This window comes from Bos indicus, chromosome X, assembly GCF_029378745.1.
Source record: "Bos indicus isolate NIAB-ARS_2022 breed Sahiwal x Tharparkar chromosome X, NIAB-ARS_B.indTharparkar_mat_pri_1.0, whole genome shotgun sequence".
NCBI classification, from domain to species: Eukaryota; Metazoa; Chordata; class Mammalia; order Artiodactyla; family Bovidae; genus Bos; species Bos indicus.
In genome coordinates this window covers 99,768,850-99,828,580 of record NC_091789.1, presented here as the reverse complement: position 1 = coordinate 99,828,580, position 59,731 = coordinate 99,768,850, and the positions used below count along the sequence as shown (strand labels likewise).

Below are 59,731 nucleotides of genomic sequence, written 5' to 3'. Positions count from 1 at the left end.
GGTAGCAAAAAGTCCAGAACTTCCTTTTTTGGTGACTTCTGTTTACTTTATGAAGTAGGAGGTGGGGTCATCTGCTGAGGGTCAAGGATTAGATGAAGAAGGGGGATTGAGGAGAAGGGACGTTAGAAATGGCTGTTGTGGAGCATGGGAGAGGGGGCTGTCGGGAAGGCACAGAAGGGTTGTGGATCAGAACGGAAGACCTGGTAGAAGCTGGGAACCATGAGTTTATAGTGGCACAAATCTGTGAGGTTGAACAGTTTTCTCCCGCAGTGTTTAGTTGCCTGGGCACAGGCATAGAAAAGATGGACAGTTGGGCTGATTCGAGGTTGGGACGTTGCCAGGCAGATGCGACAATCCTGGGAATTGAGGCTATTGGTCAAAGGTGGCAAAATGACCACGAGGTCTGATCTGAGCTGAGTGAAGAGTATGAAAGGCAAGTCCCCTATGAGCCAAGCTCTAGAGAAACTGGAACATTTGGAAAGGTTGATAGAAAAGAGACTGAGGATGAGCAGAGAGAGACAGACCCAAGATGGGACAGAAAGGCAGATTTGGGACGGTTGAGCCCATTGAATTGCCTATGCTGTACCAGGGGGTGATGCGAACGGCAGGCTGAGCCGGAATTTTTAAGGAGGAGGGCCTAGAGGGCGGTCGTAGCGAGAATAGAGGCCGGCCCTAGTTAGGGGGCGTGGCCAGGCTCAAATCATGAGCAAGGGGGCGGGACCGAGGCAACTGGGTCCCAGCGCCGCTGTGGCTGTGGCTGCTTCAGCGACGACTCCCGCCTCTCCACCCCCCTTCTCCAGGCTCCTTCCCGCCCGCCACCGCAGAGACCCAGGCCGAGGCTGGGGAGGACGGTGGAGCCGGGCCTAGACTGTTTCCTGCCCCCGCTGCTGGAGCATCGTCTGGAGACATTGGCTGAGGGAGAGCCCCGCAGCCCGAGCGCGCGGCACACAGGCGCGCCCCCCCGCCACCGCCATCCTCTCCTCCCTCCCTCCCCTTCCCTCTCCTTTCCTCCCCTCCGCCCCCTAGCCTCCGCTGCGGCGGGAGGAAGAACCCTTTCCGACCAGCCAAGAGAGCCTAGATCGATTCCCATTTGGGGAGAGAGAAGAGACCCTGAACTCGGAACAGACCGGCCACTCGCCCCTGGGCCACGGAAGTGGCTCACTGCTCGCGAGAGAGCCCACGCCGAGCGCTACCCCCCGACCCTCACTCAGCCGCTGCCGCATAGACAGCGCTCCCCAGAGGGCCCCCGGCCCCGCCGAACCCACTCCCTGCGCGGGGCCGGGGCCGGCGATGCCTGGCACCGCCGCGGCGGTGGCCGCGGCTACTGCTGGTACTGCCACCGCTGCCACGGCTGCTGGCCCGGGCCCGGGCTGGGGGCTAGAGTCTCCGCAGTGGGGCTGAGCCCGCAGCCCCGCCCCCCGAGCCTGAGGCCGCTGCTCCGCCGGGCGCCGGGCCTCCTCCGCCCGTGCCTCCGCCCCAGGAGCTGGAGCCAAGCGGGGAGCCCGGGCCCCGCGCCCAGGCCCGGACCATGCACGGCCACCGAGCCCCGGGGGGCGCCGGGCCTTCAGAGCCCGAACACCCAACCGCGAACTCCCCCGGCGCCGCGTCACCGGCCTATGCTGACTCGGACCCTGGAGCCTCGGAACCCGGACTGCCGGTGCCCAGGGGCTCAGGCTCGGCTCTCGGCAGCCTCTTGGATCCCCAGTTTGCCGGACCCTCGGACACCAGCCTGGGCGTCGCTCCAGGCCCCCGGGTCTTGCCCTGCGGCCCCAGTCCACAGCACCACCGGGCCCTACGCTTCTCCTACCACCTGGAGGGCTCGCAGCCCCGGCCTGGTGAGTGATTGAGAGAGAATGGGAGCCCCAGCCGTGGGCCTGGGAGCGGGTTCTTGTTCTCAGGGCCGGCTCGCTCACCACAGCCCTTCGACTCTTCTCAACCTCCAACCCCTTCCCTCGCTCCTCGGCCTTCTAATTCTTTCAACCCCAGTCCCACCCCCACCCTCAACTCCCGCCTCCTCTCTGTCCGCTGTGCCCTTTCAACCATTGCGACCCCCTTCTCTTCTATCTGCTGAGGCTAATGGGAGAGGGAGCACTCTAAGAAAAAAGGGTAGGATTGAAAGGCAGGAAGGGGGATTTGGTTGGAGGAACCGGGGCTTGTTTGGGGGAATGGGAGAAAAGGAGTCTCCCATTTGCCAAGCACCTACGTTGTGCCAGGCACCGGGCTGGATGCTTTACATGGGTTTTTATTTCATCTTCAGGAGCCTCCTGTGAAGTGGATATCATTAGCCCCATTTTGTAGGTGAGGAAACTGAGGCTCAGAGAAGTTTAGTAACCTGTCCAAGGTCACACAGCTAGTATGGAGACAGGATTCCAAAACAGATCTGTTTGAGTCCAAAGTCTATGGTCTTTCTGCTTCCCCAAACTGAGCTTGGAGACCATGAAAGTAATGCCAAGCCTTCTGCTTATGTGATTTTCTCCTGTACTATTCAGCAGCTCTGGAGTATGAGTGGAAAAAAAAAAGAGGGATGGTGGATTGATCCAAGGTTGGGGTTTTGCCAGTGTGTATGGCAGGAGGACAAGGGAAGGAGGGAGTGAAAGGTGCTGATGAGAGAGAAAGGTGGTCTTAAGAGGTGGACCTTGGAGATCAAGTTGGAGGGAAGGGCTGGAGGTGGTGATAGGTAGGGAGATAGCAGAAAGGTGGTGATGGTTGGAGGGGGCGGTGCAAAAGCCAGTTGTAGCAGAGCTGGAGAGGTGCAGGACTACAAGATTGGTTGTGAGAAGTCAGGATGCTTGAACTTGGATTTGCAGATTGGAGTGGCTCTAGGTCAAGCTGGGACCACTGACCACTGCCTGGAGAGGCCTTCATGCTGCAAAGACCTGAGTGTCTGAGGAGTCCAGCGGGGCCTCCTCTATCTGGGAACATACCATGTGGACCTGAGCCCAGGAGCCATGGAGGAAGAACAGTGCCTTCCACTAGGCAACAATGAAGGAGCTGTTGAGCCTCTGGGACCTCCCAGGGCCCACATCCCAGGCTCCTCAGATTTAGGGGACTGTGGACCAGCACCAAGTAGCATTAGCAAAGCATATAAGTATGAGCAACTTGTGTCCCTTGCTGCTCTTGTGACCTTGAGCTAGTCGTGGAACCTCAGGGGCTCCCTCCAAATGGGCTGGAGATAAATCAGCTAACAATAGGCCTTTAACACCCTGCCTGCATGTTGCTCCTGCTGACTTTCCAAACTCCCCTTGACAGACACTGTGTGGAGCAGGTTACTCACCCACTTTATTGCAGCACCTTCTTTCAGATTCCAAAACATGCCACAAGCACTCCCACCTCAGGGCTTTTGCATCTGCTTTTCCCTCTGCCTGGCAGCTCTTCCCCCAGCTCTCCACCTGGCTTGTTTCTTACCCTTCAGGTCTCAGCTCAAATGTCAACTCCTCTGAGAGACCTTCCCTGATCACTTTAGGTAGGGGCCCTTGTGGGTGTCCATCGAAGTTGCCAGTGCACTTCCATCCTTGCACTTGGTACATATGCAGTTATCTTATTCTATGTGTCTATTTATTTATTGCCTGTCTTCCTCAACTAGAATGTGAGCTCCATGAGGGCAAGGGGATTGTATCTGTTCTGTTCATCATTGGATCCCCAGCAACTGGCATAGTGGCTAGCATACAATAGATGCTTAATAAATCCTTGTTGAACAAATGCCTAAACAGATACAAAGGGGCCACATAGTAGGAGCTCAGTAACTATTTGTCTAAGAGAAGGACAACTGAACTCTTGCCCTCCAGATACTCTTGGTATGGGAGTCAGTAGCTGGGCAGCATCTGGGCCCCTGGTCTCTGGCCTCTGATCAATACGCAGCAGTGATTCTTCCCACTCCACCAGTCCTTCCAAATTACAATCACAATACCCATCATGAATCACTCCCCTCCTCCCCACAAAAAGCAGCACAAATTTCCTACACTCTTTTTTCCCAATGAAGTCCCTGCCTTAGTAGTTTAGTTCAGTTGCTCAGTCGTGTCCAACTCTTTGCAACCCCATGGACTGCAGCATGTCAGGCTTCCCTGTTCATCACCAACTCCTGGAGCTTGTGCAAACTCCTGTCCATCGAGTCTGTGATGCCATCCAACCATCTCATCCTCTCATCCCCTTCTCCTCCTGCCTTCAATCTTTCCCAGCATCAGGGTCTTTTCTAATGAGTCAGTTGTTTGCATTAGGTGGCCAAAGTATTGGAGCTTCAGCATCAGTCCTTCCAATGAATATTCAGGGCTGATTTCTTTTAGGACTGACAAACAGTATTAAAAGGCCTTAGTCATTGGTGGGTGTCTTTTTCTATTTTTTCACTTCAAGATGAGAAGTGGGAATAAGAAAGGTGTCAGGGAAGGACCTGACCTCTCATTCAACCATTCCTCACTAACTCACTGTAGGACCCTGGGTGAGTGACTTTCCTTCTTTGAGCCTCAAATTTCCTCATTTATAGAATGCCATGAGGAGTCTATGAGATAGTGGTTGCAAAGCCTGCAGAATGAAATAAAATTTAAAAAAAGAAAAACCTTCTGAAGTGGAGGCGGAGGAATTACTCAGGCCCTGGCAAGACAAGCACTGAGCCATGTGATTCACAGCAGCATGGGGCGTGAGAGCCCTCCTCCCCCACTGCCTGGCCAACCCAGGAGTAGGCACAAGTGACTTGCTTCTTTCTCTACAGGACTCGCCTATAATTGGCCCAAAGAGGGCAGGGTTGGTGATTGTAGGGTGTGTGTGTGTGTGTGTGTGTGTGTGTGTGAGAGAGAGAGAGAGAGAGTCTTAAGTTTCAATTAAAGGGTTGAAACATTTTTAGTCCATATGTTAACATTTCTGTGTGCCTCCTGGCTTCCTCCCTCAGACTGCTGAAGCCTTTATAGAATCACCATCCTTAGGAGCCAGCGGTCCATCCTGGTGGTATATGTGTGCGGGGGGGTGCTTTTTAAAATAATATATTAATATCTTATCCATGGGAAAGCTTTGAATTGCTTCAAAGTGCTTTGTCTTTTAGTTACCCTGATTCCTATCCAGGGGTTGGATGATTGTTTTTATGCCCATTTCCCAGGTTAATAAAATGTGAGGCCTTATTGGGTTACTGAGATAACCTCTCTGAGATACAAGAGAGTGCTTTGAGAGAGTCAGAAAGGAGTTCCCAGGTATAGGTTTGTTCATAGAGATTTGGGAAGAACCCTACCCTCTTCCTCAGCTTTGGGAATATCTTTCTAGATGCTGGTTGGGAGATAGCTTGGGACTTGACCTTAGCTCAGTTGAAAGGGTTGCAAAGCATTAAAGCCTGGTGTTAAACTGGGTAGTGGAAGGACTGAGTTGAGGGAGGCAGCAAGAGGGGCTGGCTTCTCCTGATTTGGAGCCTAGGGCATCATCTGACACACTAAGAGTTAGAATTGGAGCTGGAAAGGTCCCTTGTCACAATCTGGTCCTGGATTTCCTAAACTAGATGAAAATCAGAATCCCTTGTTGACTTTGAAAAAGTAAATGTGATTTCCAGACTCTACCTCAGAGCTCCAGAATCTTGGGGTTGCAACCCAGGAATCAATTATGAAAACTCCCCAGGTGATTCTGATATATAGCCTAGAATGGGCACCATTCTTGAGCTGGGACCATGGAGACTCTGAGAAGCAGTTTAGCTGTGATCCTACAGTGAGTCAGTATCATTAGGATACCACATCAGCCTCTACTCTGACGTTGTTTTCCCAGGGCCCTTTTTTGGCCACCTCACCATAACTTCCAACCCTGAAGGGAGGCATGGGATCTAAGCTAAAGGGAGTGAGTCAACCTCTCACCCATATAAGCACAGACACTGGGAGCCTCAGTTTACCCTTTATGCCCAGCTCTTGTGAATGGCTGCCATTTGGCCATTCAAGTTGGAAGGCAGTTACAGTTCTGGGACTCTGGGACAGAGGAAACCTTGGTATCAGCAGCATCCAGCACAAGGCCTGGCCCAAAGGAAGGGCTCTAGAAGGGTGTCAGCAAGGTTTTCAGAGCTGGGAGGAACATGGAGGCAGTTCAGGTAGGAAGTTCAGTATGAGCAAAGGCACTGAGACATGAGGCATCCTGGCACAGGGGCTGACATTGGGAGAAGCAGAAAGATAAGGCTGGTGAAGGAACTTTATCCTGATGGCAAAGGGGAATTTTGATGTGCTCAGATATGGGTGTTTAAGAATTCTCCATGGCTGTATGTGGAAGAGTGGATGGTAGGACCCCACAAGAGTGGGGTCGGAGACAGGCAGGTAGAGATTGCAGTCATCCAAGCAAGAGGTGATGATAGTTTGGATTAGAGAAATGGCAGGTGCAGAAGGTAAGATCTGAGAGGTATTTTGGTGCTAACATGGACAGATCTTGGATGTAGAGGCTGAGGAAGAGAGAAAAGTCCAGGATGTTTCTGAGTTGTTTTCTGAAATCAACTACAGTGACCTGGTAGATAGTGGTGGGGCCACCTACTTGCAAGAGAAGGGGCAGGTTTGAGGGAAGATACTGAGGTACATTTGAAACCTGTTGCATTTGAGAGTCCTGGAGGGACACCTGGGTGGATGTGGCCAACAGGCATTTGGATGTAGGGTTGGAAAGCTCTGAAGAGAGTTCTAGGCCAGAGATGTTTGGGCATTTTTCCACCACCAATGAGTACCACCAGCCACACAGCAGCTCATGGGGAGAGTGTACATGGTTCTGGGGGCCAGTCCCATCCTTGAAGACATAGATAGTGAGGTCAGCAGAGTCACCTTCTGGTGAATCATTCATTACTTGCCCAAAATTTGCCTTAGAAATGCCATTTGGGATAGGGGGAGGAGCAGTTTTTAAAGTATATTTGCATAAAGCTGAGATCCATTTCACATATACCCAGGGTATTGGCTGTTGCACAGAATGAAGGGAGTATTCCTGAAAAGCAAACCAAACATTAGTAAATTCCTGTGACTCCCTCCATGTTTTCCCTGCTGAGGGCATCCTGAGAGGCCTTAGAGGAAGGTTGCTCATGGAAAGAAGAGAGGACTCCTGAAAGGAGGGGGCAGTGGGCTCTGCTGGTGGTTTTTGGAGATCAGCAGTTTGAGATTCCAGAGGAGTGTCTGAGAAAGGACCCAGATTTAGTTCCTAGTCACCTGGGACCTCCCAAACAAATACAACAAAGGTAGCTACAAAAAGGACTAAAAGAATTGAAGTCTCCAATTGCAGATGGTTGGCGCCCCCATTCCTCCACCCTTTCAGGTTCCTCTGCCTCTAGGGGACGGCCTGGCTGGGGCTACTTGGTCCTTCAAGGGTGAGTGGTAGCTAACAGTGCCCCAGACAGATGCCAGCCATGGCTTTCTGGAGGCCAGTTAGCTAAATGCCTTAGGCAGATGTGGAGCTGGCCAGACACTGTCTGGGTGTGGCTAGGACCTGTCTGGAAAGAGGACAGGAAGTGTAGTCTCCTGATGCCCAGCCTGGAAGAGTTAACTGCCCTCAACTGTAGAGAGCAGTCTTCCCTGGAATAGTGAGTCCAGCCTCTCCAGGGTCCAATACCCAGTTCCTTGGACCTGGAAGGCATGACGTCTCCAAAAGATACCACAACACAGAGGACTGGAGACAGGGATGAGGCTAGCAGCAGAAGGAACTCAGCACTCCTAATTCACTGTGCCCTCAGGCTTCCCTTCCCACCACAACGCCTTCATTTCCCCATATGTAACAAGGAGGACCTGTTCATCACATTTGTCTGGTATATAATAGGGCATCAATAAGTTCTTGGTAAGCAGATAAAGCAGAGTGAAAGAGAGGAGGGAGGAGGACATTTCTTTATTTAACAAATGTTTATTGAGTACCTACTTTTTGCTTGGCCCTCTGAGTTGCTGGCTGGACAACAAGGCAGGCTCAGTCCCTGTCCTCGTGGAGCTCCTTTCTAGCAGGGAAGACATGACAGGTAATTCCAAGCACAGATGCTGCAGTAACAGATGAGGAGGGGGCAGGCAGGTAAAAGAGAGGACACTTGAGCTGAGATCTGAAGGATAAATAGGAGTCCAGAGGTAAGGAGAAGCAGAAAAGCTGTTCAGGCCCACGAGAATGACATGTGCCAAAGCCCCAGGCAGAGGAGAGCACTTTCGAGGAACAGACAAGAGGCCTTTGTGCCTGGAGGGTGGGGGTGGGGAAGTATTCTCTAGCTGGGCCTTACTTGTCCCTGCACTCAGTTTTGGAGTTCACTCCAGAGGCAATGGGAGCCCACCACCAGGCTGCAAAAATTGAAGGGGATTGTGTTTTCATAAGCTGGTTGTGGTGTGGAGAATACCTCAGGAGGACCCTGAGGATGGGAGGGAAACCGATTAGGAGGCTGGACTGGGAAAAATAGCCTATGGATTCCTGCCCTCCAAAGAAGTTGAGTCTACAGGACTTGGGGTCTGGCTGGACTCAAGTGAGTTGAAGGAGCAGGAGGAGTCTCAAAGAAAGCCAAATCTCTGGCTTTGGGAACTGGGTGGCTGGAGGTGCAGTTCCTGGGGTGGGGAAGCAGGAGGAGGAGCCACTAGGAGCTGGGGTAGAGCTGGGGTTTAGAATGCACTGAGTGTGAGGAGCCTGGAAAAGGGGCATCTGTGTGGCAGTGCCCAGTCAGTGTCAACTGTGTCCATCTGGGCCCCAGACTAAGGACGGGAGGGTGAGGGGCACAGGTGTGTGGCTGAGGCCCAAAGAGGGAACTGAAGGCTTTTCCCATTGCTGTTGCTGGCAGCTTTCAGCCCTCAGAGGCACTTCCACTGAGAAGGGGTTAAGTCAGGGAGGGAGGGCTCCTGAAGAAAGCGGGAAGGGCGGGACTGGCAGCACAGCCCCAAGAAGCTCAAGCTGGCACAGAAGCTCTTCTGCCTGGGCCTTCTAGGCCCTTGCCACCTCCCACGCTGCTGCCTTCAACTTCACCTTCACCTTCCCTGCTCCCCCTTCTGCAGTTTCCCTGCTCGCCTAGACTGGGCCTCCCTGCCTAATGCGTTCCAGGTGTAGCCACGGCCCCCTCCCCCACCGGGGACACAGGGGAGGGGGGCAGGGAAGGTGCTGGGCTCTTTCACACTGCATCTCTTTGGGAGTTCAGGACTTTGAGTCTCCAGACAGCTTCTGTCTCCGGAGAACCCCTTTCTCCCATGTCCCTGGCAGGGGCAGGCAGTGGTGAGAGCCCCCTCCCCAGCTCTGCCACTTTCTACTTTCATGTGATCCTGAGCAAATCACCTCACCCCTCTGAACGTCAGTTTTCTCATATACAAAATGGAGTTAGCATCCTCACCTCCTAGGGTGGTTAGGATTAAATGCCACAAGTAGAGCACATTGTAGCCATGTTCAACAAGTGGCCCTGGTCTGCCCTTTTTGTCCCCTTTGCCTCTCTGGGCCTGCATCTCTCAGTGTCACTGTCTCTCTTCTGACTCGCCCCACCCCTTTTTTCCTGACTCCCTCTCTAGCTGTCCGAATTTCTGGGTCTCTGTAGTTTTCCTGTCTTTGTCCCGGTCTCTCTCTGTCTTTTTCCCCTCATGATTTCTCTGTGTCACGAAATCTCAATTTTGACTGGGTCTCGGGGAAGTGGGGAGGAGGGATGGGTAAGTGTTGGGGGCTCTGGGGTCACACACAGCAGGGGTCAGAGGGGCCATTCCCCAGTGGCTTTGTCCTCAAGGGGAGGGAAATCCCAGCCAGCGTGGCAGCCCCAGCACCGGGTAATTACTGCCCCCAGTGCTCCCAGCTGCAGCTCCACTCCCTTCCCTTCCTGTCCTCTTAAGTCCCCAGCCCCTCCCTGGGGGTGGAGCTACCACTCCCAGCCTTCTCTGGCCTCAGGTCCAGAGACGCTGGGAGGAGTTGGTTAGGCCCTCACAGTAATCAAGAAACTAGAAGAGAGATAGGCTGTCTGTGCTCCCTTATGGCTGTTGTGTGTGTGTGTGTGTATGTATGCACATGAGGGCACATGTGCCTGGCTGCCTAACTGTTTTTGTCTCCATGGGTCTGTTTTGTGTATATCTTAATATTCTTGTTATTATGTATTTCCATGTGTATATTATATACCCATGTGTGTCTGTGTGTGTCTCTAGGTCTGTATATGTTAAGTGTTCCTTTATTCTTGTTTTGTGTCACCTTGGCTCTGTCTGAACCCTTGAGCCTTTTCCAGTTGTTTCTGTATGTGGGTCTCTCTGTATGTAGACTGTGTGTATGTGTTTCTGTACTAGTGCCTATCTCTGCGTGGCCCCTATGGGTCTGGATCTTGGTAGCAGTGGTTGGTAGAGGAGGAGAGCGCCTGCCTGTCTTGTGGCCTTTTCGGCCCCTTCCTTCTATTTCCTATTCTTACAAACCCAGGATTCTATTCACTGTGCCCTTCAAACACATGCTTTACCGCCCCACCCCTAGTATCCAAACTTTTGCTCAGTTTTCTTCCCTTGCCTGCAGGACTGTGCCCAGTCCATCTATACATGAAAAAACACTTCCTGGACGACTGAACTCAAAACCCGTTTCCTTTAGAAAGTTCTCTTCCCTCCCCCTCTCCTCAATGTGATTTCTTCCCCAATTCAGCAGACATTGAGTGAGGATGTGCTCTGTGACTCTGGACACAAACACACTTGGGATCCAATCTCAGTTCAACCACTTCCTCAAGCAAGTTATTTTGTTTCTCTGTGCCTCAGTTTCCTCATCTGTAAAATGGAGCTAAAAGCATACAGAGAATACAGAACTAAAAAGCATCTTGATGAAAGTGAAAGAGGAGAGTGAAAAAGTTGGCTTAAAGCTCAACATTCAGAAAACGAAGATCATGGCATCTGGTCCCATCACTTCATGGGAAATAGATGGGGAAACAGTGGAAACAGTGTCAGACTTTATTTTGGGCTCCAAAATCACTGCAGATGATGACTGCAGCCATGAAATTAAAAGACGCTTACTCCTTGGAAGGAAAGTTATGACCAACCTAGGTAGCATATTCAAAAGCAGAGACATTAATTTGCCAACAAAGGTCCGTCTAGTCAAGGCTATGGTTTTTCCTGTGGTCATGTATGGATGTGAGAGTTGGACTGTGAAGAAGGCTGAGCACCAAAGAATTGATGCTTTTGAACTGTGGAGTTGGAGAAGACTCTTGAGAGTCCCTTGGACTGCAAGGAGATCCAACCAGTCCATTCTGAAGGAGATCAGCCCTGGGATTTCTTTGGAAGGAATGATGCTAAAGCTGAAACTCCAATACTTTGGTCACCTCATGTGAAGAGTTGACTCATTGGAAAAGACTCTGATGCTGGGAGGGATTGGGGGCAGGAAGAGAAGGGGACAACAGAGGATGATATGGCTGGATGGCATCACTGACTCGATGGACGTGAGTCTGAGTGAACTCCAGGAGTTGGTGATGGACAGGGAGGCTTGGTGTGCTGCGATTCATGGGGTCACAAAGAGTCAGACATGACTGAGCGACTGAACTGAACTGAGCATACAGAGTTGTTAGGACAGTGCCATATAGGAAACAATGCCTGGAGCAGAGTAGGAGCTCAACAAACAGTTGAATCCTCATACCTTATATCCTCCATAAAAAAGTAAGCACCTTGAGTTCCAGAGAGTTCTAAAAGTTCTTGCAATCTCCTGCTTTTTTCACCAGGCATCCTAAACAGGGCAGAAGACAAGACAGAACAAAAGGCAGATTCCAGTTCAGGGAACTGCTGACAAGTATTGCATGAGCCAGCTCTCTGAAACTCCTCAGGTCCCTAGGAGACTGGGCCCTTCCAGAGGGTGGAGGAGAGACTCCAAAGCTGCTGCCCCAGGGCCATAGCATGTCAGATAGGGCAGGAAGTAAACAGCAGATGTGGAAGGGGCCTTAAGGACCATCCAACTCAGATATTGCAAAGTGGTGGCCCACAAGTTGAATCTAACTCACAAATTTCATTTGACCTACTCAGTGTTTTTAAAATTAGAAAATTTCACACAAAATCTGGATTTCTGATTTTCTTGAAATATTGGAAGACCTGAAAATGTAAGGGCCCTGTTACTGCAAGGTGACAATTAGATAAAGGGGAGAAGCTGCTGTCCCTGCTTTAAGTGAGGCATATGCTCTCTAGTTTACCACCACCCTCACCATCCTTATTGTTGTCCCATTTTACAGAAAGGTTCTCACTTTACACAAGGATCCTCACTTTACACAAGAATCCACACTTTACAAAAGGAATCTCATTTTACAAAAGAGTTCCTCCATTTTACAGAACAGTCTTGTATTTCGTCAGATTCCATTTACAGATGTCATGCATTTCACAAAAGGGTCTTTATAGAACGCTCCTCACTTTATAGAATGTCACTCCACTTTGAGGAAACCTTCTCCACATTGCAGAAATGGAATATTGCAAAGAAATTGAAGAAATTTTTTTCCTTTTTTATCAAAGAGACCTCCATTTTACAGAATGTTTCTCCAGTTTTCAAAAGGGAACACTCTAGGAAGCTCCTTACTTGCCAGAATGGCTCCTACTTTCCTAAAATGCCTTCACTCTGCAGAAGATGCCTCCATTTTTCTGCAGAGTCCTTATGTTCACAAGACCAGTCTACTTCAAGGAAGGACTCTGAGCTAGCCACAGGGTTCCTATAGACAGCTCCCCCTGCACTTCTCATACTTGACAGAACTTTGTGTTGAAACTTTCAGAGAGAACATCTGCCAGGCCAAACAAGTTTGGCTGCAAAAGCAGAGCAGTGCAGCTGGGCTGGACCTCACATTCAAGGGGCTGGTGGAAAGAGGTGGGGCAGCTACCCCACCTTTATCCTCTGCTTTTTTCTCAAGCTGAGGGGCTCCCCTTCCCCACCCCCAACAGAGCTGGCTTCCCAAAGGACACTTTCTTATTTGCTGTTCTTTTCCACTCCCTCTTCTTTCCCCACCCCACCCCACCCCCAGGAATTCAGCTGTCTCAGGGGCCTATCTCACACCCTAGAGAGGCAGGGATCTGGAGGTTGCTGAGAGAAACATGCACTGGGGGTCAGGAGGCCTGAGTGCCAGGGCTGGCTTCTGCCCACAGTAGCATCTCACCAGTTCCTACAATGAGAAGCACACACATACTCTCCCCATTTTGCAGATGGGGAAATTGGGGTCCAGAGTTGTGAAGCAATCCCCCAGGTCACCAGGGAGTTAATGGCTGAGTTCCAGTCTGCAGCCCTATTAGCTGTCTTGAGATTAAGCCAAGGCTACATCTGGGAGAAGGGAGAGGGGGTGCTGCTGGCCAGGGAAGGGGAGAACTGGGAGCTGAAATTCCCAGAAAGAGGTGAGGGTCCAGTTCCAGTGGAAAAGTCCTTGTCCTCAAACTCAGCTATGGGGTAGACCTGCTCTGCCAGTAAGCCCAGAAGCACATGCTCAGGGCACCTGCCAATCAGTGCCGTGAAGCTACCAGAAACAATTTCTGGAGTGATTTTGCTATTTCAGTACCAATAAGTTGTCATGAGAAAATTCCAAACTCTGTTATACTTCTTGAAACTTACGATTGCATTTGGTTTCTATATTTTAATTGAATTTGAATGGAGGATGGGGTACCATTGTCTTTTCTCTGCCACTCTGTCTCTAGTAGAAATCCTGCCCTGATCTGAGGAACTGTCAGAGAGTGGGGCTGGATTCTGTGTTCATCTGTGACTGGGTTTGCACATGTTTCTCAGTATGTTGATAGCTTTGTGTTGGGTTGCAGCCTGTGGCCCCTGGGTTTATATATCTGTGTGCATAGTTTTGTTTCTTTGTGGATGTGCAGTTCTATTGGCTTTCAAGTTCAAGCCACATTGCTGGGGGGCTGGGGGCACTATGTGCTTTCCCTTCTTTGTCTCATGGACTCTTCAAAACCAGGGGGCTGTGATTGTTATCCTATTTTCCACACAAGGAAACTGAGGCTCAGATAGATGGAGAGGCTTGCCCAGGGTCACACAGTTAGTAAGTGAGGGTGTTAGGATTTAACTGAGGTCTGTGTTACTCTTGAGCCAGATATTCCTAGTGAAGGCTTCACAACATCTTAATCCATGCAGGTTGGTCAGCAAGTGTGATCAAGCCACCCTTCTTTGGAATAGTCAAGTACCACAGGTTTTTAAATTGTTGACTTTTTTTTTTTTTTTTTTTTTTAGTAAATAAGACCAGATTCAAGGTTATACCTGAAATAATGTCACTGTCATGAGCATTCAGGCACCCACTGAAGGGAAATTGGGTAGAACCCACAGCTTGCCTCATGCCACCTCAGAGGCCTGGCTTCTCCTCATTTATTAGAATCCCTTCTTGACTAGAGCTTTTGGAACTCACCCCAAAAAAGTAGATTTGAATTTCAAATGTACAACAAAAATTTTTTAGTATAGCATAATACACTTTGGGGCTTCCCTGGTGGCTCAGTGGTAAAGAACCCACCTGCCAATGCAGGAGACGCAAGTTCTATCCCTGGGTTGGGAAGATCCCCTGGAGAAGGAAATGAGAACCCACTCCAGTATTCTTGCCTGGAAAATCCCATGGACAGAGGACCCTGGTGGACTACAGTCCATGGTGGTCGCTAAAAAGTCAGAAACGACTTAGCGACTAAAACAATAAACAACAGCAACAAATACATTTTTAAGTATGCATGACATATGCTTATACTAAGAAATTATTCATTGCTTATCTGAAAGTCAGACGTAACCAAGCATCCTGTATTTTATCTGGCCATCCTGTCCCTGGCCTCTCCCTCCCTTGAGCTTCCCCAGTCCCGACAGGCTGACCCCCTTGCACTTCCTGAGCCGAACTTAGCTTTTCCTGAATGAGAGTCTCTTGTCTTTGAGATTGGGAGCTCCCTGAGGGTCAGGATCAAGATTGCCCTTCGGCCTGCTGAGGGCCTGTTGGAGGGTTTGCCCCACCCCACAGCAGAGCAGGGGCTGCACCTAGGCATCCTAGGGTGCCCAGGGCATGTTTCCCATTAGCAACCAGAGATGTCTGAGCATAAGTATGTGTGCACACCCTGTGCTGCACACGTTGCATGTGGACCTGTGAGCAGCTCTGTGGTTCTCAATGGGTCTTTGCAATTTTCCTCACTGTCCCCCCACTCAGACCAGGGACCAAACCTGTGACCCCTGCAGTGAAAGCCTTTGGTCAAGTGACTTTCTATGGGGGCGTGCCCTTTGTGGCCTCTGTTCTAATGGGTACTGGGGGCTCTGGTAAACCCAGTGGTCAAGGGACAGTGCTGGTAGAAGACCTTGTCAGGTGTGTGGGTGTGGGTGCAAGTGTGAGAGAGAATATTATGGATTATCAACCATAAAAAATGGACTGGAAGATTCCCCTGGCAGTCCAGTGGTTAAAACTCCACTTCCACTGCAAGGTGCACAGGTGGGTTTTTTTTTTATTATTAATTTTAATTGGAGGATAATTGCTTTACAATATTGTGTTGGTTTCTGCCACACATCAACATGAATCAGCCACAGGTATATATAATGTCCCTTTCCTCTTAAACCTCCCTCCCACCTCCCACCCTTGGTTGTCACAGAGCACCGGGTTGAATTTGCTGCATCATACAGCAAATTCCCACTGGTTATCTATTTTACATATGGTAATGCTTTCAATATGTTTCAATGCTACTCTCTCAATAAAGGGGTGCAGGTCTCAACCCTGGTCAGGGAACTAAGATCCCATATGTCAAGCAGCTTGGCCCAAAAAAATTAATTTAATTTAAAAAATGGACTGGAGAAAATCAATGCAGGACTTAAGGGGGTGGGGATGGGATGGGGCAGTGGGAAGAGCTCTGGTATCTAGGGCAGGGGAAGACCTCCCCTGGGAGCTCCCTGAAGGCAGAGATAGAATTTTCACCTTCTCCAGCACCTAGTCTACTAGGATCAGAGCAGGGCTCAGAAGTATTCGGGAGACTAAACTAAGCCAAGGGAAGCCAGAGAGTTCAGCATGGTCGTGAGGGGCCATAGAGAACTAGCTGGGAAGCTTCTATTTTCCCCATGGGCAATGGGGAGTTCATGGCAGGTTCTTATGCAGATAAGTGGTATGACTTGAGCTGGAGGTCCGTTAGCCACTTACAGGGAGCAACACGTGGAGCCATGGGGGACACTAAGGGGAAACATAGGAGGAGACAGGAAAATGTAGGCAGAGGAACATGGAGGGAACACTGCAATAGGAAAGAGAGGGATCTTCTATCTTCTTCCCTCAGTGGAGCCCTGCCTGGTTCTTGGCCAGGCTCAGGCTCCTGAATTGAAACCCTGTTGTCATAATCTGTGGGCAGGCTTGGGGGTGTTGTTCTCACCAGCTGCACTGGCTCCTGACTTTCTGAAGCACTGGGGCACACCTCTGCCCCTGTAGGTTCCCCTCTTTCCCAGCTACCTCTTGGAAAGCAGAGTTAAGAAGTCTGGTCTCAGATCAGTCTGCTGCAAGTCTGTCACTGACTTGCTTTGTGACCTTGGGCAAGTCACTGCTCCTCTCACTGCCTTCGTCTCTTTGCTAGAATCTGCCCCTCTCACCTAGGAATCCAGGGTGTCCCTGAATATATCAGTCCCATTCTGCAGGGCTGCCTGCAAGGAGACAGAGAGAAAGGAGAGGCAAGCTCACCTGTGAGCTCCCAGGTGAAGTGGGTGGGAAGGGAGCAGAGAGTGAGCCAGAGCAGGGCCACAGAGGGTGGCATGGTTACCCTATCCCCAGGACAAACAGTGGAGAGAGAGAGAGGGGTCCTAACTAGAGAGGGGCTTGACCACCCTGGATGGACTGGGTAGGGAGGGCTTACCCAGGGAGGCCTGCCTTCTTTGAGGTATGGAGACAAGGCCAGGTGAGTGCCTCCAGGCCCAAGGAGGCAGACAAAAGGTACCTGCTGGGACCCTGGCACCCGTGTGTGTTACCCTGAGAGGGGTCTGCATGGTGGGGTGTCTGGCTTTGCTCTGTGGATCTCTGGACCTCTCAGCTGTTCTCTCTCTGTCTTTCACTTTCTCTGGCCATGTGGTCTCTCAAAGTATGTCTCTGTATGTGCCGCCCTCAAGGTGATTCATCCTCATCAACCCCATGCCCAGGGGGAGGGCAGGGCAGGACCAGGCCAGGATATGCTGAGCAGAGCAGGGTAAGCAGCCCAGCTGAGCTGAGAGGAGCACCTCCTCCCTCCCAGCCAGGGCCCTGCCTGCTATGGGAAAGGAAGTGAGGAAACTGCACCCAAAGCCAGGTACTGAGTGGGGGAGGGGGGCTCAGCCCAGGGCCTAGGGCACCTTGTTCCTTCAGGGCTGGGAGGGGACCATGGCCTGAGACCCCCGGGTCTTTGTGACTGGATTGTGGCCTGATGGAGTCAGAGACCCTGGGAACCTGTTGGAACCCTGTAGGTTGGGCTACTCCCTCCCTCCAGGACTAGGAGACCTGAAATTTCCTGCTCCTCTTTTTGCCTGTGACCCAGTAGAGTATTTCTGTGTTGTAGCTGTATGTTTTTGCAACAGAGGCTGCATGTGACACCATGACTATATAGACCAGGAGGCAAATGTCGTGTGTATACCTCAGCCCCTAAGACCCAGGGGCTCCACGGACATGTTTGTTTCATGAGTATGACATAGTAAGTTACGCCATGTGTGATTGTGTGTCTGTGATTTTGGGTACATGGTGGCAGGTGACTTTGTATTGTTTAGTCATTGTGCAAGGTTGTGTATGACATGGTATAATAACCCCCGATGGCTATAGTCTTGTGACTGTGTGAACCATTTGCAGGTGTAAACCTGTAACACCATATCCTGGTGTGTATGACACTGTGGCCCTGAGATTGTGAGATACGGTGTAAATGGCACTGTATATCTTTGTGACTCAGTGGAACCATATTTGAGGAGTATATAAGTGGGTATACGATGGTAAGTGGTTAGGTGATTGTTATATGAGCCTATGTGTGAAATTGTAGATTTGCCACTGTGTGACTTATGTCTTTGTGACTGTGCATGGCCATGTTTGACAGTGCATGTAATACTGTGAGGGTGTATGATAATATGTGAAGCTGTGACTGTGGATCTTTGTGACTATGTGTGACCAGGCTTTCAGAAGCGTTTTGGCACGATTGGATGTTTGAATTTTGTGTCCCCAAAGTTCAGTGAAACAGTGTGAATAACACCTGTGTCTCTGTGACTGAGTGAACCCATTTGTGACTGGTCACGTATGAAACTGTGACACAGGGTAACAGACTCTCGGTGGCTATGAGAGGTCATGTGACTGTGGCATGGCAAAATTGGCACCATGTGTGGGTGTGAGTTCTGGGGGCTCTTGGCTGCCACTCCCTCTCTTGTCCTGACACCTATTTGCTGCATCCTTCCCTACACGATGGTCTTTCATAGCTCTCTTCTGCCCACAGGCTGGTCACCCAGCTCATCAAACTGCCATCCGGGGCTTGCCCTCTCTACTCTGCTTCCTCCCTGACTTCTCTATCATCTGAGACCTGCCACACACAGATCCCTGCCACACTCTTTGCCTTATAATGTGTCATCTCTGGGTGCAGAGGTCCCCTCACACCTCCCAGACTGAATCTTCTCACCTCAGGGTGACCATCATCTCCCCCAGGACCAAAGACAGAGGTGGGTTTAGGGACCCCACAGTGAAGGAAGAGGGACAATGCAGAAAGGCCTCACTTTACTGAATTTTTTTGCCTGGTGTCCTAAAGATGTTCCTGTAACCTGAACTCTGTGTGCTGGCTGTGTGTGGGTGTGTGTAGGTGTGGAAATAGAGGAGGATAGTACAGATTAGTGAGAAGCTTGGATTTTAAGAAGCAAAACTTTTATTCATGAAATATAATTTCATTATTTTCAGCTATATAAAATTGTAGAAAAGGGAGTCCAGATATCCTCAGGAACTGAAGAGAAAATGTGAAGAACGGTTTAGGCTCAGCATCTCACTATGACTATATAAAAAACGGTGCAAGCATGTACACAAACCGTAGGCTTCTCGTGCCTGCCCCCAGCCTGGTTAAACTCCCTAGTAATGATGCCTGCTGACATACAAGAAATCAATGTACTAACCACAAAGAACTCTTGTCTATTAATGAAAACAGCTAGCCACAACCCTGGGCCTGGCTCCCCATCTGACTGCTGGAGTAAAGGTTTCCCAGAAAGACAATGTAGCCAGGAGAGGGGTTCAGAGGAACTCGATACCACAGGTACCTGCTAAGACATACAACTTTCCAGTCTCCTTTGGGATAATCAGTTGCTTAACACACAGTTTCTCCCTTTCTGCAGGGATGCACCAGGGAAACCGGATCTTGGTTAAAAGTTTGTCCCTTGACCCTGGCCAGGGCCTTGAGCCTCATCCAGAAGGTCCCCAGCGACTTCGCTCAGACCCAGGCCCCCCCACTGAAACCCCCAGCCAGCGTCCTTCGCCACTGAAGCGGGCACCGGGCCCAAAGCCACAGGGTAAGTGGTTCCAGAGAGGGGATAAAGAAATGTCCCAGGAGAGGGGACAGAGGAAGGGAAAGGTTTGCCAGTGGCCAAGGAGAAGGCTTGTTAGAAGGACAGGAAGCACCACAGTCTAGGAGCAGAGGGCTATGACCTAAAGCTAATGAGCACATACTGGCATCTCACCTCAGGCCAGTTCTGTGCCTGTCTCAGGCAAAGGTGCAGACCGGGGGTTTGTGGAGGGGCTTGTGGCCTGGCTGCAACAGCCAACTTCAAACTCAGCCTATTGGGATCTCCCCTCTTTATCCCATCCATCTCTCTAGTCCCCCCGAAGCCCAGCTACCTGCAGATGCCCCGGATGCCCCCACCACCTGAGCCCATCCCACCCCCACCATCACGCCCACTGCCTGCAGACCCCCGAGTAGCCAAGGGCCTGGCCTCCAGGACAGAGGCCAGCCCCAGTTCTGCAGCAGTATCCTCACTGATTGAGAAATTTGAAAGGTGAGTCCAGCTCCCAGGGGACCCTGTGGGGGGAGGGTGGGCCTGGAATAGAAAGGACAGTTGTAAGACAGGCCTCTCAGTCAAGCTCATGCCCTGCCTCCATGTGTGTCTACCACCCACCTCAGAGAGCCTGTGATTGTTGCCTCGGATAGGCCAGCCCCTGGCCCCAGCCCAAGTCCCACAGAGCCAGCCATGTTGCCACAGCCACCCCCACAGCCACCAGTGCCCCAGCTCCCCGAGGGCGAGGCATCCCGCTGCCTGTTCCTGCTGGCTCCTGGGCCCCGGGATGGCGAGAAGGTACCCAATCGGGACAGCGGCATTGACAGCATCAGCTCACCATCCAACAGCGAGGAGACCTGCTTCATCAGTGATGACGGGCCCCCTAGCCACGGCCTCTGCCCTGGGCCCCCTGCCCTGGCCAGTGTCCCTGTTGCCTTGGCCGACCCCCACCGGCCCAGCTCCCAGGAGGTTGATAGTGACCTGGAGGAGGAGGACGACGAGGAGGAGGATGAGAAGGACAGAGAAGTCCCAGCACCCCTGGTGGAGAGACAGGAGTCCGTGGAGGTATTGACCCACGTTCACTGAGAGGCAGGACTGTGTGGAGAAACCAGAAGCCTGGGTTTTACACTTGATTCTTTCCCCAGCTCAGTATTTCTCAAAATAGGGCATTGTTTCCACTTGGAATGTTTGGCTTCCCTGGTTCCCTGGTACTAAATATCAGTAGCAGACCTGTACCGTGTCCCTGCATCACTGTAACTACAAAAATGACCATTCACAGTTCCAAGTGCCCATGAGGAAAATTGTACCCTCATCTGAGAACCACCAGCTGGGCCTCAGTTTTTCCATCTTAAAGATGGGCATTCTGGTTGGGGATCTTTAGAGTCCTGCTCCAGCTGGACAATCCCCAGATTCAGTAGCTATGTGAGGTTGGGCAAGTCTCTGCTGCCCCACCATAATGTTAGTTTCCTTATTTGTAAAATGGGAAGTCACATCCAGAGAGACTTCCAGACAGCTGGCCTCTGGAAGGGCACAAGAACTTAGAGCCCCCTAGGAGCCTGAGGCTGTGGGACAAAAGCTCTTGGCAGCAGGAATCCCTTTCTGTGCCCCAGCAGCCTAACACTGCTTCTGAGGTATCCTTGCACTTAATTAGGTCGTAGCCAGAATACCTGTGTCACCAGAACCCAGCTCAGATGTGGGAGCCAAGGTCTGGGACTCAGCAAATGTGTGTCCAGTAAACAGGCAAGAAGGCCAACAGGCAATGAGTTTTATACACTTTTATTCTTTTGGGTTTTCCTCGCACCCCAGGTACTCAGCAAGCCTTTACTGACAATGAACTGAGTGGGTGAATAACTAACATTTATAGTCTACTTAATCCATAGCGTGCTATGTTTCACTTACATTAAATCATTTAGTTGACTAAATTAAAAATGGACTTAGGTCCTATTATTATCTGTATATGTAGATGAAGAAACTTAAATACAGAACATTTATACAACTTATTCAAGCTAGTAAATGGCAGAGCTACAATTTGAACCTAGCTAGGAAGTCTGACTTTCTAGCCCACACCTTACCCACTACACTATGCAGAGTGAATAGAGGGAGCAGGTGGCCTGGTGAATGAGTGGCTGAATGAGAAGTACACAGTATCAGAATTGAGGGGTGGCCTTTATGACACACAGGGGAGTTGGAGTGAAGCTGTGGGGCTTATGGCTTCAGGGATGGGAGGTACAGTTATCTTTAAGTGGCATTAGGTATAGAGCAGCATTTATGGTATTCTGAGAATTCTAGGGGTTTGGGTGAAGGTTAGGGTACAGGATGATAGACCAGCAGTTGCCTCTTCTCTCTTCAGTTGACTGTGCAGCAGAAGGTGTTCCACATTGCCAATGAACTCCTGCAAACTGAGAAGGCTTATGTTTCCAGGCTCCATCTCCTGGATCAGGTGAATGGTCCTGCAAGGGCACCAGGGCACCAGGATCTGGTAGGTGGGTGCCAAAGAGGAAGTGAGAGGGCCTGAGCCTAACCCTATCAGTGGGGCCAGAATCTAGAGGTGGTAAGGCTCCTCTCTGACCTTGACCCCCATCCTGTCCCCCTAAAGCCAACTCTGATTCATCACCCTAAGCTTGATCTTTGTATCAACCCTCATTCCTAAGCCCTAACTACAACTCTAATCCAGATCCTGAATTAACCTGGCTGTGAACCAGACTCTGACCCTCATTCTAAACCTGGCCCTATTCCTGACCCCCAAATCCACTAGAATCCCTAGGGGTAGGAATTTTTGTCTGTTCACTGCCTGGCACACAGTAGACACTCAAAAATATTTGTTAAATGAATGGATCTAATTCCAACCTTCTCTCTGACCCTGAGTCAAATTCTTACCTTGACCTTGATCCTGACTTAATTGTTCCAATGTCTACCTCTAGATCCTAACCTTGACAACCTGAAATCAACCCCACACACAAGCCTCACTCCATTCCCTCACTCCTCAGTATCAAGATCAGTGCTGATCCCAAAGCTCCATAGAGCTGCCCACAAACACTGCCCTCACCTGCAAGCTGCTCCTTTCCCAGCCAAGCCCCAGGCCCCACTGGGCTGAGCACACATGCCCTGCCCCACAGGTGTTCTGCGCTCGGCTGCTAGAAGAAGCTCGGAACCGCAGTTCCTTCCCAGCTGACGTCGTCCACGGCATCTTCTCTAACATCTGCTCCATCTATTGCTTCCACCAGCAGTTCCTGCTGCCTGAGCTAGAGAAGCGCATGGAGGAATGGTGAGGGGCCCCAGATCTAGGCTGCCCATCTTCCTGTCCACTTGCCTGCTGAGCCCAGGCCCAATGTGTGCACTAGAGTTTGTTCCTACCTGCCCTCTCCCCTCATCGCCTTTCACAAAAAGAATCAGGCCTGAACTCTGCTTTCCAGGCCCTCTCAATCTAGAATGAAACAAGATCAGGACTCAGAAAATTACAACAGAATAGCAAAGCCCTAAAAAGTATAAGGTTAGGAGCCAAATTGGTTGGGGTCAAATTCCAATTCTGCCACTTGCTAAATTTGTAATGTTAAGCAAGTTTCTTAAGTTACTGCGCTTTAGTTTCCTCAGCTGTGAAATGAGGGTAATAATAATGGCCTACCTTGTAGGGTTATTTTAAGGACTGAATGAGTTGATACATGTAGAGAGCTTAAAATAGTACCCAGTATATAGTTAAGTGCTAAGTTTTGAACTGTGGTGTTGGAGAAGACTCTTGAGAGTCCCTTGGACTGCAAGGAGATCCAACCAGTCCATTCTGAAGGAGATCAGTCCTGAGTGTTCATTGGAAGGACTGATGTTGAAGCTGAAACTCCAATACTTTGGCCACCTGATGCGAAGAGCTGACTCATTTGAAAAGACCCTGATGCTGGGAAAGATTGAAGGCAGAAGGAGAAGGGGACGACAAAGGATGACATGGTTGGATGGCATCACCAACTCAATGGACATGAGTTTGGGTAGACTCCGGGAGTTGGTGATGGACAGGGAGGCCTGGCGTGCTGCGGTCTGTGGGGTCGCAAAGAGTCGGACACGACTGAGTGACTGAATTGAACTGAAGTGAATGTGAGCCATTTTTTAATCAGTGCTATGATTGTTGTTGTTGTTATTCCCTGGTGGCTTAGATGGTAAAGAATCTGCCTGCAATTCAGGATACCTGGGTTCAATCCCTGTGTCAGGAAGATCCCCTGGAGAAGGGAATGGCTACCCATTCCAGTATTCTTGCCTGAACAATTCCATGGACAGAGGACTGGTGGGCTATAGTTCATGGGGTCACAAACACGACTGAGCAGCCGTGTTTCACTTTCACATCAGTACTATGATAGAGCTGAGAATGGGAGGCTGTGGGAATCAAAGGGACCAAAACTAGCTTAGGGGTTAACAAAGGATTCAGTGAAGAGGTGAGATCTGAGCTGAGTCCTGGGGTAGAAAGGCAAGGTTCATAGGCAGTCTCCTGGCTTCCAGGCTCACCTCTTCCAATTCATCCTTTAGTGTCTATACCACCTTCCATAATGGTCTTTCTGAACAACAATCAGACCAGACCATTTTACTTCCTGATTAAATCATCTCCATGCTCCCCACACCCACAGGATAAAGTGCATCTTCATGCTACATGAAGTCACTTCCTACATCTCCCCAACTACTATGACCACTGAGGGCTGAACCAAGGCCACTTCTTGTTGTCTCCCCCAGCAGACTGTGACCAATGAAGGTCTGGTTCTGTGTGTCCTCCAATAGACTGTGACTCTTGAGGAGTGCAACCAGGTCTGGTTACTTTGACTCCCCTACCAGACCATGACCTTCTCAGGGATCAGCTAAGTGTGGCTTATTTGTGTCACCAGAATAACCCAGTACAAGGCTGGGCACAGAATCAATAGGCAGTGTATGAAGTGGCCCTTTCAGGTATCCCAGGACGAGTCTTCCCTTGTGCTCAGGGCAGGGCAGAGTTGGGGTGGGTGGGCCCAGGCTGTGGTCTTAGGTCATGCTGAGCCTTTCAGCCTACTTATTCTATAATATAAGCAGCATTTCCAAAGGAACAGACTGGCTGAGAAGTAGATTTCCAGGACTGGGATAAGAATAGCCTGTAGAGTGGGGGCACTGTGTGGGACAAGGATCAGCAGGACCAGGTCAGCCCCTGTTTCCACCCCAGGGACCGCTACCCACGCATTGGAGACATCCTGCAGAAGCTGGCACCCTTCCTCAAAATGTATGGCGAGTATGTGAAGAACTTTGACCGAGCTGTGGAGCTGGTCAACACCTGGACAGAGCGCTCCACCCAGTTTAAAGTGATCATCCATGAGGTGCAGGTAAGCAGTGAAGCTGGATGGGACCAGCTGAGATGGACAAGTCTGTGGGGACCTGGTCAGGGGTTTTTGGCCAGACCTGAACCCTCCTGCTTCTGCCTGTCACAGAAGGAGGAAGCCTGTGGCAACCTGACATTGCAGCACCACATGCTGGAGCCCGTGCAGCGCATCCCCCGTTATGAGCTGCTTCTCAAGGACTATCTGTTAAAGCTGCCCCATGGCTCCCCGGACAGCAAGGACGCCCAAAGTGAGTACATACAACTGGGCCCTCCTCCCCACCCTACCCCCGCCAAAGACAACTAACAGGGTCAGCCTTCCATTGCCATGTAATTGAGATCTCAGAGTAGGACCTCCAAACTGAAAAGCCCACCTTGAGTGTCTGGAATGAGACCCCAAGATGAACCTCCAGGTTGAGGTCTCTGCCTGAGCACCTAGACAGGACATTCATGAGTCCCCCAGCCTGAAGTTTCCAACTGGAACTCCAGAGTTTGATGGGTGTACTCAGAAAGATCCCCTAAAGGGATCTCTTCCCTAGGTTAAGACCCCAAGGCTGACCCCTTGACTGGTTCTCAAATGAAGTTGTCCCCAATCCAAAATGAAGCTGAGCTTAAACCCTCAGGGACTGAGCCAACAGGCTAAGAGCCCAGACTGACCCTCTCACGCCAAGTTTTCTTTACTGAATCTCCACTGCTGAGCTCCCCAGAAAGAGACGTGTCTCATCAAGCCCCTGACTTTCCATTCTCCACATTTAGAGCTTCATTCCATACCCACCAGTCACTACCCAGAATAACCCTCCCAAAAGAACCTCCAAGTCTTTCATCAGAACCCCATAAAATCACCTCCCTAGTACTGAGTACCCCAGACTGGACTCCGTATTTTCTGCCTCCCAGATTTGGATCTCTAGGCTAAAATACCACCTCCCTAGACAAGTACTCACACATTGAACCACTAGCAAGGATTTCATTCTGATTCTTTCAATATGAGACCCACTCCTCAGGGTTATACCCCAAGAGTGCTCCCCAGAGTCTTCCCAGCTTTCTCTCCCCAGACTGTTATTTCCATTTATTCCTTCATTAACATAATAGATCATTCCTTCATCTATTTACTGAGTACCTTGGTGCTCTGTGCATTGTCCTAGGCACAGGGGATATGGAAGGTGAACAAGACAGACAAGGTCCTTGATCTCACTCAGGGAATGTGTATTCTAGTCGGGGAGATAGACAGTAGACAAAAGTCATAAATACACAGGAGAACATTAGATAGGTGCTATGTGTGATTCAGAGAATGAGAGGGTGATGTGAAAATGACTGGGGGGGCCAACCTTAGACTGGGTGACCTCTTAGAAGAGAGGATATTTGAATCAAATCTGAATAATAAGAAGAGGAGAGCCATGTGCTGAGTAGGGAGGAGCATGTCCCAGGCAGAAGCAATAGCAGGTACAGAGTTCCTAAAATCAGCCCTCAGATTGAGTTCACCTAACTTAGTTTCCTGTTTTATACCAATCTCAGCCCTATATGAGTTCCTAGAATAAACTTCAGAGCTTGAGTTTGGCCAGCTGAACTCCCCACACTGAGCCCAAAGATGAGCCTCTCAGAAAACTTCCCAGTCCAGTTTTCTGAGGTGCTCAGAATGAGAATTTCTGAAGGACAGCCAGCCTGAGATGTGCTCACTAGGCTCCCCAGTCCAAGATCTTAAGTTGACCTCCCTATTTTTTTTTTACCCCTCAAACTAAAATCCCCAGGTAGAGCCCCAGAAAGTGCCTCCAGATCTGAGCCCCACTGAATTGTATCTCTGATTTCACAGTGACTTTCCTACTTTATATTTCCCAGACTGAACTCTGGAGCCTGGACCCTAGACTGAGTTCCCCAAACCAGGCCAGCTGGAACTCCTGGCCTGAGCAGCAACCCCCGAGCCCAAGACTGAACTCTAACCAAGATCCTAGACTGCCCAGCCCAGACCAGGCCCCATCAGAGCTTCCAGATCAAACTACCAAGCTCCTAGACAAAGCTCCCCAAACCACACTCCCTAGCCTGAACCCCCAAAAGAAATCCTGGACTGAAATCCCCACACTGAATCACCAGACAGAGCCTGTACCCACTGGACCCCTGGAAAAGCCCATCTATACCCTCACACAGGATACCTCCAGACAGAGTTCCTGATAGCAAATTAGTCTGAGCCCAGTGGCCTCTACAGGCCTGAGCTTATATGACCACAGCTTGCCAGAGTCTTCTTCCTGCCCCCTTTCCTGGGCACTGCCCACCTCCACGACCCAGCATACTCCATGCAGAATGTGTGGAAGAAAGGGCAGCACTAATGTCAGCTCTGCTGCCTCCTGGGGCACACAGCCTAGGGTTGCACCTCTTCTCTCTGATTCTCAGTTTCCTCATTGGACAAACAAGGCACATAAGGTTGTTATGAGGGTTGAAGAATGCTAGGCAAAGCATCTATTCAGGAGCCCAGGAAAAGGTGGTAGAACCTTTTCCCCATCCTAGGGAGCTCCTCGTCTGCTGAGGGATACAGATAGGTAAATACATGGTGAATACATAGTGTGACTGGCAGGACAGAAGGGAGCAAAGGGGAAGGTGGGAACCCAGACAGTGTCCTAACCCAGCCTGGGTACTGAGGGAAGGCTTTTTGGAGGAGGTGAGCTGAATCCAGAAGACTGAGTTGGCCAGATGAAGCAAGACAGGACATGTTTAGGGAGGTGCAAGTGGAGAAGGCTGGAGAGGTCAACAGACGCCTCTGTTGACCAAGGGCTTAGAATGCCAGGCTAAAGGACTGGGTCTTTACCCTGCAGGCATAGGAGAACCACTGACAGATTTGAACAGAGGAGTGACAGCAAGCTGTGTGTAAAAACGCGCCCTCTGACAGCTAGGGTGGAAAAGGGCTGGGAACTTGGAGACTGGCACCTGAAAGGCCTGAACTGGGTTAGGGATCACAGATCTTGAGCACCAAGACTTGGTCATTGAGAGACAGCCTCCTGGGAAAATAACACTTGCTTGGTCAACCATGTGGACTCTCTTCAGAAGCACCTGTGCATATTTTCTGAATGGGAAAATCCAGCACCATGCAAACAAGAGTGGGGTACAGTGCAGCTGGGCCTCAAGCATGGACAAGATTCATTAGTGTGTGGAGATGCATAGGGATTTATTTCGTATTTTTTTCTGATACCTAGTCACAATAGGAAGTATGGAAATACAGGAAAGCTGAAAGAGGCAAGGAAGAAAATCATCTATGATACAAATAAGAGAATAAGAGTGAGGAACATTTTGACATAATTCCTTACTGGTATTTTTTATACATATATTTGTGGCATTGAAATCATGTGGTATACACAAGTTTGTATCCTTTCCTTTTCCTAAAATACCCTGAGCATTTCACAGATCACGAAAAATCCTACAAAAGCATCATTTGCAAAGGTTGTTTAGTATTGTGTTATATGAATGCACATTACTCTGTTTAACTGAACCCCTACAGTTGCATTATTTCTGGTTTGACATTACTGTAAACACCACTGCAACAAAGTGTATTTGTACACAGAACACGTATTTTCTTAGTATAGATTCCTATCATCAGAATTATTGAGACAAAGAATAGAACTGTCTCTGTTTCTTTATATGACTTGTTTTCTGATTATAAAAGTTAATACGTATTCTTTGTCAAAAATTTGGAAAAAGAAGACAGTGAAATCACCCATAGTCCCATCATCCAGAGACAACTTTTTTTTTAATTTATTTAATTGGAGGCTAGTTACTTTACAATATTGTAGTGGTTTGTGCCATACATTGACATGAATCAGCCATGGGTGTACATGTGTTCCCTATCCTGAACCCCTCTCCCACCTCCCTCCCCATCCCATCCCTCTGGGTCATCCCAGTGCACCAGCCCTGAGCATCCTGTCTCATGCATCGAACCTGGACTGGCGATCTGTTTCACATATGATAATATACATATTTCAATGTTATTCTCTCAAATCATCCCACCCTCGCCTTATCCCACAGAGTCCAAAAGACTGTTCTATATATCTGTGTCTCTTTTGCTGCAGAGACAACTTTTTTTTTTAATTATTTATTTATTTTTTGCTGCACTGGGTCTTCCTTGCTGCAGGTGGGCTTTCTCTAGTGGTGAACAGGAGCTACTCTCTAGCTGCAGTGCTCAGGCTTCTAGTTACAGTGGTTTTTCTTGTTGCAAAGCATGGGCTCTAGGTGCGTGGGCTTTAGTAGTTGCAGCTAACCGCTCTAGAGCACAAGTCAATAGCTATGGCACATGGGCCTAGTTGTCCTCTGACATGGGATCTTCTCGGAACAGGGATCAAACCCATAAAACCCTGCATTGGCAGGCAGATTCTTTACCACTGAGCCACCAGGGAAGCTCCTGAGATAATTTGTTAAACATGGGTATATGTCCTTCCAGTTACAGATGTAACTATTACAGTTATTTTGTTAGTGGTAATAATAATCTTAAGCTTGCATTTTATTGGCTGCCAGCTATTTCATGTCCTGTGGTTCTGCTACTACTGTGGCATTAATCGAGTCGTTTTCTGATTTTAAGTGATGTTGCTATGGACATCTTTGAGGCTGGCACTTTCTGGAATGGGGAGGGTGTGGTCAGGCCAGGAGGAGGTATTCAGGGAGCAGAAAAGCTCCCAAAGCCTTTTTTCTGCTAGCCCCTATCTGACCTCCCACTCTGTCTGCAGAGTCTCTGGAGCTGATAGCCACAGCAGCAGAGCACTCTAATGCTGCCATCCGCAAAATGGTGAGTGGCCCTTCTAGCCCCTGCCTTTCCTTGGCCAGCCACCTATCTCCATCCTGGGGAGTGGGAGGCTTGCAACTTGTGGACATCTGAGGGGAGGCCGGAACCTCAAACCTTGCCCTTTACTCACTACCAGGAGCGAATGCACAAGCTGCTGAAGGTATACGAGTTGCTAGGAGGTGAGGAAGACATTGTCAGCCCCACCAAAGAGCTCATAAAAGAAGGCCACATCCTTAAGCTGTCAGCAAAGAATGGGACCACTCAAGACCGATACCTCATACTAGTAAGTGCCAGGGGTAGGGGTGCAAGTGGGCTACACCACCCCTACCCTGCCATGCCACATTGACCCGGTACTCACTCAAGGCTGTACTTCCTGCTCTCCATTCCTTCCTCTACTAATGCACTGTATTTTTACCACCTATACTGGGCATTTTTTTTCTCAACTTTACAGATTATGTAACTAAGACTTAGAGAGAACTGACTTGCCCAAGGCCAACCAACTAGGAAGTGACTCCCATGCCTAGGCTCTTTCCTTGCAACCTTTGTGCCCAATCTGGTCTGTTTTCCCCATCTATTGCTTTGAGTCCCCAGCAGTAAAGCTTCAGGAGTCCTATAAGGGAAAGGAGCTGAGCCATAGGCCTTGTGGGGCCTCCACACATACATCCAAAACCTTTTCCTTCCTAGTTCAACGACCGCCTCCTTTACTGTGTGCCCAGGCTGCGGCTCCTTGGCCAGAAGTTTAGCGTGCGGGCACGCATTGATGTAGATGGCATGGAGGTGAGCACCGGGAGGTGGGAAGGGGAACCTGGCGTGGGACCTTGGTGCTGGGAGAAACAAAGATGTTCTGACTCTGACCCCAAGTGTGTGCATGTGTGCAGAGGGCAAGGGCCCTGTGGAGCTCAGTAGGTGAGCTCAGTAGTTCACCAAGCCCTTTTCTCTCTCCATCCAGCTGAAGGAAAGTTCCAACCTCAATCTGCCTCGGACCTTCCTGGTGTCAGGAAAGCAGCGCTCCCTGGAGCTCCAGGCCAGGTACTTGCCCTTGCCTATATCTTCTCTCCAGCCTCCTGTTGCCTTCAGATATGCTGAGGCATTCTAGACCTAGTGCCAGGGCACTGGCTACCTCCCTAGAGAAGAGAGTATTCCAGAGAAAGGATGGGTCCCTTTCCCCAAAGATGCTTGCTCTTCTGATGGGTTTTGTTAGAGGAGAGGGAAGAATGAGATAGTAATCCAAACATGAGTAACAGGAGCACAAATAGTTTATTGTGGATTGAGAGATTTAAGAGAAATAACAACCAAATGCAATGCCTGGTCCATGATAGGAGTCTTGTTTGAGAAAAACAGCCCTAAGAGACATTTTCAAGACAGTAGGGAAAATCCTAAACATGAACTGGGCATTAGCTACCAGGGCATTATTGCTAACTTTCTCAGGTGTGATAATGGTATACGAGGATATAGGGGAATGGCCTTTTTTTTTTTTTGGTGATGTATGATGATTTAGTATGATGATATCTGTAACTTATTTTTAAATGATTTATATCAGCCTATATATATATATATACACACACACACACACACACACACACACACACACACATATGTATAAGATATAGCAAAATATTTTTTAAATTTGCATCTATTTAGTGAATATATATTTAATGTATTTGTGTTATCCTATCTACTTTTCTGTATGCTTGAAATCTTGCATAATAAAAAATCTTTAAAGAACAAATTTTAGAATAATTTCCAGCCATTTAACAAAGGGGCCTTCATATCCATTCTCTACTTGAATGATTATAATAATAGTTCACATTTAATGAAGACTTGCTCTTGTGCCAGAGGCACAGTTTTAAGTTAACTTTAACTTAAGTTTAAATTTAATAGTTGAACTCTCAAAACCCTTGAAGTAGCCTCTGTTACTATCAACCCCATTTTACAGATGAGGAAACTGAGGCACAGAAGAGTTATACACCTTTCCCAAGATCCCACAGCTAGAAAGAAGCAGAGCTGGAATTGGTGATAGGGTATCGAGGCCATGGTCAGGGCTGGAGAGTGAATGCACGTGGGTAGATGATCTACTTCTGAGAGGCAGCAAAGAATTAAGAAATCAGAGTCAGAACTCTCATTGCTGGGACTGCATGGAGGCAGGAGAAAGAGATGAATGTGGGCTAGAGGGTGTCCTGGAAGATGAGAGAAGGGAGTTGGGTTTGATGCTCTGAAAGACTAAGCATCTCAGAGGCCTGAAGCCAGAAAAGTGAGAACAAACGTGACAACAGGCACAGCCAGGGGAGGGCAGATGTGGGGCCCAGTCAGGGCTCAACAGAGCCTAAGTGACTGGGACAGGTCATCAGCTAGGATGGGAAGGAGAGGGCTAAAGAGGGATACTGGGCCCAGAAGGGTGCACCGAGCAGTGTAGGGTTTTCTCCTAGTAGCAGAGGGAAGGCATGGAGAGTTTGCTTTGCAGTTGCTTTTTTGCCCTTTAAAAAGTTGTTTTTAATGAAAATTTTCAAATAACCACAAAAGTAGAAATACAAACACTCATATGCCCACCACTTAACTGATTCTCAACTTTGGTGACATAGGAATCAACTGAGGAGCTTTAAAAAATACTGATGTCTGGGACCCACCCCTGGAGACTTTGGTTTAATTTGTCTGGGGTATAGCCTGAAGATGGGGAGTTTCAAAAGCTCCCCAAATGATTTTAATATTATGTGCACCAGGGCCTGGAGAATTCATGGACTACAGTCCATGGGGTTGCAAAGAGTTAGATACCACTGAGTGACTTTTACTTTCACTTTGCTCTGCCAGCAGGAACAAAGAAGGTGATGTTGCTCGTATGATTCAACTTGGCACCAGGGTTTAGAACCACTGACTTAGGAATCAGTATATATTTTTGCCATATAAATATTTTGCTGAACCATTTTAAAGTAAATTACAGACATGACTCTTCACCCCTATATACTTAAGTATGAACTGCCAAAAACACTATTGTGGCTCTTAAACATCAAATGCAATATTGTTTAGTGCAAAGAAGTTAGAAAATATAGATAAATAAAAAAGAATTTGTAAAAAAGAGTACAATCAGAATAAAGTAAAATCCCCTAGAACCATACCACCCAGAGACAGTCAGTGCTGATGTGTTGGCAGAAAGTCTTTCTGACTTCTCCTCTATTTGCATATGTATACACACACAGAAACACACAATGTTTCCTTTCCATATTTTATTATGAGTATTTTCCAAAATAAAGGAAAGTTTAAATACAGTGAACACCCAAGCTCACCATGTAGATTCAAGTGTTAATATTGTGGTATATTTACTTGATCATAAATCTATCATTTCATCCACCTACCAATCCAATTTTTTTAATGCATTTCACCAAGTAAATTGCAGATATCATACACCTCACCCCTAAAGACTTTGGCATGCATATCGTTAACTAGCATTCAATATTTGTTTAAGGTCTCCTCCTTTTTCTTGAGGCAAATTTTCAGAGTGAAATGCACAGGTCTTAAGTGTACCACCGATGAGTTCTGACAAATGTAAACACTCATGGCACATGTGTTTTTAAACAAAAAGGGAATGCTATGTTTATTTTATATATGTTGCTTTGAGTTAACATATTATAAACAGCTTTTTCACTTATGTTGTGTGGAAGTAGTGATATATACTATCATTTCTTTTTTTAAAACCTGAGCCCCTGTTGTTGGACACATAGACTGCTTCTAATTTTTCATGACAATAAAACAGCATTGCAGTGGATATTCTTGTAGCTAAATATTGACTCACATCCTTGATTTTTCATGAAATGATCCTAAGGATACAGTCATATTTTCATATTAGAAAAATACTTTTGATGTCTAGAGTCTATCAACAAAGGCTTCCTTTGTGGCTCAGCAGGTAAAGAATCCACCTGCAATGCGGGAGACCTGGGTTCGATCCTTGGGTTGGGAAGATCCACTGGAGAAGGAAAAGGCTACCCATTCTAGTATTCTGGCCTGGAGAACTCCATGGACTGTATAGTCCATGGGGTCACAAAGAGTCGGACATGATTGAGTGGCTTTCACTGGAGTGTAACTGTGGAAGGAGATTAGAGGAGGCCAGGTGGGAGTCAGCCAAGAGGCTGGCTCCTACTCCTAGTGAGCTGTTAATGGGCCTGCACCAGGGCAGACAGGAGAGTTGAGGAAGGAAGGCAAAGGGAAGGAGCAACACACTGACTGAGCACCTAGTGTATCAAGGATTGTGCTGGGCACTTTACACATCACCTCAGTTACTGCTTTAATAGCTCAGTTGGTAAAGAATCTGCCTGCAATGCAGGAGACCCCAGTTCGATTCCTGGATCAGGAAGATCCCCTGGAGAAGGGAAATTCTCCAGTATTCTGCCCTGGAGAATTCCATGGACTGTATAGTCCATGGGGTCACAAAGAGTCAGACATGACTGAACAACTTTCACTTTCCAGTTACTGCTCAGAACCCAGGCCGATAATTATCATCCATTCTTACAAGTGAAGAAAAATAAACTGCCCTCCTTTCTCAAACTTGACATTCTAGCACAAACAGGGAACTGTTCATGGTTTCCTGTACATTCTATATGCTAATTCACACACTTCAACCTAACCCCTCTACTTGAGGGCTAGCACCTCCTTGAGGAAAACATCTTTAGTAGCCCCCACCCAAACTCCAGGATGGGACAGGTTTCCTGGGCTCCTCAGCCCCATTTTCCCTTTGTCACAGCACTGATTCCCCTGTATTGTCCATGTCTGCCCCCGTGAGCTCCTTCCTTGATGTAGGGTCTGCTCTGAGGCCCAGGCTCCTAACACAGGGTCTGGAAAGTATTAATAACTGTTCAATAAGTAAACTCAGGTTATATGACTTGCCTAAAGGTCACATAAGTGGTAAGTGAAGGAGCAAGAAGGTCAAACTCAGATCTTTCCAACTCCAAAACATCTGCTCTTTACCACTCCAATTGCTTTTGGTTGGCCTGCCTAACCCAACATCTTTCTTTCCCCCTGCCCCCACCACCTTCCCTACCCAAGGACTGAGGAAGAGAAGAAAGACTGGGTCCAGGTAACATCTAAGAAGGCTTTGTGGTAGGGGGCTGGAAGAGTATTAACAGGTCTTCTGGGGGTGGGGGGCTCAACCCTAATATTCACATCTGACCATAATGGGCCTGGACATCTGCCTTCCAATAAATTTTACCATCCCCATTTTACAGATAAGCAAACTGAGGTCCAGAGGTTAAGGAGAAACTACCCAGTTCTTTAGAAAGCTGGCTCCTCTGAAGGTGTAACCTCAGTGAGTTAAGCCCTGTAAAACATTTAACCCCAGACATTTGTCAGGAAGGCCTTCTGTGGCTTTTCAGCCACTGATCAATCCCCTTCCCCCATTTCACAAATATAAGAACTGAGACCTGGATTTTGGGAAGGGACTTACCCAAGGTCATACATCTAGCAAGGTATAGAGCTGGGTCTAGAATCCAACTTTTCTGACTCCAAGCTAGTTTATAGGACAGTGAGGTAAGGGTGGAAATAGATAGTTGGGTTTTGACCTCTTATTTCTTATACCTCTCCCAGGCCATCAACTCTACCCTCCTGAAGCACGAACAGACGCTGGAGACCTTCAAGCTGTTAAACTCCACAAACAGGGAAGATGAAGACACACCCCCCAACTCTCCGGTAAGAGTCCACATCCCCTCCTTCTGCACCAGGATCCCCTCCAGACCTCCAGGTGCCCACCTTACCTTGAGATACTCCTCTCCTCTTCCCAGAGAGGCAGTAGATGACTGCAGAAGCACAGGCTTCTGTTGGTAGGGTCATAGAGAAATTATTGGGGAAACTAATGCCCGAAAAGTATTGGTACAAGTGACAGGTTTTCAATAGCACAGTGAAGTAGAGCAGAGCCAGGACTCAAAGGCAGGTCTTCGGAATCTGTCGGTTGCCTACCAATGATGATCCAAGCCTGGGCGAGGGCTGGATGGACTGGGCTGGGGAGTCTGAGTTTGACTCTCTGACTGGAGACCTGGCCCTCTCTCCAGAATGTGGATCTTGGAAAGCGGGCACCTACGCCCATCCGAGAAAAGGAAGTCACCATGTGCATGCGCTGCCAGGAGCCCTTCAATTCCATCACAAAACGCAGGCACCACTGCAAGGCCTGTGGACATGTAAGTGTTGAGAGGCAGGGGCAGAGCTATGGAACAGACAGGCTGGCAACCCAAAGGCCAACTTCTAAGAGGGCACCCTCTAAGTGGGGGGAGGTTGTGAAGTTCACTGTGGGAGTTGGTACACTGAAGGGGAAGACCCACTGGAATCAGGCTGTTCTTACCCACTTGCCACCCCAGGTGGTTTGTGGGAAGTGCTCCGAGTTTCGGGCTCGCCTTGTCTATGACAACAACCGTTCCAACCGTGTGTGCACTGACTGCTACGTGGCCTTGCATGGGGTACCCGGGAGCAGCCCAGCCTGCAGCCAGCATACACCCCAGCGCCGGAGGTCCATCCTGGAGGTAAGACCCAGGCCCCTCAACTGACCACAGGGGCACCAGCCACTCACGCAGTGGTGACTAAGGCCTGGGCATCTCTGAAATTGTAATACCATGTGCATGCGCTGAACAAGTGACCCCAGGCTTCGAGTGAATAAAATGAGTACAAAAGTGAATCAAAGAGTAATTTTTATTTAAGTGCTTTAGATGTTTAATCTTCACAGTAACTTATCTATCAATGCTTTTCCTATTCTTGTTTTACAAAGGAGGAAACTGAGGCCCAGGGAGGTATATTTGCCCAAGTTACACAGTGAGTGGCAGAGCTGGGATTTTCTTTTGACTAACAAAATACCTTTTCTTATTACAATGGATATGTGCATTGAAGAAAGTTAGACATCATAACCAAAAATAATAAAAATACCATATTCCTTTAACCCAGGGCTTCCCTGGTAACTCAGTGGTAAAGAATCTACCTGCCAATGCAGGAGACACAGGTTCAATCCCTGAGTTGGAAAGATCCCCTGGAGAAGGAAACGGCAAACCACTCCAGTATTTTCACCTGGGAAATCCCACGGACAGAGGAGCATGGTGGGCTACAGTCCATGGGGTCGCAAAAGAGTTGGACATCACTTAGTGACTAAACTACTACTACAAATTCCTTCGACCCAGAGATTACCACCATTAATGCTTATGCTTCCTATCTTTCTAGATACATGCACATACATAAACTTATGCTTTGTAACTAAATTGAGGTATTTATTTAACACTTAAAGAAAGCTAACTCCATGCCAGGCACTCTTCTAAGCACTTTACATATAGTAACTAATTTAATCCTCAGAACAGCCCTATATGCTCTCCTTCCAAGTCAACATTTCCATCTAGGGCTGGGATTCTGAGCCTGACTACCTTACCCACCCACCCACCCAACCCCTTAACCACGGTGCTAAGTTGCTTCTCACTGAGTATAGGGAATGCATGTGATGGAAGACTGAAAAAAAGATGAAGTGTAAATGCATAAATGACTTGAGGAATAAATGGACTGATGGAAGAATGCCTGACTGACATTTAGGGGCTTCCACTGAGAGTTACACACCCCTCCCACCAAGCCTTAGAGGCAGTAGCCATGGCCCGAATCCAGCAGATAAGCCTGGCTTTGAATTTCAACTCTCACTGGGTTGCTGCTGCTGCTGCTAAGTCGCTTCAGTCCTGTCTGACTCTGTGCGACCCCATAGACAGCAGCCCACCAGGCTCCCCCGTCCTAGGGATTCTCCAGGCAAGAACACTAGAGTGGGTTGCCATTTCCTTCTCCATGAAAGGAAAAGTGAAAGTGAAGTCGTTCAGTCATGTCCGACTCTTAGCAACCCCATGGACTGCAGCCTACCAGGCTCCTCCGTCCATGGGATTTTCCAGGCAAGAGTACTGGAGTGGGGTGCCATTGCCTTCTCCCTCACTGGGTTGACAGTGGGCAAATCACTCCTGCCACCTGAGCTTCAATATTCTCCTGAGACATGTGAATAGCAATCCCTATGCTGAGGGGGTGCTGGAGCCAAGGTAGGCCTCCTATCAATATTGATGCCCCTCATGTCTCTGGTCACAGAAACAGGCCTCAGTGGCTGCGGAGAACAGTGTCATCTGCAGCTTCCTACACTACATGGAGAAGGGTGGAAAAGGCTGGCACAAGGCATGGTTTGTGGTCCCTGAGAACGAACCCTTGGTGCTGTACATCTACGGAGCCCCTCAGGTATGTATCCTACTCCTGGTCCTTTCAGCCACCTGGCAAAGCCAGGCTACTCTCCTTTCCTCTCAGTCCTTCACCTCTCCTTGGCCTTGGAGGATAGTGTGAACCTAAGGGGAAATCAGAAGCCCCCACCCTTATGAGACAAAGACAGGCTCGAGACAAGGAGTGATTATGGATCAACGTATGTAAGGATAAGTCGGGTGAGTTATGGGGGAAGGAAGCTGAAGTGGAGACGAGATACTGCTTAATCCAATTTGGAGTGAGCAAGATGGAGAAGAGGGCAAAGGCCTGAAAACATTATAGGCTCTAAACTAGCCTAGCTGGCTTGGGGTGTGGAAGGAAAGAGGTATTTGAATCAGCCTGCAGTTCTAGCCCCAGTTCATTTTCCTATTGCTCAGTTAAACCATTTAAGGTTCTTGAGCAGGGAAAGAAAAAGAGGGGTTTAGAAGATGTAAAACCAGTGAGAAGCCCAACCCCAAGGTGACCCTAGCTCTGTCCCTGTCCCCCAGGATGTGAAAGCGCAGCGCAGCCTGCCCCTCATTGGCTTTGAGGTGGGGCCTCCTGAGGCTGGGGAGCGGCCTGACAGACGGCATGTCTTCAAGATCACCCAGAGCCACCTGAGCTGGTACTTCAGTCCTGAGACAGAGGAGCTACAGCGGCGCTGGATGGCTGTGCTTGGCCGGGCAGGCCGTGGGGACACGTTCTGCCCAGGGCCCACACTGTCTGAGGACAGGGAGATGGAAGAGGTGCCAGTGGCAGCTTCAGGAGCCACTGCTGAACCCTCCGAAGCCCCCCAGACCCGAGATAAGACCTAGGGGGTTTGTGGGTAACTGGGACCCCCTGCCCTACACTCTAGCTGCCCATGTCCAATTAAGGGCCCCAGCCCCCACCCTCCCAGCTCAGTCAATACTTGAACTCCCATCATGGGCACTTTCAATCCTGAATGCTGGGTCTCGGGTTTTTTTAATTCATCTTTTCACAAAACCTGGGCTTTTAAAAAAAAATATTCGTACAGTGTGGTTAATTTTTTTTAAACCCTGTCCCCCCAGGGAGGGTGGGGGCTGTTGCTAGACCTTCCTGAATTAGGCCATTTTCCCCCAACCCCTCAATACCCTACAGATCCTGCCTCCACCCAATTCCCTCCAAAGCACCAGAGGCAGGAGATCTGGATTCAAGTGCCAGCTCTGCCACAGACCCCATGGCCCTGGCCCACCCCTGCCCCTTCAACTAGTGTCTTCATATGTATGATGCTATGTGGGGTGGTGACCAGACCCCTCCTGCCTCTCCCATGGCTTACAGCTTCTACCTGGCCCCCAGGGCTACCCAGTATTTTATCGTCTAGACCCATGGCAGGGCCACTGGGCAGGACAGGGGAATACGGGGGAGGACAAAGAATACTCTGTTTTGTTTTTTAAAGAAAAATACAGTTTATTTCAAGCTTACAGAAACTTTCAGAGCACAGCTGTGCTCCATTTGTCCATCTGTTTGTTTGTCCAAAGTAACAGGTTGTTGGGGTAGGCCCAGAAACTGCTCCCTTGTTGAGCTCCGAAGCTCAGCTCCCAGAACGATGCTTCCAAAACTACTCACAGGTCAAGCCACAAATTAAACAATAAGGTATTATTTATTGAGGTGACTTCAATGGGATGAGGTGTTTGGAAAGAGGTTGGAGGAGACAGAAAACAAAGCCCAGGTCCCCTGAACTCACTGCCTAGACAAGGTCTTAGACATCCTGAAGGAACCTAGGGCCAGACCCTGGGCTGCAGGAAGGAAATATCCCTGGGAGGTTCAGGAGCACAGAGCTGTTCTGTGTGGGGGTTGGGGGAGAGCAGGTACCACAGCTACTTTCATATCTTCAACTGATCTCTCTTCTATTTGCAAGCTCATCTCACCACTCCTTACCCAGCAGGAATATTGGTTCTCCTGCTGGCTCTCCCCCTTCACACATTCACCTGCCTACTATCAACCAGCATTTAGCTTCTCCTCCAGTCATTCCCACACCCACTCATCCCTCCCTCTTCACACTGGTTGCACCCAAGAGGCACTTTGCTAGGAAATCAGGCCTCATCACTCAGACCACCCCAAGTCCAAGGACCCTTGGGCTCTTCTTCCCCTGGAAGGAGCTGGACAAGGGAATGGGGAGAGGGTGGATATGGGATAACCAGTCCACAGGTCTGCAACCCTCCAACAAAAACCCTACAAACAAATCCCAAACAACTAACATACAAGGACCCAGACCATTTCCAGCCCCATTCACTTCTTTCTCCGGACAATGGTCCAGCCATCCTCCACTATATCCTCTTCCTTAATAGTCTGGGAGTCTGGACCAGAGGGTTCAGGCTGGGGGCAGACCCCATCTGTAGCTGCCCCATCATTCGTAGCTGCAACCTAGGGGAGAAATACAAGAGAGAGCTAAATAAACCCCCAGCTATGGCCAATGGAGACCCAGGCTCTCCTAGCTTTGCCAGGACTGGCCATGAGACCTTGGGAAAATTTCCTGCCCTTTATGGATAATACAACCACCACCCCCCATCACTTCCCTGCGAAATTAGCTAATCTCCCATAAGACTGAAAATATCTACATCTCCACACCCAAGAGTTGCACCCCTTTCACCTCCATCTCCTCCACGCTGTTTGCATCATCATCCTCATCGGTCTCTCCAGCTGTCGGCAGTGCAGTGGCTCTGACCTTGCACTTTCTTTGGGTGATGAGAGAGGCCATCTCCTTCAGAGCAGCCCTATCACCCTTCTGGAAGTGGTGGAACATGGTCTGCAGCTGCTGGCTCACCTACCAAGAAAACATTCAACCAACTTCGATTTTCTAGAGAACCTACAATACAACCAGCTCGTGTTTGCAACAAGAGTGGGGAGGGGTCTGGAATTTTCCAGAAGAGAATGGGGATCTTTCCTCCCCAAGGAGTTCACTACTGAAGCAACCACATATGAAGGGCTCATTAAGGGCCTGAAGTGTTGAAGGAGGCCCTCCTACCACAGAAGGCACTAGAACTGGGTTTGAAAGACAGAAGACGTAAAAAGGGAAAGCAATCCTAGCAGGAGTAGTGATTTAACCAGAACATTTGGAAATGTACCTGCATGGTGTGCCCCTGAGATGGAGGTGACAAACAGACCTGACTGAGAATGATACATGGAGAGAAATAACACAAGCAGGATTTGAAAGGCCTGGGAAGACTAAATTTTCCTTTAGGCAACGGGGGTCATAGCAAGTTCTTGCACAGGACTCAAGAAAAGAATGGTTACAGCCAAAAGTGTTCATCTAAAACAGACAGCTAGGGAGAAGAAAGGCTGCAGGCAGGAAGATGGTAGTTGTATCCATGACATGCTCACCTGGGGCAGACTCCCATCCTCCACAACTGTATCAAACTCGTTCATCATTAGCTCCCCGAGGAAGTCCTCCACCTCATCTAGCTCCAAGTCAGCTGAGTATGAAAGGATAAAGTCCTCTGGTCAAAGACCAGCCAACTTCATCACCCTTGCCCACTACTCTTAAGTACCTACTTGGTGGATCCACATTTGATTGGTGGATTAAGATTGAATGAGCTTTTTATTTGCTAAAGTGTTCTACATTCCAGGTTTTAACATGATTTTTAAAAAGAAAAAAAAACAAACATTAAATACCTAATTTCCAACCTGCACTCTACCAAGTCCTCTATTCCTGGAGCATTCCATCCACACTCACCCTCTTTTCAGCTGGCCTATTTTAACCAGCCTCCTCCCCACATGACCTTGAGCATGTGAGTTACTCATCTCCAAGACTGTTTTCTCTTCTGCAAAGTGAGGTTAATGGTAACCTCCTTGAAGGTCTGTTATGAGAAGTCACCCAAACAATGCCTAGCACAGGCATTGTTTGTTTGGAACAATGGAAATCCATGTTCATTTCCATTACTCAAGGGCTGAAGTTTTTGAAATGTAAAGACTTCACAACTGTGGTTCCACTGACACAGGAGGCCACACACCAATGGGATAGGTAAGAAGAAACAGATGTTCAGTACTTGCCATGATGAAATCATCACAGCCTTGACCTCAATGTCCTATTGTATGACTTTAGCTGAGACTTCCTCTCTCAGCTTCAGTTACCTTAGGGGCCCATGCTCTGCTTTTTCTGAATTAGAAAATAAGAAAGTCTTCCACAAAGCTCCTTGCTCTCTCTTCCCTCTGGGAGAGCTCATTCACCCTCTTCGCTTTCCCTACCATTCAAATACCCCCCAAATCAGTCTCCAACCCAGGCTACACTCCACCTGTTCCACAGGTGCTTCAGACCCTCCATATCCAAAGCCAGATTCATCATCTTACCCTCCAAACCTAATTTTCATTCTCCAGTGTTCTTCTAGTCCATGAAAGGCACCTAAGCCACCCAGTGACTAGAAACTAGAAACCTGCCCCATTTTCCCTCCCCCTCTACAGTCAAACAATTTCCTTAGAGCCATCCCTTCTTTCCCATAACTAATGCCCTAATTCAGGCCTCATCGTTCTCTAGACAAACACAGCCCTCTCCTTAGTCTTTCCCTCTAAAGTCCATGCTCCATACTGACTACTTTCTGAACTTTCTAGCCAGAAAACCCCATCCTATTAGATCCTGCTCATGAATTTTTAATCACCTAACTGCAGTGTTTCATATTCTGCTTTTGAAAAATAACTGGCCTCCTGGATTTTAAGGGAAGTTATTCAAAAAAAAAAACTAAAGGGAAACAAAGGTAAACAGGTTTCTTTTCGGTGGTTCTTGTCCTTATCCAAGCCTTTAATATGTTAATGATTACTGTGACTCTTAAGTAAGAGCTGAAGAAAAGAGCTTTCCTTATATAATTTGACTGGAGAAGCTTTTTCTTCACAGAACATCTAATAGAACTAGTCTTCCAAACCATGCATTCTGGCAAACGCTGGCCTAAAGGACAAAAATCAAAGGCACATAAGTCCTTCCATGTCTCACTCTTTTTCCAGGGGCTTCCCCATCTCCCATCTTCATTTTCCACCATTCCTCCCTTCCACATACCCACAAGCACACACACACATCCCTATTCTAACACTGAGCTCCCTGCCACTATCCAAATATAACACATAATCTCCTCATACCACAGGACTTATTTCTGAGTGTTGCTCTCTCTGCTTCCCCTCCTTGTTAACTCCTTCTCATCCCTTAAGATTCAGCCCAATCCCCACCACTCCCTAAAGATCTCCGAAAGACGGCTTCTCCCCCAGCTCACATTACCCAAGCATCCTGAGCTCCTCATTATTAGAACACCTATCACCCTGTCTGCAAATGCCTATTTACTTATCTGGATCTCTCACTAGATGGTAAATTTCCTTGAGAGAAAGGACTCTGCCTAATGTCACCTCCAAGACTAAAAAACTAAATGAAGAATACTGTAAAAAACCTTATTTCGTAAAAGACTCCCTGTAGGACCCTTTGTTCTTATACGACCCTCAAGACGCATCAAAGATGTAGATCTCTGCTGTCCAAATAGTCAAATGTGGTTACTGAGCACTTAAAATGTGGCTAGGCAAAAAAACAATGAGACGTGCTAAAACTGCAAAATACCCACCAGATTTTGAAAATTTAATACTAAAAAAGGATGTAAAACATCTCATTAACAGCGTTTTATACTGACTACATGTTGAAATATTTTGGATCTATTGAGGTGAGCAGTTCATTTCATCTGCTTCTTTTTACTTTATTAATGTGGCGGCTGAAAAATTTTAAATTACATGATGCGACTAATATATAGGATCACGCTGGTGGATACTTTTACATCCATTTTACAAATTAGGAAACTGAGTATCGAGGCAGGGCGATAATAGTTGTCCAGCATGATACCCTGAGTCAATGGCACGGCCAACGAGGCATTCGAACTCAGGATTCTGACTTCAAAGCCTGCGTTCATTCCACCTCGCCCTCAGGTACCAACCGACAATTGCTCAAGAAGTGTGGATTCACTAGAATCGGCAGCCGTCTCCTCCTCACGCCCCCACAGAAACAAGTCCCAGAGCCTTACATTCACTCACCATTGCGGAAGAAATACTCCTCCACTGCACCCCCGAGCCACTCAGCCTTCTCTTGGCTATACACACCTCCGAAGCCGTTCTCCACAGCGATCTGCGAATACAGACCCAAGCCCATCAACGTCAGTCTGGGAGCCCGCCTGCAGTGGCGCAGAATTCCGCTGTTTATGCCGCCCAACCAAGCCCCAGGCGGCTCGCTAAACCAACTCCTGTTCTCTCCCGGTCGCTAACCTTTATCCCAGCCGCGACTCCGCTCACCTGCAAGGCGGGCCAGGCCTCCAGCGCCGCACGGACTGCCGCCCCGAAGAGCGCTCGCGAATCTTCAGCAGCGTCCGCCATCATCCGGCCGCGGACCACGTGACGCCCAGGCGGGCCAATACCTGCGCAGTACCGCCCAGACAGAAGGAGTCGAAAGCCGAGCCTGAGAATGCAGATTCGCCTTTCCGCTGACCTGGTAGCAAGACAAGAGCAATAGAAAAGTCTGTCGAGGAATCGATGACACCAACACTGTTGCTCACCTATAATTAAATCTAAGGAAACCAGGAGTGGAGGACCCCTAGGTCCATGAATTCGGGACACAGGGTACTGCGTAGAGAAGATGTGGGGAACTTACTAAGGATGCAGATTTCAGGCCCTTGGACAGCAACCTCAGATAGCAATGCCTACAAATCTGCATTTAATAATGTATCCAGAACACTCCACCCAACGGCAGCAGAATACACATTTTTCTGAAGTGCAAGTGGAACGTGTTCCAGGACAGACCATATGTTATGTCCTAAAGCAGCCCTCAATAAGTTTAAAAGGATTAAAACCATATAAAGATGGTTTTTCAACCACAGTGGGGTGAAATTAGAATTCAATAACAGAAAGGCGTTTGTGGAATTCACAAATATGTGTATTTTAACACACTTCTAAATAACAAATGAGTAAAAGAAAAAAAAATCACAACGGAAAACGAGACATCTTGAAATAACTTGAAACTAAGGCACAGCACACCAAAATTCATGAGGTGCAGCTAAAGCAATGCTTAAATGGAATCTTATAGATATAAACATCCCTATTAAAAAAGAAAAATCTTAAATGAATAACCTGATACGCCACCTTCAGAAACTAGAAAAAGAATAGAGTAATCCCAAAGCAAGCAGAAGGAAGGAAGAAAATAAAATTGGAGAGGAAATAAATGTAACAGAAAGTAGAAAAACAATAGAGAAAATCAATAAAACCAAAAGTAGTGTTTTTAAGAAAGATCAACAAAATTGACAAAATTTTAGCTAGATAGACTAAGTGAAAAAAGAGAAGATTCAAATTACTGAAATCAGGAATGAAAAGTGACATCACTCCCAACTAGTCAAAAAAAGCCCATATATTATATGGTATCATTTATCTGAAATGTACAGAATAAGCCAATCTATAGAGACAGAAAATAGATTAATTGTTGCCTAGGAATAGGGCACAGAGAAGGCAATGGCACCCTACTCCAGTACTCTAGCCTGGAAAATCCCATGGATGGAGGAGCCTGGTGGGCTGCAGTCCACGGGGTCGCTAGGAGTCGGACACGACTGAGTGACTAGGCAGCAGCAGCAGCAGGAATAGGGGAAGGGAGGAAATGGGGCCTGATTGCTAAGGAGTATAGGGTTTCTTTTAGTGAAAATGAAAATGTTTTGAAATTAGGTGTGGTGACACCTGCTGTTAGGGCCTGAGTTTTGTCCTCCCTGCACCCCTCTCCCATTCATATATTCAAGCCCTACCCCCAAGAATGTGACTGTATCTGGAGGCAGAGTCTTTAAAGAGATGATTAAGGTAAAATGAGGCCATACAGTGAACCCTAGTCCAACATGATTGGTGACCTTAGAAGAAGAGAAGATTATGGCCCAGCAGTTAGGATTCCAAGCTTCCACTGTAGGGGACACAGGGGGTTTTGATCCGTGGTCGGGGAACTAAGACCCCACAAGAAGTGTCAGTTCAGTTCAGCTCAGTTCAGTCGCTCAGTCGTGTCCGACTCTTTGTGACCCCATGAATTGCAGCACGCCAGGCCTTCCTGTCCATCACCAACTCCCGGAGTCCACTCAAACTCACGTCTATCAAGTCAGTGATGCCATCCAACCATCTCATCCTCTGTCATCCCCTTTTCCTCTGGCCCCCAATCCCTCCCAGCATCAGTCTTTTCCAATGAGTCAACTCGTCACATGAGATGGCCAAAATACTGGAGTTTCAGCTTTAGCATCAGTCCTTCCAAAGAAATCCCAGGGCTGATCTCCTTTAGAATGGACTGGTTGGATCTCCTTGCAGTCCAAGGGACTCTCAAGAGTCTTCTCCAACACCACAGTTCAAAAGCATCAATTCTTCGGCGCTCAGCTTTCTTCACAGTCCAACTCTCACATCCATACACGACCACAGGAAAAACCATAGCCTTGACTAGACGGACCTTTGTTGGCAAAGTAATGGCTCTGCTTTTGAATATGCTACCTAGGTTGGTCATAACTTTTCTTCCAAGGAGTAAGCGTCTTTTAATTTCATGGCTGCAGTCACCATTGGCAGTGATTTTGGAGCCCCCCAAAATAAAGTCTGACACTGTTTCCACTGTTTCCCCATCTATTTCCCATGAAATGATGGGACCAGATGCCATGATCTTCGTTTTCTGAATGTTGAGCTTTAAGCCAACCTTTTCACTCTCCTCTTTCACTTTCATCAAGAGGCTTTTTAGTTCCTCTTCACTTTCTGCCATACGGGTGGTGTCATCTGCATATCTGAGGTTATTGATATTTCTCCTGGCAATCTTGATTCCAGCTTGTGCTTCTTCCAACCCAGCATTTCTTTCATGTACTCTGCAAGAAGTGTGGTGAGGCCAAAAAAAAGAAAAGAGGCGATTCAGAGACAGACACCAGATGCATGCACAGAGAGATGACCATGTGAACACACATCTGCAAGCCAAGGAAAATGGCCCCATAAGAAACCAAACCTAGCAACACCTTGATCTTGAACCTCTAGCTTCTAGAACTTTGAGAAAATAAAGTTTTGTTGTTAAAACCACCAGTCTGGAGTATTTTCTTATGGCAGCCCTAGCAAACAAATATAGTTGCACAACTCTGAAAATATACTAAAAACCATTTAATTGTACTTTTTAAATGGATGAAGTTTATAGTATATAATATTTCAATAAAATTGTTTTTATAAAAGAGTTATAGGTGATCCCCTCTCACAGCAAAGGATGCAAACTCTGGGCTAGACTAGGTTAACAAACAGTACTGATGCTTCTGTGTCTGGTCCTATGCTGAGTGCTGCTGGGTCACAGGGTTTGGTCAGATTCTCAAGGAGCTTACAGCCTGGCATGCAAGATTGTCAGGACCATAGACTATGATCAGTGCTCATGGTGAATGCAGATTTTGAAAGGCCTGAGGTTGACAGAATTTTGAAAGCTGTCTTTAAGAAAAATAGTACAAATTTAGAGTGAAAGTGATTTAGATTTATCAAACAAATTTTAAAATTTACAAATTCCAATTTAAAAAATGGAGAAGTGCCACAAAACATCCTCAAAACTAGAAAAATAAAATATTTTTATTAATTTCCTAACTCATCTCTCTACTAATGTTTCCTTTTTTCTTTTTGGGTGCACTTTGATATCCTTCTGTAAGCAAAGAACAATTATTTTATAACATTTTCAAGAGAGAATAAAAAGAATTCAATTGAATTAAATTCCATTCAACTGATCAAAATATTTTGTTATTGGTAGTTTAGGAAAATTTCTACTTCACAGCTCATTATTAGTAATACAAAATTTGAGACTGTTGTTAAATTTGGGAAAACTTCTATATAGTTTTTTTTTACATGTGAGGTGTAAAATTCCATGATATTTTGATTGTTGTTGTACAGTGACAAGTCTTAAGTACTTCTCAAATTTACAATGCTCAACCACCAAAGACTTGAATGTGGTCTTTGCAAGTGTGAGGAGATGAGGCTTAAATTTTACTGAAAGTCTGAAAGTGAAGTCGCTCAGTAGTGTCCGACTCTTTGCAACCCCATGGACGGTAGCCTACCAGGCTCTGCAATCCATGGGATTTTCCAGGCAAGAATACTGGAGTGAGCTGCCATTTCCTTCTCCAGGGGATCTTCCCAACCCAGGGATCGAACCCAGGTCTCCTGCGTTGCAGACAGACGCTTTACCATCTAAGCCACTAGGGAAGCTAAATTTTACTAGTTCTATGATAAGTCCATCTCTGTGCAGTGCTAGAGGAGAAAGGAGCACGGGGGCCTATGTGAGTCCAGCAGAGGGGGTTCCTGATCCAGCTTTGGGGATTATGGTAAGCCTATGAGAGATAATACCTCAAAGTTTGAGTGGAATTTTGCCAGGTGATAAAGTTTGTATAGATGAGGATAGGAGTGTGTTTCTAAAAGAAACAGCCTTTAATGCTGAGAAAACTATACCAAAAAACAGAAGCAGAAAATAATGTGGTGTATGATGATAATCATGAGCACTCCCAGACTGATCATCTCAGGAGGCGTCAACTCCTACGGGGCTCTAGAGACTCATTCCTGCAGACTCACCAACTTAAATTGAGTTCAAAGAGGCCCAAACAGAAAAACTGAGATTAAGCACTTCCCAGTGACTTCCCACTTTCGAGTGACTTCCCAAAGCCTCAAACGTACATAGAGAGAGTAGGTAAAATTCTAGTCACCAGTTGCAGTGTATGTGTCTTGGGTTTTCCCACATCACCAAGCAATTCTTCAACATCAGCTGGGTGTCCTACAATTCAACTCAATTCTGATACTGAAGAGGAAAAGTTAAAATTTTACATAACCTTCTGCTCATTCTGCCTCTGTAACTCAGCTTGCTCCTTGCAAAGTCTGGATCACTTAAGTCACAAAGTCTCAGAAAGTGGGGACTTACAGTACTAGGAACTGGAGCTTATCTCACTCACCCTGGTCCTGCTCTTTGCAATTGCCCAGCCCCTGCCAACCTGCTTAATCATGCCTGTCCGTGTAAAGGTCAGGCATCCCCCTCCCCATCTTGACTGCTGTTCCTATTTGTGTGAAACTCCTTAGTTTAAACCAGCCTATTACCAGCTAGTGTTGCCCACTATAGTAGGTCTATAAAAACTCTGTAACCCCTTTGTTTGGGGCTCAGAGCTTAGAGTGTTAACTCCTCTGGGCCCATTGGCATAACAAACCTGAGTTCTCCAACTCTCCAAATGTGGTGCTTGGTTTCTTGATTACTGGTTTCTGCAACAATACTATCTACCTGGAAAGAAAGAAAGTGAAAATACCTCAGTTGTGTCCGATTCTTTGTGATCCCATGGACTTTAGCTAGCCAGGCTCCTCTGTGCATGGGATTTCCCAGGCAAAAATACTAGAGTGGGTAGCCATTCCCTTCTCCCGGGTATCTTCCTGACTCAGGGGTCAAACCCAGCAGGCAGATTCTTTACTGTCTGAGCCACCAGGGAAGCCTGGAGATAGTGCTAGATCATAGAAGATCCCACAGGTTAAGGGCTCAGTCACCAGACTGCCTCTCTCTGCACCCTCTCCACCGACCACCCCCCCACCACGCACTACAGACATTGATCCCCAAGTTCAAGGTTGTCACCTGTGCTTCTGACCCACAGGCCCAGGCCCACAGATCAGAGTCCCAGTGACCCTCACCTCACTAGACTGGCTCACATAACTCAAAGAAACATTTTACTTACTAGATTATTGGTTTATTATAAAAGGATATAACTCAGGAACAGCCACATGGAAGAGAACAAGGAGATTCCAAGCTCTCTGAGCATGAAACTCTGCTGGAATCTTCACTTGTTCATCAACCCAGAAGCTCTCAGAACCTGTTCCTTTGGGGTTTTATGGAGGTTCCAGCACAGAGTACAATTGATTAGATGATTGGTCATTGGTAACTGAACTCAAACTCCAGCCTCTCTCCCCTCCTAGAGGTAGAGGGGAGGGACTGAAAGTGCCAACCCTAATCGTGTGGTTGGCTCCACAAAAAACTCACTTCATTAACATAACAAAACACACCTTTCATCACTCTCTTCTCAGAGGAAATTCCAAAGGTTTTAGGAATTCTGTGTTAGGAATGGTTTGAGCAATCTCCAGGAGTTGGTGATGGACAAGGAAGCCTGGTGTGCTGCAGTCAGGGGGTCTCAAAGAGCAACTGAACTGAAGACTCAATGTTGTTGCTTAGTCCTTCAGTCGTGTCCAACTCTTTGGGATGCCATGGACTGCAGTACACCAGGCTTCTCTGTCCTTCACCATCTCCTGGAATTTGTTCAAACTCCTGTCCGTTGAGTCAGTGACACCATCCAACCATTTCATCCTCTGTCGCCTCCACCTGCTGCCCTCAATCTTTTCCAGCATCACAGTCTTTTGCAATGAGTCAGCTTTTCCCACCAGGTGGCCAAACTTCAACTTCAGCATCAGTCCTTCCAATGAATATTCAGGGTTGATTTCCTTTAGGATTGATTTGCTTAATCTTCTTGCTGTCCAAGGGACTCTCCAATATATATTTTTATTATAAATCACAATATCACGATAGACCCACTAGAAATTCCCACATAGGGAGCCCAATTCTAGGCTCCAACAAACCAAGGCCTCTGAATGAACCCTGAGACTTTGCTGTGAGACTGAAAGTGACAAATTTCACCTTTTCTGTGCTTTGAACCCATCTAGCATCTAACAATCTGGTGTAGACAGTATACTTTTTCTCAGAATAATGTTTTTAAATGCATAAACTAAAATATAGAGTTACAGAGGAAACCAATTATATTAAAATACAGTTACCAAAATACTATAAGCATTTATTGTAACATACTTTTCTTTTTGAGCATGCCTTGTAGTATCTTAGTTCCCCAACCAGGGATACAACCTAGGACCTAGCAGTGAAAGCACCAAGTCCTAAGCACTGGACCGTCAGGGAATTCCCAGTATATATATTTCCTTATTAATGCATTAAATACCATGATCTACTAATGGTTTTTCCAGTAGTCATGTATGGATATGAGAGTTGGACTGTGAAGAAGGCTGAGTGCTGAAGAATTGATGCTTTCAAATTGTGGTGCTGAAGAAGACTCTTGAGAGTCTCTTGGACTCCAGGGAGATCAAATCAGTCAATACTAAAGGAAATCAACTCTGAATACTCATTGGAAGTAATATTCATTGGAGCTGAAGTTGAAGCTCCCATACTTTGGCCACCTGATGTGACCAGCTGACTCACTGGAAAAGACCTCGATGCTAATAAAGATTGAAAGCAAAAGGAAAAGGGGGCAGCAGAGGATGAGATGGCTAGATAGCATCACCAGCTCAATGAATGTGCATTTGAGCAAACTCTGGGAGATAGTAGAGAACAGAGGAGACTGGTGAGCTACCATCCATGGGGTCAAAAAGAGTCGGACACAACTTAGTGACTGAACAACAACAACTAATGAAACAGGAGGGAAGGAGCAGAGCACAACCTTTAAAAGAATGACAGCCATTGAGGACACAACATAAGCTGGTTGGAACCAACTAGGTCCAAGAGAGCAGAATAGTCGACTATCCAGTAGACCCTGAGCTTCATTATTTGCTCATTGAAACACATTAGCATGCTAAATGACTCACCCACCAGTGCCATGACAGTCCCCTATAATGAAAAGGACATCTTTTTTGGGTGTTAGTTCTAAAAGGTCTTGTAGGTCTTCATAGAATCGTTCAACTTCAGCTTCTTCAGCATTACTGGTTGGGGCATAGACTTGGATTACTGTGATATTGAATGGTTTGCCTTGTAAACAAACAGAGATCATTCTGTTGTTTTTGAGATTGCATCCAAGTACTGCATTTCGGACTCTTGTTGACCATGATGGCTACTCCATTTCTTCTAAGGGATTCCTGCCCGCAGTAGTAGATATAATGGTCATCTGAGTTAAATTCACCCATTCCAGTCCATTTCAGTTTGCTGATTCCTAGAATGTCGACATTCACTCTTGCCATCTCCTGTTTGACCACTTCCAATTTGCCTTGATTCATGGACTTGACATTCCAGGTTCCTATGCAATATTGCTGTTTACAGCATTGGACCTTGCTTCTATCACCAGTCACATCCACAGCTGGGTATTCTTTTTGCTTTGGCTCCATCCCTTCATTCTTTCTGGAGTTATTTCTCCACTGATCTCCAGTAGCATACTGGGCACCTACTGACCTGGGGAGTTCCTCTTTCAGTATCCTATCATTTTGCCTTTTCATACTGTTCATGGGGTTCTCAGGGCAAGAATACTGAAGTGGTTTGCATTCCCTTCTCCAGTGGACCACATTCTGTCAGACAAGTCATATGTACTGCTAATACTACTGTGTTCAGTTGCCTACATTCATTATGGAAAAAATGTCAAGTTTCAAATGGAAGTTGGTGAAAATAAAATTTTTTAGCATCCATATACATAGACATTCCAAATTATATACATGATGCTTTATAAATACATGAATCCCAGGTTTAATACTCCTAGACCCCTCTAGAGGGAACATTTCAGGCTACCTTAGGCCTTCAGATGAAGATGACCATATTGATATGGTAAAACCTGAACTCCCAAAACCTAAACCAAAATTCAGTCCCCAGCATGAGACCTCAGACAGAGCTCCAAGACTGAAATGCAGGTTGAACTGCCAAATTGAACTCCTAGAGTATAAATGCAGAGTGTATTTCCAGATGAAAATTTTCAGTCAAGGACCCTACTTAGGATTCCAAGACAGCCCACCAGGCAGAAATTCCCAGGTAAGGTCATCACACTGAGATACCTTAGGCATGACTTCTTAAGGCTAAAATATCCCAGACTGAGCCCCCAGTATCTGAGCCTCCCAAAGCCAGCCAGACTCAGCCACCCAGACTGAGCCCTGAGCCTGGCACTCACTTGGTGAGAGGCTCAGTCATATCTTAAACCACAAATCAGGCTCCCATATTGAATCCTTAGGTGTCTCAAGAGTGAATTGTCAACATTTAAACCCTCAAAGTCAGGTTCTCCATAATGAGCCTCTAGGCAGAGCCATAGAACTAAGACCTCAAACTTAGCTCCTTGAAGGAGAATGGGGGTGATACCTTGGAAGTGGGCCCAGACTGAGTTCCCAGAAGGACCCCTCACACACTGAGGCCACAGATATCCCCCCACCAAAAGTACAAACTAATCCCATATTCTGAAACAGATTCCCTCAGACTGAAAACTTAATGTCCCAAATAACATGCCCAGAATGAGCCCTAGAGGGAATCCTCAGAGAGAACAACCAGTATGCACCCCATGAAAGCTATGAGGATGCATCTTATAGACTTTGAACTTCAGGAAGCATAATTGATCAAGAGCCCCAGCTGATGTGTTCTTAAATCCATCCTCTCATTTGTGCAGAGACCATACTTCCCATGAGCTACTCTCAGTCAATGACTGAGTGTGGCAGGGATACTTTGGTGACTGGTTCAAGGAATCCCAGACAGTCTTGCCAAATCTCCCATACATTGCACAGCACTCTAGAGCTCTTTCACTCAACCTTCCCTCCTTCTCTTCTTAGTCTGGATCAGACTGCATTATGTTCCAGTGACTTTTCTCTCATGGGCATCCCCCCTGATAAACGTGTACTCACTTTTGTGACACTAACCCCATCTTAGTGTCTGCTTCTCAGAACTAACACAAGCTCCAAGGAATGAGACAGTGAAGTTAATTGCTCCAGACTGAGCTGTCAATGTTTAAGAACCATAACTCCCATTTTCAGAGTGAGCCTATAGATTGAGATCAGGAGCCAGCACGCTCCCAGATGAACTTCCAAGGTCTCAGTCTCAGACTAACAGCCCAGTCTGAGTGAGTTCTCACAGGCTTGTATGAAAGAAGGAGTGAGCCTGGTGGACCCCCAAAGGCTTCCGGATGAAATTCTCACTCTGAAAACTTTAAGCTTAGGTTCACAGGGCTACCTGCCAAAATTGAGCCCCCAGTCTAACTGCCACTGAATGGGCTCCTCTTAAGACCCCCACTGAGGAAGCTCCCACAGTGAGCCCCCAGACAGCTACCAATGTCTGAGCTGTCATGACATAATCCAAAAATGAATTCCTAGACAAATATCCCGAGAGGGAGTCCTAACACTCCAGAATGAGAACCCTACACTGACTCCTGAAATTGATGACTGAAGGTTAATCCTCCAAATTGAGCCACTTTCCTTAGATTGAACCTCCAAACTCTGGGCCCATAAAACAAACCCAAAGCCCAGAATGAAGCACCAGACTGGTGATACAGATCAGACAGACCCTGGACTGAGCCCTCAGGTAGAATCCAAATAATCAAGCTCCTAAACTGAGCTCTGAACTCTAATGGTTTTTTTCTTTTTTTGCTGTGCAGTGTGGCATGCAGGATCTTAGTTCCCTTACCAGGGATTGAACTTGAGCTCCCCTGCAGTGGAAGTGTGGATTCTTAACCACTGGACTGCCGGAAAGCCCCTGAACTCTCATATTGAAATACTACTATGATCTCGAGCACCCCCAGACCAAACCCCCTATAAAATGAACGTCAAGAATGGGATTATGTGGGCTGAATCTATCATACTGTCCAAAGATTCAGAAATTGAACTGAATCCTTTAGAGTAGGTTTGTAGACCAACGTCCCCCAGCTGTGATCATGAAACTGATTCCCCAGAATGAGCTTTCAGTCATCTAGTCCTTAAGTTCATACCCTCAGAATCAGTACACAAAATTGTATTCACAGAACCAGGGATTCAGACTGGGAATCCCAGGATTCTTGCTACCTGTGTAGCGAGACTGCTAGCTTTACACTCCAACTTACATTGCCCCTTTCCTTCTTTGGAACAGAATCCATATTTTTAGCTGAGTGGGCATAAGCAAGCCCCACTAAAAGACATTTCCAAGTCTTCCTTGCAACTGGGTACAGCTATTTGATATGTGATATATAGGCTTTGGCTAATGAGATCTGAACAGAAGAGAGGGGCAGTTCCTTGGGATTGTTTTTACTTGAAATAAATAAAGGCTTTCATCATATTCAAACCATTCACATATGGTTCAAACCATTCACATATGGTTCAAACTATTCATTTATGGCTCAAACCATCCTTAGCGTCTCTGATGAGATGCCGAACCCTCTAGAATGGGCTGATATCTGAGCCACAGTGAGTCAGCACTCTAAACCCAAATTCTCATGCTGAGCACCCAACAATGAATGATTCAGATAGAACTCCTGATTGATCAGTATTGTGAGATTGATCCTGGTACTAAGGTAGCAATGCCTGAGTCCCTAGACAGGCAACCATAAGGTAGGTGACTCAAACAGTTTCTACGTCAAACCACCAAAATGATGTCTCCAGAACAAATATCTTGCCTAACCTTCCTGAAGAAGTTCCCCAGGCTGTGTACTAGAGATTTAGGTTTCAGAATAAAGTTTCAGACCCCCATACTGAGACCACACTGAACCCCCACCAAAACAAAACTCAGGGTACATCAGAGTAACATCAGAATAAACTGCCAGATGGAGTACCAGTCTCTCACATCCAGTGAGTGAAGTAAAAGTCTCTCAGTTGTATCTGACTCTTTGCAACCCTGTGGATTGTAGCACACTAGGCTCAGTCCATGGGGATTCTACAGGCCAGAATACTGGAGTGGGTACCTTTTCTCTTCTCCAAGGGATCTTCCCATCCCAGGGATGGAACCCAGGTCTCCTGATTGCAGGCAGATTCTTTACTAACTGAGCCACCAGGAAAGCCCCCTTTAACTATGCCTAGTAAACAGGGTAGACCAGCTGATGCCTCCAAATTGAGTTCTTCAGAGTATAATTCCCAGATAGAGCTCCCTGAAATTGATCTGCCAAACTGAGGTCCCAAGTTTGAGTCTCTAGGGTTAGGACTCCATATTAATTTACATGCGATGATAGCCCTACGTGGTCCACTTGGGTTGTTCAGATTGAACCCAAATAAAGGTCCACAGAGTGACTGCATGGACTAGACCCCTGAACTTATTTTTTCACATTGAAATCTTCAGGCTAAGCTCCTATACTGAACCCGAGATTGTTGTTGTTGTTCAGTCACTCAGTCGTGTCCAACTCTTTGCAACCGCATGGACTGCAGCACGCCAGGCTTCCCTGTCCTTCACTATCTCCCAGACTTTGCTAAAACTCCTGTCCATTAAGTCAGTGATGCCATTCAGCCATCTCATCCTCTGTTGCTCTCTTCTTCTCCTGCCCTCAGTCTTTCCCAGAATCAGGGTCTTTTCCAATGAGTCATCAGCTGGCCAAAGTATTGGAGATTCAGCTTCAGCATCAGTCCTTCCAATGAATATTTAGAACTGATTTCCTTTAGGATTGACTGATTTCATCTCCTTGCAGTCCAAGGGACTCTCAACAGTCTTCTCCAACACTACAGTTCCAAAACATCAATGCTTCAGTGCTCAGCTTTATAGTCCAACTCTCACATCCATACATGACTACTGGAAAAACCATAGCTTTGACTAGATGGACCTTTGTTGGCAAAGTAATGTCTTTGCTTTTTAATACACTGTCTAGGTTTGTCATAGCTTTTTTTCCAAGGAGCAAGTGTCTTTTAATTTCATGGCTGCAATCACCATCCACAGTGACTTTGGAGCCCAAGAAAATAAAATCTGTCACTGTTTCCACTTTTTCTCTCTCTATTTGCCATGAAGTGTTGGGACTGGATACCATGATCTTAGTTTTTAGAATACTGAGTTTTAGGCCAGCTTTTTCACTCTCTTCTTTCACCTTCATCAAGAGGCTTTTTAGTTCCTCTCTGCTTTCTGCCATTAGGGTGGTGTCATCTGGAAAGCTGAGATAAACAGCAACAATATTGAAACTTATCTGAGCCCTTTGTTTCTGTAAAGCAACATGGTCCCCAAATTCTCCCTCTCTTTTGGGCTCTAAGAAAGGGTTAACAGCAAAGGACTTCCCTGCTCCTGTGTTGTCCAAGATAAGGCTCAACACCACCTTTCTTTAATGACTCAGATAAAACCTGTCTCTTTCCTTCCTCATCACTTCATGAAGCTCCCAAATCATCTACCCTTGTCTACTTGCCTCCATAGTATCCCAGTATCCCTATTCTTTCAAACATTTCTCCTGTTGTACAGTTTCTCTATTGCACCAACATGAATAAAATCATCTCCTTAATTGTCCAGTGCATTTTGTCTTTTATGCCAATCTCATTGAGGTAGGCTACAACAATGGCTACCACATTGAGGTAGCCAGATCCTCAGAGAAACTGCCTCACTCAGTCATTCATCCAGTCATTCATTAACCAAATATTAATTGAGTGCTGAATGAATGCCAGGCACTGCACTAAGCACGGGGGAGCTAACAAGACAAAGGCTCTGCTTTCACAGGATTTACAATGTGAGTGAGGATAACAGTGGAGAGAGGAACAGTTTTTAATAGGGTGGTCAGGGAAAGCACCTCTGCGTGCAAGCAGAGGTCATGTCCAACTCTTTGCGACCCCAAGGATGGCAGCCCACCAGGATCTCTGTCCGTGGCATTCTCCAGGCAAGAATACTGGAGTGGGTTGCCATGCCCTCCTCCAAGGGATCTTCCCAGCCCAGGGATCAAACCCACAACTCTTATGTCTACCTGCATTGGCAGGCAGGTTCTTTACCACTAGCATTACCTGGGAATAAGCACCTCTGAGAATATAACATTTAAGCTGTGCCCTTAAGGAGAAGACAGAGGACAAGGAAGATGGTTCCAAGAAAAGGGACAAGAGCAAAAGCCAGGGAATCAGAACTTAGTATGAGATGAAAAGAGCTACAGGAAACAAACAAACAAAAAAAGACCTACAGGAGATGAGGTGTGGCTCATCACCCAGCAATGGCTTTGTTAGTCATGGTAAGAAGTTTGAATTTTATTTGAAATGCAGTGGAAACTGTTGTATGCAGGGGGATAAAATGATGTAATTTACTTTTTTTGAAAGACCACTCTACCTATTTATACAGAGAAGGAATTAATTATAAAGAAGCAAAAGTGGACACAGAAAGACCATTGGGAAGCTATTATAATAGTTCAGACAAGAGACAATGGTGGTTTGGTATAGGTTAGTGGTAGTGGAGACAGAGAGATGTGGACAAATTCAAGATAAATTTTAGAGATAAACCCAATAGTACTCCATAATAAGAACTGAGTATGGAGGAGTTGAGGGAAACAGATGATTCTCAGTTTCTTTTTTTTTTTTTTTTTTTGTCTCTAACACATGGCTTGCAGGATTTTGAACCCATGTCCTCAGTGGTGAAAGCACAGAGTCCTAACCACTGGACCGCCAGGGAGTTCCTGATTCTCAGCTTTCTAGTTCCATAACTGGTGATTGTGTTGTAGGAAAAATGGGGCACAAGAGGATAGTCATATCCCAGGTCTCTGGTGAATCCCTTGGATGGGCTGCCAAGTGAGGGTCCTTGGCTTCGAGCAGGAAAGAATTCAAGAGCAAGCCATAGTAAAGTGAAAACAGGTTTAATTAGAGAGATACACACTCCACAGACAGACTGTGGGCCATTTCAGAAGGGGAGAGCAGCCCAAAGTGTGGGGGTGGTTAGTTTTTATGTGCTGGGTAATTTCATAAGATAACAAGTGGGAGGAATAATCTAATTATCTTTGAGAAGAGTCAGGGATTTTGAGGACCTGGGGCATCATCCACTTTGCTGCCTTTTACAATCAGCCTCAAAACTGTCATGGTACCTGTGGGTGTGTCATTTAGCATATGCTAATGTATCAGAGTAGAGTGAGGCTCAAAGTCCATTTGAAGTCAGATCTTCCACCATCTTGAGCCTAGTTGGTTTTGACCAGGTTATATCACATCCTCAATGGCTATGTCATTCTTCTAAAGGTTGTTTCCTGTCCCCTTATTTCCTGTCTCAGTTGTACTGAAGTAGGGAAAGGAAGCAGGAAGAACAGATTTCAGGGGAATATCAAGATTTTTGTTTTAGACATGGTCAATTTGAGGTGCCTGTGAGATATTCAAATGCAGATGATAAGGGGGCAATTAGGTTTATAAGCTCAGAGAATGTCAACATTTAGAAGTGTGTAAAGGAGAATGAGAAGAAATGGACATGTTTCAAGAAGGAGGGGCTGGTTAACTGTGTCAGATGCTATTGGGAGACAAGTAAGGTGAAAAAAGGAAAGTATCTGTCTGTTGGATTTGACAACATAGTCTTTCCTGACTTTGACAAGAGCAATTTCCACTGAGTGGTGCAAAACTAAACAGGAGTTGGTTGAAAAGTGACTGGGAGGTGAAGTGGAGAAATCAACGTGTAATCTTGAGAAGTTTTGCCATGAAAGAAACAGAAATAATGCATAGCAGGAAGAGCTTGTGGAATTCAAGGGGAACTCTTTTTTTTTGAGGGGGGTGCTGCTTGGGCTTCTCTAGTTGCAGCATGTGGGTGCTTAGTTGTCCTGAAACCTGTGGGATCTAGTTACCCAGTCAGTCAGTCAGTTCAGTTCAGTCGCTCAGTCGTGTCTGACTCTTTGCGACCCCATGAATCACAGCACGCTAGGCCTCCCTGTCCATCACCAACTCCCGGAGTTCACTCAGACTCACGTCCATCGAGTCAGTGATGCCATCCAGCCATCTCATCCTCTGTTGTCCCCTTCTCCTCCTGCCCCCAATCCCTCCCAGCATCAGAGTCTTTTCCAATGAGTCAACTCTTCACATAAGGTGGCCAAAGTACTGGAGTTTCAGCTTTAGCATCATACCACGGATCAAACCTGAGACCCCTACATTGGAAGGCAGATTCTTAACCACTGGACCACCAGGGAAGTCTCAAGGGGGATTCTTAAAGATGGTAGATGATAGAGCAGGTGCATGCATGATGACATGAGATGGGACTGACTGAAGGAATGCAGTCCTTGAGTAGGTGGGAGGAGTCCAAAGCAAAGGTGGAGGGACTGGTCTTATATGAGGAGGGAGAGTTTTTCCCTGTGAAGAGGAAGTTGTGTATAGAGAGGATAGTAGATCTGGTGGTAAGATAAGGAAATTCCTGTTTGAATACATCTATCTTCTTAATGAAGGGTGATGTGTGGTCATCAGCTAAAGGTGAGGTCAGAAGCTGGGATGTGGGAGATTTGGGAGAAGAAGAGAAAGTATGAAATAGTTCTCTCTGTGAGCATAGCAGAATTGCAATGCTACCAATGCCCATCTGAGGTATGCAACCAATAATTTAGAGTGAAATCAATTGA

General features: G+C 47.3%; 2 protein-coding genes across 3 annotated transcripts; one reads left to right on the top strand and one right to left on the bottom strand.

Moving 5' to 3' along the window:
- Positions 1–716: 716 nt before the first annotated feature.
- Positions 717–39,016, top strand: FGD1 (FYVE, RhoGEF and PH domain containing 1). 2 transcript variants are annotated; one of them, XM_070783437.1, is made up of 18 exons: positions 717–1,835; positions 19,135–19,308; positions 19,614–19,791; positions 20,139–20,355; positions 21,641–21,730; positions 22,407–22,555; positions 24,455–24,611; positions 24,717–24,855; positions 29,305–29,363; positions 29,497–29,643; positions 30,045–30,137; positions 30,310–30,389; positions 34,392–34,422; positions 34,929–35,030; positions 35,390–35,515; positions 35,693–35,854; positions 37,428–37,571; positions 38,078–39,016. In XM_070783437.1, exons 1-18 carry the CDS (start codon positions 1,529–1,531, stop codon positions 38,381–38,383), a joined length of 2,661 nt encoding a protein of 886 aa, XP_070639538.1. In that variant the 5' UTR covers positions 717–1,528; the 3' UTR covers positions 38,384–39,016. The 2 variants fall into 2 exon arrangements, with proteins under 2 accessions (XP_070639538.1, XP_070639537.1); XM_070783436.1 differs by having other exon boundaries at positions 19,917–20,355.
- Positions 39,017–39,170: 154 nt separating this feature from the next.
- Positions 39,171–43,973, bottom strand: TSR2 (TSR2 ribosome maturation factor). The gene is made up of 5 exons (XM_070783440.1): positions 43,839–43,973; positions 43,584–43,674; positions 40,911–41,002; positions 40,180–40,353; positions 39,171–39,953 (listed from the first exon to the last, which is right to left on the bottom strand). Exons 1-5 carry the CDS (start codon positions 43,920–43,922, stop codon positions 39,819–39,821), a joined length of 576 nt encoding a protein of 191 aa, XP_070639541.1. The 5' UTR covers positions 43,923–43,973; the 3' UTR covers positions 39,171–39,818.
- Positions 43,974–59,731: the final 15,758 nt, after the last annotated feature.

Coding starts and splice junctions, on each gene's coding strand:
- FGD1 (XM_070783436.1), top strand. CDS start 1,529: ATGCACGGCCACCGAGCCCCGGGGGGCGCCGGGCCTTCAGAGCCCGAA. Junction 19,792..19,916: donor CTGATTGAGAAATTTGAAAG/GTGAGTCCAGCT, acceptor CACCCACCTCAG/AGAGCCTGTGATTGTTGCCT. Junction 29,644..30,044: donor AAGACCGATACCTCATACTA/GTAAGTGCCAGG, acceptor TTTCCTTCCTAG/TTCAACGACCGCCTCCTTTA.
- TSR2 (XM_070783440.1), bottom strand. CDS start 43,922: ATGATGGCGGACGCTGCTGAAGATTCGCGAGCGCTCTTCGGGGCGGCA. Junction 43,675..43,838: donor AGGCCTGGCCCGCCTTGCAG/GTGAGCGGAGTC, acceptor CTGTATTCGCAG/ATCGCTGTGGAGAACGGCTT. Junction 41,003..43,583: donor GGAGTATTTCTTCCGCAATG/GTGAGTGAATGT, acceptor TTTCATACTCAG/CTGACTTGGAGCTAGATGAG.